This window comes from Budorcas taxicolor, chromosome 25, assembly GCF_023091745.1.
Source record: "Budorcas taxicolor isolate Tak-1 chromosome 25, Takin1.1, whole genome shotgun sequence".
Lineage (NCBI taxonomy): Eukaryota > Metazoa > Chordata > Mammalia > Artiodactyla > Bovidae > Budorcas > Budorcas taxicolor.
Window position 1 is genome coordinate 37,252,176 of NC_068934.1, and position 71,483 is coordinate 37,323,658.

General features: G+C 49.1%; 2 protein-coding genes across 2 annotated transcripts; both read left to right on the forward strand.

Moving 5' to 3' along the window:
• The first annotated feature begins 22,039 nt into the window (after positions 1 to 22,039).
• On the forward strand, positions 22,040 to 35,141 carry MS4A18 (membrane spanning 4-domains A18). The gene is made up of 6 exons (XM_052662532.1): positions 22,040 to 22,513; positions 25,867 to 25,980; positions 27,373 to 27,429; positions 29,134 to 29,226; positions 31,506 to 31,619; positions 34,974 to 35,141. The coding sequence occupies exons 1-6, from the start codon at positions 22,040 to 22,042 to the stop codon at positions 35,139 to 35,141; spliced, it is 1,020 nt and encodes a 339-aa protein (XP_052518492.1).
• Positions 35,142 to 38,668: 3,527 nt separating this feature from the next.
• MS4A15 (membrane spanning 4-domains A15) lies at positions 38,669 to 55,552 on the forward strand. Its single transcript, XM_052662514.1, is given in 8 exon segments — positions 38,669 to 38,750; positions 41,308 to 41,309; positions 46,859 to 47,113; positions 50,769 to 50,891; positions 51,584 to 51,640; positions 53,881 to 53,973; positions 54,377 to 54,490; positions 55,436 to 55,552. Coding segments are annotated over 8 exon segments (843 nt in total).
• The last annotated feature ends 15,931 nt before the right edge of the window (positions 55,553 to 71,483 follow it).

Here is a 71,483-nt window from a genome sequence, read left to right on the forward strand (position 1 = left end):
GAATTCTCCAGGGAAGAACACGGGTCAGTATCCATTCCCTTCTCCCAGGGATCTTCCCAACCCAGCATTTCAGAGGTGGCCCCACAGTTAAAGATAACTTCTATCTGATGCTTGAATATCCCCTATAATCACCCCCATATTTACAGCATCACCCAGGAGCCAGTTAGACATGCAAATTCTTTGGCCCCACCCCAGACCTACTTAATTAGAAACACAGCAATCTGTGTTTTAACAAGCCTGCCAGGCAATACTGATGCCCACTCAAAATTTGAGAACCTCTTTTCAACAATATCTTCAAATATTCCTTCTAATCTTGAGCACCTTGTATGGTGGTATATATTATGATGGTGTCTCCAAAGGCATCCAGCACCATCCTTAGACACCTCTTCTGAGAAGCTCTTCTAAAGAGTGAACTATGTCTAAGTGGAAACCCAGATAAGACATTCCCCAAGCTCTCACCTGGGAGACAAAATGATGACCTTTCCCCTTTAGGGCTGAACAATCAGAGACTAAATGAGATTCAGTCCCACCTATCTATTTCCCATCTAAGCTATTGAAAAGCCCAGGTCCCTTACCTTTCCCTCGATACTTCTGACCTCTTTCTAGCCAGGCTACAGATAAGTACACTTTCACCAGTTGTAACATTAACTCAGGAAACAGGAGTCATCAGAAAAAGGCTGGACAGATGCAGAGGACAATTAAGGCAGGAACAGCAAGATCAGACTTTGCCCAGGAAAGAGGTCAATGAAACCCTGTAAAGGACTAATCCCTGGGCCAGTCTAACGGCTGCCAGAAGTCATTTTGCCATCAGAGAATATCCCCCAACTTCCACTATTGAACAGCACCCAGGGATATAGATACTCGCTAATATCCATTGAATGGACTCAATCTTCTGGAAAAAAAGAAACAATTAATGTTTATTGAGTCAATATCTACTAAGTTATTCTTCTCAATGCCTTTTCACCTTTATTATTTCATTTCCTAATCAAACAATACAGAGTGGCATTATCTACATTTTAAGAGCAAGAAATATGAAAATCTGGGGCTCAGAAAGGGTAATTTGCTCAAGTCTATTGCTCAAAATTCTCCAAGCCAGGCTTCAGCAGTACATGAACCGTGAAATTTCAGATGTTCATGCTGGTTTTAGAAAAGGCAGAGGAACCAGAGATCAAATTGCCAACATCTGCTGGACCATCAAAAAAGCAAGAGAATTCCAGAAAAACATCTATGTCTGCTTTATTGACTATGACAAAGCCTTTGACTGTGTGGATCACCACAAGCTGCGGAAAATTCTGAGAGAGATGGGAATACCAGACCACCTGACCTGCCTCTTGAGAATCCTATATGCAGGTCAGGAAGCAATAGTTAGAATCAGACATGGCACAACAGACTGGTTCCAAGTAGGAAAAGGAGTACGTCAAGGCTATATATTGTCACCCTGCTTTTTTAACTTCTATGCAGAGTACATCATGAGAAATGCTGGGCTAGAAGAAGCACAAGCTGGAAACAAGTTTGCTGGGAGAAATATCAATCACCTCAGATATGCAGATAACACCACCCTTATGGCAGAAAGTGAAGAAGAACTAAAGAGCCTCTTGATGAAAGCAAAAGAGGACAGTGAAAAAGTTGGCTTAAAACTCAACATTCAGAAAACTAAGATCATGGCATCTGGTCCCATCACTTCATGGCAAACAGATGGGGAAACAGTGGCTGACTGTATTTTTTGGGGCTCCAAAATCACTGCAGATGGTGACTGCAGCCATGAAATTAAAAGATGCTTGCTCCTTGGAAGAAAAGTTATGACCAACCTAGACAGCATATTAAAAAGGAGAGACATTACTTTACCAACAAAGGTCTATCTCGAGGTTATGGTTTTTCCAGTAGTCACGTATGGATGTGAGAATTGGACTATAAAGAAAGCTGATCACTGAAGAATTGATGCTTTTTCAGAACTGTGGTATTGGAGAAGACTTTTGAGAGTCCCTTGGATTGCAAGGAGATCCAACCAGACAATCTTAAAGGAGATCAGTCCTGGGTGTTCATTGGAAGGACTGATGTTGAAGCTGATGCGAAGAGCTGACTCATCAGGTGAAGCCACCTGATGCGAAGAGCTGACTCATTTGAGAAGACCCTGATGATGGGAAAAATTGAAGGCAAGAGGAGAAGGGGACAAAAGAGGATGAGATGTTGGATGGCATCACTGACTCAATGGACATGAGTTTGGGTAAACTCTGGGAGTTGGTGATGGACAAGGAGGCCTGGCGTGCTGTGGTCCATGGGGTCTTGAAGAGTCGGACATGACTGAGCGACTGAAGTGATTGTTATTCAGTCACCAAGTCATGTCCAGCTCTTTGTGACCTCATGGACTGCAGCACACCAGGCTTCCCTGTCCCTCACCATCTTCCAGAGTTTGCCCAAGGTCATGTCCATTGCATTGGTGATGCAGTTCAACCATCTCATCCTCTGTCACCCTCTTTTCCTTCTACCTTCATTCTTTCCCAGCATCAGGATCTTTTCAAATGAGTTGTCTGTTTGCATCATGTGGCCAAAGTATTGGAGCTTCAGCTTCAGTATCAGTCCTTCCAGTGAGTATTCAGGTTGATTACTTACATAAGTTTACATCACTAGCAATTGGTGGCATTGGATTTGAAATTATATCCCCTGCCGATAAAACCCACATTCTTTGACTGCCTCATCCTGACCTGCCCACAGTGCTGGCCCCGAGACAGAAAGAAAGCACATGATGGTGTGATGATGATAAAGTCATTGTCCATTGTGTATTAAAATCATGATCCTCCAAGCTACTCACTCACACTGTGGATGAATTGGCTGTGATCCACCCACCTGCTCTTGCTGTTGTTAATCAGAGGCTTTCATGGTGATGGAAGCTGTAAGCACACAACCATGGTTAGGGGAAGGGTTCTATTCACACAAATAGGGCTTGACTGGCACTGTAAAGGGCAGAATAAATGTCAGGAGCGGCACACCCACCAGTCTTTTATGGGACTGGGTTACAGGTTTCAACTTATATTCAACACAAAATAAACACTGACTAACCAGGAAATTGCTCTTTACAGCATCGGATCTTGCTTCTATCACCAGTCACATCCACAGCTGGGTACTGTTTTTGCTTTGGCTCCATCCCTTCATTCTTTCTGGAGTTATTTCTCCACTGATCTCCAGCAGCATATTGAGCACCTGCCAACCTGGGGAGTTTCTCTTTCAGTATCCTATCATTTTGCCTTTTCATACTGTTCATGGGGTTCTCAAGGCAAGAATACTGAAGTGGTTTGCCATTCCCTTCTCCAGTGGACCACATTCTGTCAGACCTCTCCACCATGACCAGCCCATCTTGGGTGGCCCCACATGGCATGGATTAGTTTCACTGAGTTAGACAAGGCTGTGGTCCATGTGATTAGATTGACTAGTTTTCTTTGATTATGGTTTCAGCGTGTCTGCTCTCTGATGCCCTCTCGCAACACCTACCGTCTTACTTGGGTTTCTGTTACCTTGGACATGGGTTATCTCTTCACGGCTGCTCCAGCAAAGCACGGCCCCTGCTCCTTACCTTGGACGTGGGGTATCTCCTCACCGCCGCCCCTCCTGACCTTGGATGTGCGGTTGCTCCTCCCAGCTGCGGACCCTGACCTCGGGCGTGAGGTAGCTCCTCTTGGCTGCTCCTGCACTGTCGCAGCCTGGCACTCTCAGCCGCCACCCCTGACCTTGGACGTAGGGTAGCTCCTCCCGGCTGCTGCCCTGACCTTGGGCGAGGGGTAGCTCCTCTCAGCCACGCTTCTGTGCGGTCCGTCGCAGCCGGCGCCAGGGTTAGGGCTTTTCACGTAGCTCTAGTCAGTCCTTTGTTCTGTGACAAAGTCCCCTACCTATGAACCTTCAATTCCGGAACTTTCAAAGGTGTGAACGTACATCTAGTTCCAGCAAGGAACCAGAACCTGTGCCATCAACATCAGGCCTGGGTGAAACTGCAGCTTGCCTTATATTGTCTTCCGTCTCCTGTTGCTGTTGCTCCAATTTGAATCAAGGCAAATTGGAAGTGGTCAAGCAGGAGATGGCAAGAGTCAACGTCGACATTCTAGGAATCAGCGAACTAAAATGGACTGGAATGGGTGAATTTAACTCAGATGACCATTACATCTACTACTGCGGGCAGGAATCCCTCAGAAGAAATGGAGTAGCCATCATGGTCAACAAAAGAGTCCGAAATGCAGTACTTGGATGCAATCTCAAAAAAGACAGAATGATCTCTGTTCGTTTCTAAGGCAAACCATTCAATATCACAGTAATCCAAATCTATCCCCCAACCAGTAACGCTGAAGAAGCTGAAGTTGAACGGTTCTGTGAAGACCTAGAAGACCTTTTAGAACTAACACCCCAAAAAAGGTGTCCTTTTCATTATAGGGGACTGGAATGCAAAAGTAGGAAGTCAAGAAACACCTGGAGTAACAGGCAAATTTGGCCTTGGAATACGGAATGAAGCAGGGCAAAGGCTAATAGAGTTTTGCCAAGAGAACGCACTGGTCATAGCAAACACCCTCTTCCAACAACACAAGAGAAGACTCTACACATGGACATCACCAGATAGTCAACACTGAAATCAGACTGATTATATTCTTTGCAGCCAAAGATGGAGAAGCTCTATACAGTCAACAAAAACAAGACCGGGAGCTGACTGTGGCTCAGATCATGAACTCCTTATTGCCAGATTCAGACTCAAATTGAAGAAAGTAGGGAAAACCACTAGACCATTCAGGTATGACCTAAATCAAATCCCTTATGATTATACAGTGGAAGTCAGAAACAGATTTAAGGGACTAGATCTGATAGATAGAGTGCCTGATGAACTATGGATGGAGGTTCATGACACTGTACAGGAGACAGGGTCCAGAACATCCCCATGGAAAACAAATGCAAAAAAGCAAAATGGCTGTCTTGGGTGGGGGGTGCTTACAAATAGCTGTGAAAAGAAGAGAAGCAAAAAGCAAAGGAGAAAAGGAAAGATATAAGCATCTGAATGCAGAGTTCCAAAGAATAGCAAGGAGAGATAAGAAAGCCTTCCTCAGCGATCAATGCATATAAATAGAGGAAAAAAACAGAATGGGAAAGACTAGAGATCTCTTCAAGAAAATTAGAGATACCAAGGAAACGTTTCATGCAAAGATGGGCTCGATAAAGGACAGAAATGGTATGGACCTAACAGAAGCAGAAGATATTAAGAAGACGTGGCAAGAATACAGAGGAACTGTACAAAAATGGTCTTCACGACCCAGATAATCACGATGGTGTGATCACTCACCTAGAGCCAGACATCCTGGAATGTGAAGTCAAGTGGGCCTTAGAAAGCATCACTACGAACAAAGCTAGTGGAGGTGATGGAATTCCAGTTGAGCTCTTTCAAATCCTGAAAGATGATGCTGTGAAAGTGCTGCACTCATTAGGCCAGCAAGTTTGGAAAACTCAGCAGTGGCCACAGGACTGGAAAAGGTCAGTTTTCATTTCAATCCCAAAGAAAGGCAACACCAAAGAATGCTCAAACTACTGCACAATTGCACTCATCTCACACACCAGTAAAGTAATGCTCAAAATTCTCCAAGCCAGGCTTCAGCAGTACATGAACCGTGAACTTCCAGATGTTCAAGCTGGTTTTAGAAAAGGCAGAGGAACCAGAGATCAAATTGCCAACATCAGCTGGATCATAAAAAAAAAAGCAAGAGAGTTCCAGAGAAACATCTATTTCTGCTTTATTGACTATGCCAAAGCCTTTGACTGTGTGGATCACAATAAACTGTGGAAAATTCTGAAAGAGATGGGAATATCAGACCACCTGACCTGCCTCTTGAGAAACCTATATGCAGGTCAAGAAGCAACAGTTAGAACTGGACATGGAACAACAGACTGGTTCCAAATCGGGAAAGGAGTACGTCAAGGCTATATATTGTCACCCTGCTTATGTAACTTCTATGCAGAGTGCATCATGAGAAACGCTGGGCTGGAAGAAGCACAAGCTGGAATCAAGATTGCCGGGAGAAATATCAATCACCTCAGATATGCAGATGACACCACCCTCATGGCAGAAAGTGAAGAGGAACTAAAAGCCTCTTGAAAGTGAAAGAGGAGAGTGAAAAAGTTGGCTTAAAGCTCAACATTCAGAAAACTAAGATCATGGCATCCGTTTCCACCATTTCATTTGAAACAGATGGGGAAACAGTGGAAACAGTGTCATTCTTTATTTTTTTGGGCTCCAAAATCACTGCAGATGGTGATTGCAGCCATGAAATTAAAAGAGGCTTACTACTTGGAAGGAAAGTTATGACCAACCTAGATAGCATATTCAAAAGCAGAGACATTACTTTGCCAACAAAAGTCTGTCTAGTCAAGGCTATGGTTTTCCAGTAGTCATATATGGATGTGAGAGTTGGACTGAGAAGAAAGCTCAGTGCCAGAAAATTTATGCTTTTGAACTGTGGTGTTGGAGAAGACTCTTGAGAGTCCCTTGGACTGCAAGGAGATCCAGCGAGTTCATCCTAAAGATCAGTCCTGGGTGTTCTTTGGAAAGAATGATGCTAAAGCTGAAACTCCAGTACTTTGGCCATCTCATGCGAAGGGTTGACTCATTGGAAAAGACTCTGATGCTGGGAGGGATTGGGGGCAGGAGGAGAAGGGGACGACAGAGGATGAGATGGCTGGATGGCATCACTGACTCAATGGACGTGAGTCTGAGTGAACTCCGGGAGTTGGTGATGGACAGGGAGGCCTGGTGTGCTGCAGTTCATGGGGTCGCAAAGAGTCGGACATGACTGAGTGCCTAAACTGAACCAGGAAATAAACCAGATTGGTAAACAAATGGCAAGACAATAAAGGGAGTTTCCTCCACCAACCATCAGCCCCACACAAGGAAGGGCAAAATACCAATAGGGCATAGAAAGGTGCAGGAAAGCAGAACAGAAATATGCCTATGAGAGTCACTTCCTTCTGCTCTTTTTTCACCGAATATAAAGAAACTAGCCCTCCTTTCCCACAATAATCCCTGCTTCCACCCCACTTCAATCACTCACTGTCAAGGTCAGAACTTAACCTTGGCATTTCCACAGCTGCACCTCCTCCATAACCTGGGTTTCCCCAGCCTCCACACATCCTACCTCTCCTCCTAAGTCCTACAGTTCTCAACTCCAGCTGGACCTACAACCCATCAATTTCCCATCTCTTCACTGCCCCCCCCCCCCCGCCCCCCGCCCCGACTTCCTGCCTCCACGACTCTTACACTCCATGGTTCATCACCAAAATCACTACCAATTCCCTGGTTCGGCTCAGTGTGCTATCTGACAAAATCTCAACCCTGATTTAACCGAACCAGCTGCCTGTTTCCTTCCTAAAATAGCCATCTAGCAGTTCTGTTTCATTTCACTAATCTATACTGTCTCCCAACTTCTATGTAACTATATCATGCTTTTTTTTTGACCACACAGTCTGGTGTGTGGGATCTTAGTTCCCTGACCAGGAATCAGACCTGTGGCCCCTGCATTGGAAGCATGGAGTCTTAACTACTGGACCACCAGGGAATTCCCAGCTATGTTTTATCTTTTCCTCTCTCTGCAAACCCACGTACCTCCCTCCCCAATTCTTACCTAATGAGCTTGCTTCCTGTTTTCCTGAGAAATCAAATGTAGTCAGAAGAGAATTACAAGCCCTGGCCAAACACTAGACCTTTCTGTGGCCATAGACTGCCTTCTGTCCAGTTACGATAAAGGAAATATCCAGGCTCCTTCTACCTGGCACTTGATTCCACCCCCTCATCTACACTTTTCCATTTCTTAGTTTTTCACAATCTACTGAATTATCCCCAAGAGCACACAAACATATTATACGTTCTTCCCTCTGCAAAATGAAACCCTCTTCTGACCCCAGAACCACCTGGAGATGCTGCCCTATTTCTCTACTCCCCTTTACAGAGATGATCTCAAACTAATTTCTGCTTGCTGTCTCAAATTACTCTCCCATTGTCGTCTTTTCTTTGTTTTGCTACCCCCTCAAGGCATGCAGGATCTTAGTTCCCTGACCAGGGATCAAACTCATGCCGCTTGCAATGGAAGCACAGTCTTGACCATTGGACCATCAGGGAAGTCCCTCCCATCGATTCTGAACTCATTGTAATCATGTTTTTACACCTGCTCACTAGAATCATTCTTATCAAAGTCCCAATGACCCCACATTGCTAAATCTGAAGCCAAAAGCTTGGCCTCTGTGCACTGGTACCAAATTGAATTTTGGAGACAGAGTTTTGGTTGAAGTAAAAAAGAATAGCTTTATTGCTTTGCCAGACAAAAGGGGACACAGTGGGCTCATGTCCCTCAAAAACTGTGTGTTCCCATCAGGGAGGTTTTATAGCAATGGTTCAAGGGTGGGATTGCTGATAAGATTAGGGTGTGTTCAGGGCTTGCACTTCCTTGGTCTCAGGTAATCTCTCAAGTTCTGCTCAGTTTCAATAGCTCCAAAAGTCTTAACACATTCCACCATCAATTTAAAAGTCTATGTCCAAAGTCTCATCTAAATCAGCCATGGATGAGATTCCAGATGTGAATCTGTGAAATCAATCGTGTTATATGCTTCCAAATTGCAATGGTAGCGCTGGCTTAGCATAAGCCTTTAAAATTGTCCTGCCACATTGCACTCGGGGCCTTTGGAATTGGGGCAGAGCGGGAGGCCGCAGATCTCCAAAATGCCTTCAGGATCACTCTTCCATTGATGTTTTGTCATGGATAACAGATCTTGGCTCTTCTGTTTGGACATCTGACTATTGTGATGAATAGCACCTAATTTCCATTGAGATTGTCTATCTAAACTAATCTCCTTACAATTGGTTTGGAAATTTCCGCAACCAAACCAAATCTAGTTTCATTGCTTTCAAGTTCTGCCTTCCACAAAACACCAGGTCAGGGACACAATTCAGCCAAGTTCTTTGCCAGCATCTCCAGGATAAGATTAGATTTCTGACAGCGGCATTCAAGGCCCTGATCAAGGGCTTGCTTTTTAAGATGTTCGATCTCAACCCAATCCTCCAGCATGTCTGGACTCCTGCCTTTGATTTGCCACTTTCAGGCATATATGCACTCAGACACCAAGCCGCAGCCTCTGCAGATAAGAACCAGATCCAACCCCTTAGGGACTCAGAGCCTTATCAGGAAGTGTAGACCTATAGAGAGATAACAGTAGCACAGGGATAACTAAGACCAAGGATACAGAGAGGTTCAAATAAAATGATGCTGTGGAATTATGATGCTATGGGAGTTTGGAACAGAACAGTGTCGAGAAAGCAAACATTTCTTGGCAGCAAATTTTCTTAAGGGACAACTCAACTATCTTAGGATTTCTAGAGGTATGAGAAGTGAGTCCCTCCTTCCACTCAAGGGCCTGACCAAGCCGGGGAGGCTGAAACAGGCTGCCTCATCATGTCGGAAGAATCTATTGATTCTGGGGGCAACACGAAGGGGCCATGAGGAAGCCCAGGGACAGAAAAGAAAAGTGAGAAAAGAAGGGGAGGGGGTCCTGGAAATGTGGAGAATGTCCAGGGTCTTAGAGAAAACCTGCTTTGAATTCTCTGTGCTGAGAATGAGTTAGGGACTAAGATCAGAGACACCTACTACCCAAGGTTAAATTTGTTGCTCTGCTTTGCTGCACTGCCCCTGCTCAGTTCAGTTCAGTTCAGTTGCTCAGTTGTGTCCAACTCTTTGCGACCCCATGAAACGCAGCACACCAGGCCTCCCTGTCCATCACCAACTCCCAGAGTTCATTCAGACTCACGTCCATCCAGTCAGTGATGCCATCCAGCCATCTCATCCTCTGTCGTCCCCTTCTTCTCCTGCCCCCAATCCCTCCCAGCATCAGAGTCTTTTCCAATGAGTCAACTCTTCGCATGAGGTGGCCAAAGTACTGAAGTTTCAGCTTTAGCATCATTTCTTCCAAAGAAATCCCAGGGCTGATCTCCTTCAGAATGGACTGGTTGGATCTCCTTGCAGTCCAAGGGACTCTCAAGAGTCTTCTCCAACACCGCAGTTCAAAAGCAAGCTCTATTCCCTACCCCCAATTTTAGTACATTTCTGCCACATGGAACTTTTTCCTGTAACTGAAGAAGAAAGAAAATCAAGCCCCATTTGTTTTCCAAACTGCTTGTAACGAAGTATCACAAACTGGGTGGCTTAAACAACAGCAGTGTATCACCTGCAGTTAGGTTAGTTCTTTCTGACAGTGTGATAGATGGTCAGTCCATGCTTCTTGGCTAGCTTCTGGTGATTTGCTGGCAATCTATAGGATTCCTGGCTTGTAGATCTATCACCCTAGTCTCTGCTTTCATGTTCCCGTCATGTTCTCCCTGTGTGTACATCTGCCTCTGTCCAAATTTGCCCATTTTATGAGGATACCAGTCCTACTAGATTAAAGACCTTCTCAAAGACCTAATTCTAACTTGATTACTTCCGTAATGAAAGTGAAAGTGAAGTCGCTCAGTTGTGTCCAACTCTTTGCAACCTCATAGACTGGAGTCCACCAGGCTCCTCCGTCCATGGGATTTTCCAGGCAAGAATACTGGAGCGGGGTGCCATTTTCTTCTCTAGGAGATCTTCCCCACCCAGGGATCGAACCCAGGTCTCCCGCATTGTAGACAGACGCTTTACCGTCTGAGCCACCAGGGAAGTCAAAGTGAAAGTGAAAGTCACCAAGTCGTGTCTGACTCTTTTGAGATCCCATGGACTATACAGTCCATGGAATTTTTCAGGCCAGAATACTGGAGTGGGTAGTCTTTCCCTTCTCCAGGGGATCTTCCTGCCCCAGGGATCGAACCCAGGTCTCCTGCATTGCAGGTGGACTCTTTACCAGCTGAGCCACAAGGGAAGCCCATCTGTAATGAACCTGCCTCCAATGGCAACCCACTCCAGTATTCTTGCCTGGAGAACCCATGGACGGAGGAGCCTGGTGGGCTACAGTCCACGGGGTCACAAAGGGTCAGACACAACTGAGTGACTTCACTTTATGAGGTACTGAGCGACTGAACTGACTGATGAGGTATTGGAGGTTGTTGTCATTGTTCAGTTGCTAAGTTGTGTCCAACTCTTTGTGACCCCAGGGACTGCAGCATGCGAGGTTCCCCTGTCCTTCACTATCTCCTGGAGTTGGTTCAAAGTCATGTCCATTGAGTCAATGATGCCATCTAACCATCTCATCTTCTGTCACCCCCTTCTCCTTTTGCCTTCAATCATTTCCAGCATCAGGGTCTTTTCCAATGAGTTGGCTCTTTGTGTCAGGTGGCTGACGTATTGGAGCTTCAGCATCAGTACTTCCAATGAGTATTCAGGATTGATTTCCTTATGGATTGACTGGTTTGATCTTCTTGATGTCCAAGGGACTCTCACATATTTGGGCATGGGATGTTGCAGAAAGAGATCTAGTTCAACCTATAACAAAGAGCTGTGTTTCATGACTGAATTCTTTCAGGTTGGAGTAACAGCTGGAAAAGGGAGGTATGACCTGGATCAGAAAAGTATAAAGCATGAAGTTGAGGCAAGAGGTGACTAACAAAAGCATACTCCACAACCCAACTCCTCCAGGTTGTTGGGAGTGAGACCACAATATGTATAATGGGGCTTTAGCTAGCCTATACTTTGGCCACCTCATGCGAAGAGTTGACTCATTGGAAAAGACTCTGATGCTGGGAGAGATTGGGGGCAGGAGAAGAAGGGGACGACAGAGGATGAGATGGCTGGATGGCATCACTGACTGGATGGACGTGAGTCTGAGTGAACTCCGGGAGTTGGTGATGGACAGGGAGGCCTGGCGTGCTACGATTCATGGTGTTGCAAAGAGAGTCGGACACGACTGAGCTCCTGAACTGAACTGAACTGAGTGTTGTAGAATCTGGAATCACAAAACACACCTCAGAGGACACTCAAGACAGTGGAGTACAGTTTATTACACCAGTGGGTCCAAGGGGAATCAGTTGCCAACAAGGACCCCAATGATTTCAGAGGACTCGGTTTTATACCCTCTGCTACATGACTCGGAGAAGGTAATGGCAACCCACTCCAGTACTCTTGCCTGGAAAATCCCTTGGATGGAGGAGCCTGGTGGGCTGCAGTCCATGAGGTCGCTCCGAGTCGGACACGACTGAGCGGCTTCACTTTTCACTTTCATGCATTGGAGAAGGAAATGGAAACCCACTCCAGTGTTCTTGCCTGGAGAATCCCAGGGATAGGGGAGCCTGGTGGGCTGCCATTTGTGGGGTCGCACAGAGTTGGACACGACTGAAGCAACTTAGCAGCAGCAGCAGCAGCAGCAGCAGCAGCAGCAGCAGCAGCAGCTACATGACTGGTTACACCTTAGTAATTAGTTTTACAATGTACAGGGGTGGAACAATTGATCATTACAACACGCAGGTGCAGGCACTGTTGTTAATCTAACTGAGACAACCTTTTACTTTCAATCTTTGTTTGCCATCTGTTCAGAAGGCGTTTCCTGTTTTTTCTTTAATGATGGTTAACAGGGTTCAGGCCCAGTTCTCATCCTGCCTTAAGATGGCTGACAGTCTTCAAGATGGAATTCCTCTTGCCCTCCTCCCAGCAGCCCAAACAATAGAAACCTAAAGGAAAAGGGTGATCCTACAAGGCTGCAATAATCAGAACCCATCCCCAGGCAGTTGACATTTGAGACATTTGAGTCTCAAGGAGATTTATTTTCACTGGAAAGTGTAAAGAAGTCTTCATGGAAGACAGGTTTCAAGATGGGTTTTGAAGAGTTAGTTTGTTGTTCAGTTGCTCAGTCATGTCTGACTCTTTACGACCCCATGGCCTGCAGCATGCCAGGCTTCTCTGTCCTTCACCATCTCCCAGTCCTTCACTATCTCCCATCTTCACCATGTCCATTGAGTTGGTGATGCCATCCAACCATCTCATCCTCTGTCGTCCCCTTCTCCTCCTGCCTTCAATCTTTCCCAGCATCAGGGTCTTTTCCAATGAGTCAGCTCTTCACATCAGGTGGCCTAAGTATTGGAGCTTCAGCATCAGTCTTCCAATGAATAATCAGGGTGGACATTTTAGAGGAGGAAAAAAATAATTTTCCTTTTCTACTCTTCTAAGTTCTCAGCTGGGGCCCCTGAAACAAAAGACAGATTAACAAGGGAAAAACAGAAGTTTATCACATAAACTGGCATCTGGTCCCATCACTTCATGGCAAATAGATGGGAAAACAGTGGAAACAGTGGATGACTTTATTTTGGGGGGCTCCAAAATCACTGCAGATGGTGATTGCAGTCATGAAATTAAAAGATGCTTACTCCTTGAAAGGAAAGTTATGACCAACCTAGACAGCATATTGAAAGGCAGAGACATTATTTTGTCAACAAAGGTCTGTCTAGTCAAGGCTATGATTTTTCCAGTAGTCCTGTGTGGATGTGAGAGTTGGACTATAAAGAAAGCTGAATGCCAAAGAATTGATGCTTCTGAACTGTGGTGTTGGAGAAGACTCTTGAGAGTCCCCTGGACTGCAAGGAGATCCAACCAGTCCATCCTAAAGGAGATCAGTCCTGAGCGTTCATTGGAAGGACTGATGTTGAAGCTGAAACTCCAATACTTTGGCCACCTGATGCAAAGAGCTGACTCATTTGAAAAGACCCTGATGCTGGGAGGGATTAGGGGCAGGAGGAGAAGGGGCCAACAGAAAATGAGATGGCTGGATGGCATCACCAACTCAACGGACATGGGTTTGGATAAACTCCGGGAGTTGGTGATGGACAGGGAGGCCTGGCGTGCTGCAGTTCATGGGGTCACAAAGAGTCAGACACGACTGAGTGACTGAACTGAACTGACCGAAACTGTGTACATAGAAGATATGTAGGGGAAAATGAGTAACACTCAGAGTTGACTCAAAATTCAGGCTTAAGTCCCATCTTCTGCTCCAGAGAAAAGAGAGGAAGATGTGAGGAGGCTGATTATGGGAGGTAAACAAGAGGAAGCTTTGTCACACAGATTTAAGGCATGCCTTCTCTGCAGAAAAGAGTTTCTTGTGATTTTGTCAGCCTTTCCTTCCTGGTACAGAGAGGAAGGCATTCTTACAAATGAAGACTTCCTTTATAAAGCTATGTTTCTCTTACAAAAAGGTAACTTCTGTTTTCAGAGATTTTCCTGTGTCTGCTCTTCCTCAAAATAATCAGTCCAAAACACAGTTGACAGTTGACCATTGAACAACATGGGTTTGAACTGCACAGGTCCACTTATCTGCTAATTTATTTCATTGTGGTACTGCACAACCCAAGATTGGTTAAATCCACAGATGTGGAACCTTAGATACAGAAGGTTTACTCTAAATTATACCCAATTTTCAACTATGTGGAGTATTGGTTCTTCTAGGCCCCGTGTTGTGCAAGGTTCAACCAACTGTAATTATTATGCCAAAGAGGCATACTTTGGAGTAGACTTTTCTGCTACAGTTTTCCCCCCTTTTGTTCTTTTTCTAATTAATTTTTATTAACGTATAGTTGCTTTACCTATGTTTCTGTTAGTTTCTACTGTACAGAAAAATAAATACATATACATATGTATTTATTTGGACTTCATTCCTACTCAGGTCACTGTCCCATTCAGGCCAGTTCCCATTCAGGTCACCTTCCCATTCACAGCATTAAGTAGAGTTCCCCATGCTATGCAGTAGACTCTCATTAGTTACTTATTTTATGTTGCTTTTGTTCAATCGCTGTCCTGTCTGACTCTTTGCAACCTCATGGACTGCAGCACATCAAGCTCCTCTGTCCTGCACTTTCTCCCAGAGTTCATTCAAACTCGTGTCCACTGAGTCAGTGATATCATCCAACCATCTTATCCTCTGCCACTCCCTTCTCCTCCTGCATTCAATCCTTCCCAGCATGGGGGTCTTTTCCAACCAGTGGGCTGCTCACATCAGGTGGCCAAAGTACTGGAGCTTCAGCTTCAGCATCAGTCCTTCCAATGAATATTTAGGACTGATTTCCTTTAGAATTGACTTGTTTGATCTCCATAGGATCAAAAGTATATATGTATCAATTCCAGTCTCCCAATTCCTCCCATCCCTCCCCCTTTCCCCCTGGTGTCCATACAGTTGTTCTCTACATCTATGTATCTATTTCTGCTTTGCAAATGAGATCACCTATACCACTTTTCTAGATTTTACATATATGTGTTAATACCGGATATTTGCTTTACTCTTTCTGATTTACTTCACTCTGTGTGACTCTTCACTCTGTGTGGATTCTCCAAGTCCATCGAAGTCTCTACAAATGACTTCATTTCATGCTTTTGTGTGGCTGAGTAATATTCCATTGTATATATGTACCATATCTTCTTTATCCATTTTTCTGTTGGTGGATGTTTATTTTGCTTTCCTGGCTAATTATATAGTGCTGCTATGAACACTGGGGTGCATGTATCTTTTTGAATTATGGTTTTCTCTTGAGTATATGCCCAGCATATACTGCTGGGTCACAAGGGAGTTCTGTTTTTAGAATCTCCATACTGTTTTAAGGAGCCTCCATACTGTCCTTCGTAGTGGTTGTATCAATTTGCATTCCCACCAACAGTGCATGAGGATTTCCTTTTCTGTACACCCTCTCCAGCATTTATTGTTTGTAGATTTTTTAATGATGGCCATTATGACCAGTGTGAGGTGATACTTTATTATAGTTTTGATTTTCCTGACACCTTTTAACATGCACCCGTGCCTCTGGTTCACATTCTTCTGGAATAGACTGTGCCTTTTGTGCAGCTTTAACCTGAGCCTCCTTTCAAAGTCCACTCTTAGTTGGATGTCCTATTCAATGTCTAGCCACTCACAAACCTTCAGAGACCAGCCCCAATCTTTGACATGTCTTCCACCTACTTTATCACTGATGGCCTGGCTGTTTGTTTGTTTCCAGCCATAACTTGTACAGGCACAACTCAGAGATGTTGTGGGTTCAGTTCCAGACCCTTTCCAAAAAGTAAATATGCTACTGAATTTTTGATTTCCCAGTGCAACTAAAAGTTGTGTTTATGCTGCACCATAGTCTATTAAGTGTGCAATACCATTATGTCTAAAGGACTATACCATAACTTTAAAATAATGCTGATGAGAAAATAGCGCTACAGACTTGCTCAATGCAGGGTTGCCATCAACCTTCAATTGATTAAAAAAAAAATGCAATATCTGGCAATACAATGCCTGTACTACGATTATCTGACAATGGTTAAATTCTATCTTGCCACATCATTATAAACTTCTAGAAATCTACATACCTCAGCATGTAACATACCATCTGACACAGAGAAGACACTCAGTAAATACTTGTTAATTACTTCCTAAAATTGCTTATAAATCTATTGGCTTATGAGGTCTTAGTGGCCCACTTCTGAAAGGCCCATGGAACCCTGTTCCTACTCAATCAAGGCCATAAATATTCTGAAGGTCAAATGAGCTCAACTCGGAAGCCAGAGAATGGATTCGTTGTTTGACTCAAAGTGAAATTGCAAACAAGACTTTGGAGCTTCAAAGAGAAACCAAATGTTCTTTTATCAGAAATTTCTAGGCCAGGTTTCAGAGTCCCACAGGATCTGAAGAAGGAACATTGAAAGGCTCGCCGGGTCGACCAGGTAAGACATCTATGACTTCCTCTCCTTGGTCCTCACAGAAACTGGACCACACTAGGGGAGACATGGGGCCTAGACGGGCCCTGAGTAGGGTCTTTGGGGAAATGCCATAAGGCAGGGAACTGTATATGATGTATATACCTTTCTATAAAAGCATTTAAGATAAGCCAGTGCAGTCCACAGAGACAGAATTTGCAACCACCTAACCTGGGAGATGCAGAGTCTGGCCAGCTAAGGAGGTAAGTGAAAAAACAGAACAAGTTTCAGAGATAGTTCATATCTCTATGTGAACCCAGATATCTTAAGATAGAAGGTGGGAAACCCCACAGGACATCTCCATTTCCCCACTCCCGGAGTCCAGTTGTAATTAAAGTGTGATCAGTTATATGAAGGACCTAGAACTGATGGAAAGGCTCCGAAAGAACCCCCTCCCTTGTTCCTGACAGCAGCGGGGACTAAAGGGGTCTCGGGAGAGTCTATCACAGGATCCAGCTGCCTCTGCCAGTCGCCAGGTTTGTAGTTGTATTATTTATCACACATGTAAAAAGAAAGTCTGTTCTGAAAAAGGGAGACAAATATAATCCATTCTCTCATATCATGTAGCAGACTGTAACATTCTGTGTGGTATCCCTTATGAAAATTGAAGGCAGACAGACCAGAGTTCAAATCTCAGCTTTGGCATTTTCTAGCTGTGTGTTCATGACCTGAGTTACTTAACCTCAGTTACTTGGTCTGCAAAATGCTCACAGCAGTGATATATAGCTGGAGGAATTGCCTGATGCCTACAGAGCTATGGAGTCTAAACTCCAATGCTTGCTGTAGTTGTCATTATAAACCACCTTTACGGGAAACCTGAAGTTCCTCCGAGAAAGCAAGGGGTAAATCGAGGTCAAGGCAGAAGTGGCATACGCTGCATAGGTCCATCTCAGTTGACACTGCCAAATATTCTGCCACTCCTATGTCACCTGGCAGAGAGAGCATTCTTTTTGAAAAATTAAAAAAAAAAAAATGTGAAAAGAAGATAGCAGTCAGAAAGAATAAATTCGAATCTCAAATCCATTTATCCACAAGCAAGTTATTTCACTTTCAAAGACTTCATCTCCCTGTTTGCAGGGAGGCAGGTAGGATCAAAATTAGTGAGAGAAAAAAGAAAAAGAACAAATACTTTTTAAAAAGAAAGAAAAGTGAGGAGATGCAGCGAGTAACTGAACTGTCAGTTGACAGACCAGTGAAAGCTGTTGCTCTTATGGGAGAACTGAAGAGACCAGCTAGATTTTTTAAAATAGTTATTATTTTTTTTTAATATTTACTTGGCTGCATCAGACAGCCCACTGTCTTAGCTGCTCGGGGACATATGAGATCTTAGTTCCCCAACCAGGACTCAAACCCTCGTCCTTGCATTGCAAGGTGGATTCTTAACCACTGGACTACCAGGGAAGTCCCTAGATTTTAAAATAAGAAAAATTTTGGGAATTTCTTGGAGTTCTATATAGTTTGCATTTTTACCTGTTAGGGTCTAAGAGAAAGGAATTAAACCAAGAAGGAGATGTGTAGGACATTTATATACCACCAAGGTTCTCAAACTTCACCAGCCTCAGAGTCACCTGGAGAGTAAGTTAAAACAGATGGCTGCAAATGGCACAATTTTGTTCTTTTTATGGCTGAGTAATATTCAATTGTCTATATGTACCACATCTGCTTTATCCATTCAGCTGTTGATGGACATTTATGTTGCTTCCATGTCCTGGCTACTGTAATAAGTACAATTAAATATGCTTAAAATGGTTAAAATAGTATGTTTTATATTATGTATCTTTTACCACAATTAAAAAAAAATTTTAAAAACAGACAGCTGGTCCCCACACTTGGGAGATTCTTATTTAGAGAAAGTGAAATCACTCAGTTATGTCCGACTCTTTGCAAACCCATGAACTGTAGCCTACCAGGCTCCTCCATCCATGGAAATTTCCAGGCAAGAATACTAGAGTGGGTTGCCATTTTCTTCTCCAGAGGATCTTCCTGACCCAGGGATCCAACCCGGGTCTCCTAAACTGCAGGCAGACGCTTTACCATCTGAGTCACCAGGGAAGCCCTTCTTATTTAGTAGGTCTAGGCAGAGGACCAGTAGTCATGTATGGATGTGAGAGTTGGACCATAAAGAAAGCTGAGCACTGAAGAACTGATGCTTTTGAACTGTGGTGTTGAAGAAGACTTTGGAGAGTCCCTTGGACTGCAAGATCAAACCAGTCAATCCTAAAGGAAATCAGTCCTGAATATTCATTGGAAGGACTGACGCTGAAGCTGAAGCTCCAATGCTTTGGCCACCTGATGTGAGGAGCTGACTCACTGGAAAAGACCCTGATGCTGGGAAAGATTGAAGTCAGGAGGAGAAGGGGACGACAGAGGATGAGATGGTTGGATGGCATCACCAACTCAATGGACATGAGTTTGAGCAGGCTCTGAGAGTTGGTGATGGACAGGGAAGCCTGGCGTGCTGCAGTCCATGGGAGTCACAAAGAGTTGGACATGACTGAGCGACTGAACTGACTGCACTGAATGAGGCAGAGGACCAAGAATCTACATTTCTAGTAAGTTCCCAAGTGAAACAGTCTCACCTGTCCAGAGACCACACTTTAGATCCATGGCTGTAGGTACTGGAAATTAGTTTGAGATCAATTAAGAAAAATGTTCAAAACAAAGGCCCTTCTCCAAGAATAGTCTCTGGTGGTGGCAGTGGTGGTTTAAATCACTAAGTCATGTCTGACTCTTACAAGCCCATGAACTATAGCCTGTCAGGCTCCTCTGTCTATAGGATTTTCCAGACAAGAATGGAGTGGGTTGCCGTTTCCTCCTCCAGGGGATCTTCCCAACCCAGGGATCAAATCTGAGTCTCCTGCATTGCAGGCGTATTCTTTACTGCTGAACCATCAGGGAAGACCAAGGATGGTGTCTACTCATCAACAAACAGACGTTTAAGTATGTCCTCTGTGCCAGGCTCTGTGCGGGAAAGTTTCTCACTTAATCCTGACAACACCCTCTGAGAAAGGTGTTATTATGATCTACCTGTCAGAGATAAGGAAACTGAAGCCTAAAGAACTCATGCAACTTGATCAAGGTCATGTAACTAGTAAATGAAGGGACTGGGAAAAGGACCCAAGGATGTCTGAACTCTTAGCCCTGATGCTGTCTTGCCTTTGAGCTTATTTTTTAGCTTATTAATATTAAATAGTGCCAATTAATTAGCCAGCCAAACCCAGGTTGGTCATTGATAGTTCGGAGTGTTTCTCTCCCTCTGGAAGCAATTAGGATCATGGTGGGGTGGGATGTGATGGAATTCATGTTGTAAGTGCGACTTAGAGGCACTTTCTATTGGGCAGAAAACTCCGTGATAGCAGACTTCTGGAATCTGTTGTTTTTGTTCAGTTGTGTGTGACTTGTTGCAGTCCTAGTACGCTAGGCTCCTCTGTCCTCCTCTGTCTCCCAGTTTGCTCAATTTATGCCCATTGAGTCAGTGATGCTAGCTGGAATCTAGTAACTGTAGGATTCAGTTTCTTGCCAGCAGGGAGTGTATCATTTAGGTGGAGAGACAAGATCAGCAGCTGCAGCAATTAACATTAACAGTTAATATCAACATTAATGACATAAGGGACCTTTTCTCTCACCTAAATGGGAAACCTTTCCACCTGTCAGTGTCTTCAGAGTCTGAAGCTACTCGTCCGCCACCACCCATGGCATACTTGCTCATCAGCACAGATAATGAAGAAATCCTCCAAGCCTCTCAGCTTATCGGGGCCTCCCAGGTGGCGCTAGTGGTAAAGAACCTGCCTGCCAATGCAGGAGACATAAGAGACATGGGTTTGATCCTTGGGTCAGGAAGATTCCCTTGGAGGAGAGCATGGCAACCCACTCCAGTATTCTTGCCTAGAGAATCCTATGGACAGAGGAGCCTGGCAGGCTACAGTCCATAGAGTCACAAAGAGTCAGAAATGACTGAAGAGACTCAGCACACACTCAGCTTATCAGGGGTCAAATCATGGTGAGATCCAAGTTTCACTTCAAGCCCTTCCCTTTACAACAGCCTCTAATGCTCAGGACTCAGTTGTAACTACATGTTGTTAAGGGTGTGGCCACTATCATAATACCCAGTACCTTGGCCCATAATGGTTTAAACCCAGATAAATAGAAATAAGCAAAACTCCTACATGGTCCTAACCACAACACCAACTGGGACGTGACTCATGAGATGTAAAACACAACTCTTCACAGTCTCCACGGGGTCCATGGTCCCTCCTGGGAAGACAGGTAGCCAGAGATAGTCTTGTTTTCCACTCCAAAACCAATTAATGTTGACAAGTGAAGCGAAAGTGTTAGTTGCTCAGTCGTGTCTGACTCTTTGCAACCCCAAGGACTATAGCCCACCAGGCTCCTCTGTCCATGGAATTCTCCAGATAAGAATACTGGAGTGGGTAAGCCATTCCCTTCCTCAGGGGATCTTTCCAACCCAGGGATTGAATCGGGTCTCCTGCATTGCAGGCAGATTCTTTACTGTCTAAGCCACTAGGGAAAAGTCATACACAAATTAGCTTCATTAGATTAAACCCATAACTAGTTATAAACTAGTTACAGATTTCAAAAGGCTGATAGTACAGATGGGGATAATGAGAACTTGGATAAACAGTAAAAAATCATCAGGATCCAAGGTGTTTCCTTCTCTTTGTCTCTCTATTTCTGTCCCTCTCCCACCACCTGCTTCTTCATCTATTTCTCCCCACCCCTCAGCCCTGCTATATCAGCTTCATTCTTTTCGTTCTAACTGACTTTCTCTACTACCCCGACACATGACACAATTGTGACCCTCTCCAGCTCTGCATAAACCCCTCAACCCGAAATGGTTCTTGGGTCCAATTCCACATTCCCAAGATTGGAAAGTTCTAGACCCAGTTGGGGTCCCTTGTCCACCCCTAGGCCATCAGCTGTGGCCAGGGCAGGGGAGAGGATGGAGAAGTCACAACCAATGACTCAGATATTTAAGGCAGGCAGATTGAAACACTGACCTCAGGATTCTAAACAAACCCACTGCCTCAGCTGTAAACACGAGTCTACAGGGATAAGGGGCCCCGGGTAACCTAGTCTTGCAAATCCAAACCTCAAAGCAACCAAAAAAACAAAACTAACCAACATGTCCCAAAGAACACAGACTACAAGGAAGAGAAGGAGATCATTCTGTATAATATCATGCTAGATGATTCTGATGTTTTTAGTTTTGGTGATTTTTATTTTAATGAAGATGAATCTAAAGATAAGGATGGGATCAGATGCAGCACATATTAATTTTCTCAGAGGAGGGAAAATGCACCTTCTTACCTGTTTTGCAGCACTTGAGCATCATGACGGAGCAGGGAGTTGAAGTCAATGCTGTGCCTGGTGTTATGGCACCAAGTAACGTGTACGTGATCCAGGCCAGGAATCCTGTGGCTCCTGGGAGCAAGGGGCAGCCTGTGGGAATGGCCACTTACTTAACATCCAGAGTGACCGAGAGTGATGCAGGAAGAGCGAACTTTCAGACGCCATGCGTAGTGATCCGGAATCCAGCGGAAGTGAACGCCACACAGGGTCCGCCCACGGTGCTTCAGCTTCAGCATCCGACAGCAGTGGCCAGTATGCAGACCCCACCTGGGGAGATCCAGTACTCACTGGGAACCACAGACCTCCAAACCCTGCCTGGAGGCCCTCAGAATCCGCCCCCAAGTGCCCCTGGGCCGATGTATACCTCCAACCAATTCCAATGGAACATGCCTTTTGGATCATTTTTTACGTTCGATCCCAAGAAATTCATAAAGGACGAGGTCAGGACACTGGGGGTGAGTGTGATCTCTCTCTCTCCAGTTTGGGTCCCTCCATGAGCCCGGCTGTAGTGAATGCATTTCGATAAGGAAGGGAATGGGTTCAGAGGGCAGAGGACACAAATGTAGGTGGCGGCTTCTGGAGGTTGGGTCAGGACGACCCCACAGAGGCCAGTCTCTCCCTTGTTTTTGTCCAGAAACCATCCTTGAAGACCTAGGAAGGGCTGTTGTAACTACAGTACCTTCTGGTAATTGCCACAGGACATGCATAAATTGTCCTGGTGCTTGAAGAGTACAAACGGGCCAGCTCTCCCGAGAGGACCCAACCACCTGCTGGGGGCAGGAGGATAGGACCAGCTCACACAACCCCCAGCCCAGCCCTCCTTGTCGATCCTTCAGGGACAGATAAACCAGTGTACTGCACCAAGAGCAAGGTATTGTTTGCCTCCTAAACTTATCCAAATCAAATCTTGGATTAACTTCTATAAAACACTGCCAGCAAAAATAACCAATCTATAATAGGAATAGAAAAAGGTTTTATTTGAGCCAAACTGAGGTGTGTAGCACAGAAGACAGCTTCTCAGATAACTCTGAGAAACTGCTCTGGAGAAGTAGGGTGGTCAGCACAGTTTTATATCTCATTGGATCAAGTGTACAATTGTTGAAGGTTTCAAAAAAAAAACAAAAAACAGATCAACATGTACACAGGAAGTCAGTGTGGCCTTTGCACGTGGGAGTCAGTGTTAGCTCTCAGTCGTGTCTGACTCTTTGCAACGTTATAGACTGTAGCCCGCCAGGCTCCTCTGTCTGTGGAATTCTCCAGGCAAATACTGGCATGGGTTGCCATTCCTGTCTCTAGCAGATCTTCTGGAGCCAGGGATCTAACCCACATGTCCTGCATTGGCCGGCAGATTCTTTATCATCTGAGCCAACGCACCTGGGAAGGGAGGCTTATCATTGAAGGAGCACCAGCGTTGGCATCCCAGGAAGGGAGGCATTTCATCTCTCTTCGTCTTTTTTTGGCTGTGCCAGGTCTTAGTTGCAGCTTGTTGGATATTTTTTTCAGTTGCAGCATGTGGTATCTAGTTCCCTGACGAGGGCTCAGACCCTGGGCCCCTTGCGTTGGGAGCACAGAGTCTTAGCCACTAGACCACCACGGAAGTCCCAAAATTTCCCAGGTGAATTTTTTTTTTAGAGGGGGATCAAGGTGCATAGCTTTCAGGGTCGTAGTCCCTGACCAGGGATTGAACTCACACCCTTATCAGTGAAAGCGTAGAGCCTTAACCACTGGACGAGCAGAGAATTCCTAATATTTCTTTAATGTAGACATTCGTTACTTCTGGTAAATATGCCCTTTTCTTTAATAATTAAAGCAAATGTACAATGGAGGTTTGATAAGCCACAAACAGGCTGTTTTAGTCAGCATTACGTGTATAAACCAGAATGACTTCCCCAAACCTCAGTATGGGAAATTTTCTTTTATCAACAGTATCAGGAATAGAAATCCTGGTCACAGGCAGGAAATGAGATTATAAATGTGTGTGGAAAACCTTCAACAGGTGAAGATATTATACGATATTACATAGTAGTTATAATTTCATGTTATGATTACTTTCCTTATTAATTAATACTGGACAAATGCTTGTTAACTTTGGGTTCCAATTACTTTAAAGTCTTTCGAAAGAAGTATCCTGAGTTAGAGTGAATGCCTGGGGAACCTGATCAAACACAGAGAAAGACCAAAAACGTGGACTCCCTCTAGTGAACTACAGTTCATTTGGGAGAAGCTATGCCTTTATCTTAAGATAAAGTGGGCACACAGACAAGATCAAGCATGTTATTTGATGAAGCAGCTGACATGAAACCCAGGTCTGTACACTAAGCTTTCGACTCGTTGAGCGTGACAGCTGGCACATCTGATCAACACTGATCACTTGACCCCTGAGCAACCTGAGGCCTGAAGAAGTCAAATGTCACCCCAAGTCCTCAGGTATAGCAAGTGCTGCAGGATCCCCAAATAGGAGGTATTTTGTCCTGAATGTGGGGGTGTCCGTAAAAGGATGCATTTGGTCGTTGAAAGAAAGAAGGGATTTCAGTAGGATGAGGGTGAAGCCAGTACCTTTCAGAAAAGCAGGTGGGAAGGAGGAACAGCACAGGCTTGCAGGCACTGAGGCTCCCACAGCAGGGAATACACAGGGGTGGGGCCTAGGAAAGGTGTGGGTGGAGGGCTTGCAAACACCTCCCAAGTGGCAGGACCTATCTATAAGCTTTATGGGCACTTTTTAAAAAAAAAAAGAAAAAAAGAAAAAAACTTTGGCCATGGCTGTGACACATGGGATCTTAGTTCCCTAATCAGGGATTGAACCTGTGCCCTCTGCATTGAAAAGCAGAGTCTTAACCACTGTATTGCCAGGGAAGTCTCCATAGGGCCCTCTTTCTAATCTATGCAACCAGTGGTTCCTAACCATTTTTGGCACCAGGGACTGGTTTCCTGAAAGAGTTTTTCCACAGGTGGGGTGGGGGGAATGTAGAAAGCAATGGTACCCCACTCTAGTACTCTTGCCTGGAAAATCCCATGGACAGAGGAGCCTGGTAAGCGGCAGTCCATGGGGTTGCTAAGAGTTGGACATGACGGAGTGACTTCACTTTCACTTTACACTTTCATGCATCGGAGAAGGAAATGGCAACCCACTCCAGTGTTCTTGCCTGGAGAATCCCAGGGACAGGGGAGCCTGGTGGGCTGCCGTCTATGGGGTCGCACAGAGTTGGACATGACTGAAGCGACTTAGCTGCAACAGCAGCAGTGTGGGGGGAATGGTTTCAGGATGAGCATTATATTTCAAGAGCGTTATGTTTATTGTACTCTTGATTTCTGTTATTGTTACATCAGCTCCACCTCATATCATTAGGCCTAAGATTCTGGAGTTTGGGGGCCCCTGTCTACAGCAACCCCGCAAGCCAGATATGGTCATCCCAGTCTTAGGGAGAGACACAGGGAGGGTGCTTGCCTGAGGCCACGCAGCTGGTGAGTGCCAGAGCCAAGATTCAACCCCGTCTGGTTTGCTGCCAAAGCCCCCGCCCAGGCATCTTCTCTGCAAGCTTGAGTCCAAAGGGAAAGTCATCCTGATCTGTTCTACCCCCCACCCCTCCACCTTCTGTTTCTGTCCATGGCTCTCAATTCTGACTGTACATTGGCATCATCTGTGGAGCTTCAAAACAACACCTTGACATGGACCCCACCCCGAGAGATTTTGGCCCCAACAGCAGTCATACTCAGGGATTCTGGGGGTACAGTCTGGGCTGCTGAGGGAGCTACAATCCCATAGGCCCCCAGCTCTGCTCTTTCTCACGATGCCTTGTCCTCCCCACAGGCCATCCAGATTCTCATCGGCCTGACTCACATCTTCACTGCCATCAATCCTTCACTGTATTGGGAAGGATCTTATTCTGCGATATCAGGGTACCTGGAATGGGGAGGAGTATCCGTGAGTACAAGGCCCTGTGGCCTCCTTCTGGGTTCTGAGTTACCAGACCGGGATGGGGGAGCAAAGGAAGAAAAAGCCTGGAATGCACTCCCAATAATAGGGCCCTGGGAGCCCAGAGCCAGCCACCTAAGACTGTAGGTGCAGGACAGGGTTAAGGACCCGGCCCTGACCCCATGCCCCAGCAACGTGCCCCCTGCCTCTAAGGAACTTTCAGCTACTCACAAGCCAATCATGTGCTTTAATTATTCCACCCTCTTAGAATTTGATGTAAATGTAAATATGTAAATCATGTATAACCCCACCTTTATTCTCCCATGCCCTGTTGCTGGGAAGGATTGAAGGCAAATGGAGAAGAGGGCAGCAGAGAATGAGATGGTTAGACAGCATCATCGACTCAATGGATATAGAACTTGAGCAAACTCCAGGAGAGAGTGAAGGACAGGGGAGCCATGTTGCAGTCCATGGGGTTGCAAAGAATCAGACACGACTTAGCAACCAAACAACAACTGCAGGATCACATGCTGCTGCTGCTGCTAAGTCGCTTCAGTCGTGTCCGACTCTGTGCAACCCCATAGACGGCAGCCCACCAGGCTCCCCTGTCCCTGGGATTCTCCAGGCAAGAACACTGGAGTGGGTTGCCATTTCCTTCTCCACAGGATCACATGACCCTCTTGTAGATAGAGAGAGCAGGGTCTGTTTGTTCATGTCCATGTGCCAGATGAGAAGACTGGGGCTCAGAGAGGTTAGACAAGATGACTACAGGCTCACAGCCAGGAAGGGTTGGAAGAAAGTCCTGATGGAGCCCAGGCCCCCTCAGTTCAGGGCTCTCATAACTGGACCAAGTTCTTCCTGCCTCTGGGTTCACATATCAGTCACCAGCCTCACAGCATCTAGGGCCAGTTAGGACCCCCAAGCTGGAGCAGTAACTTGCCTAGGGTCACAGCAAGGTGAGTTAGGAGCAAGAGTGGAACAGAAGCCTAGGTCTCCCGTCTCCCAGCCCTAAGGCTCTGCTCACCCTGCTACCATGTCCTTGCTTTTCCAAGATCACAGTCGAGAATAGGGTGGTGGGAGGCCAGATGATCCATGAGTTTGGGCGATGCCTGTGCCCAGGGAGTGGGCCCAATGGGGACCAGACACAAAAATGAGATGTCTAGTATCCTGAAACAAAATGTAGGCTTCTAGGGGAAAAGATTTTAACCTAGACACAGAGGAGTTCAGGTATTGTGGTATCTAACCATTGGGATAGTGAAAATGTTGAGAGGAGGTAAACAGACATGCCCATCTTAAGAAACAAGGTATGTAAGCCTTGAGGACTCAGAGCTACACCTCTGAATGGACTGTGGTCTTTCCAACACACTGTACAACTGCTCTTACTCCTTTTTGTCTGTGTAGTTTATCATCTCTGGCTCGCTCTCAGTGGAGGCTGAAAAGAAAGGCATTTGTTGCTTGGTGAGTTGTAATTCCATCTTTCATCATCCTTCAATGTTGGAATGTGACTCTCCAGTGGGGAGGGGCCTCCCAGGAACCTCCCAGAGTGGCCTGGTCCTGGCCCCAGGGTTCAGCGCTCTTACATACCTTACTTCATTCAGTCCCCACAGGCCTACAAAGTTCTGTGATCCTCATTCTGCAGAAGAGGAAACTGAGTCACAGAAAGGTCGGGTGACTGGACTTAAGATCACATAGCAGGAATGTGGCCAAGCCGGGGTTTATGCCCAGAGCCCTCTGATCCCAGCACTGTGCCTTCACCTATTGTATTTAGCTACTCAGACACTTGGCATTTTGGCAAATGGCCAAGTAGTCACAGCACCATGACCTTGGGGTGTTCTGAATTAAGCAGAAAGTCAGATAGAGGCCAAGTGGAAATGTGTGTACATTTCAGCCACCTCTTTAAGGCCCTTCCTGCCCTCCCCTTTGGCTAGACCTAGAAAAATGAGGGGAGAATGTGCCTCGAACAGTTCAGAGTTCAAACCATAGGACACACGACCCAGAATTCCCTTGCACCATCAGAATGTCATCCTCTGTCTCGACAGCCAGAGATACACTGTGCATGTTTTTATTTTTGTTGCGGCCTCTAAAAAGCTTAGGGATAAATGTAGAGCTTCTAAGGGCCCTCCTCTCATCCTTGGCTCCAAGTCCTTCCTGCCCCTCTCCATGTTCTCCAAAGGGCTTCTTGTCTCTTCTGCCTTTTCAGTGGGAAAGCCATGGGTTAGCTAGGGGGCTGGCTTGTCCCACGGAGGGTTTCCAGTTACCAGTCCTTTGTCTGCAAGGCAAATGCCTGCCGCGCCTCAGTCTGCCTTACTCCATCCTCTACAACAGGATCAAGACCCCCTTCCCCAGGCCCCCCAACATCAGCTGAGCTCACAGTGCTCCTTAATCACCTAACAAAAGTGGATCAAACTCTTGTCCCACATCTGGGAAATCCAATGACCTCTCCAAGATGCCTACCAGTTCGTGGGGGGCTCCTAGTCCCCCTGGTTCTGATGATTGACTTCCAGTTGAAGTGTCTACTTCCATCTCTACTCTGCTTGCCAGCCTTCCCAGCCTCAGCCCACAGGTGGACTCAGTCCTTCCCTCCCCATGTCCATCCCCATGAACCACCCCCCAGGGGAGGCAGTTGAGCAGGGGACATCGTGAGTGACTGGAGGATTTCAGCAGCCCGACACTGGGCAGCAGATCCCTTAAAATGGAGTACTAGACTCCTTGGTTCTGAAAACCCTCCCCAGCCAATCCTGCCAGCCCAGACTCCAGCTCCCTCCAGCAGGACCAGAACTTTCCTCTCCCTTCTCTCAAGGCAATCCTCTAATCCCAGTTCATGCCCCCTGTCACCATCACCCGCATCCCTGCTCATTTCTTCTGCAGAGCAGCTCTGCGTCCTTGCCGCCTCTCCTCCCAATCTGGCCTTTGAATCTCATTTCCTGCACCGTCAGCTACTTATGGAGGTATATTCCCAAACAAATACAGCCCCTGCCCCAGGTGGACTCTGCCTATTGAATAAAGAATAATCTTCTCACCTCAGTGAGTTTAGGATAAGCTGGCTTCTCCACAACCCACCTCTTTCCCGCCCAGGCTCCCCTTTCCTCCTGCTCCCTGAGAGTCCCCAGAAGCCTGGCTTCAGACTCGACTCACCGGTGCCTCTCTCCCTGCCCCTTCCAGGTGCATGGCAGCATCGGCATGAACGTGGTCAGCGCTATCATTTCCCTGGCTGGGATCTTGCTTCTCATCTCGGATCTGTGCTTTACCCAGCCGGTGAGCATCCAGACTACCAGCACCCCAGGCTTCCGAAAGATTGGGGAGGCTTGTTTATGAGGTTGTTCCAGAGCTGGAAGGAATCACAGCCAAATTCCACCCTAGTATGACAGCCCTAGGTCCTAAAATGTGTTAGTTGTTGTTGTTCAGTCACTCAGACATGTCCTCCTCTTTGCAGCCCCATGGACTGCAGCACGCCAGGCTTTCCCATCCTCCACTATCTCTTGGAGCTTGCTCAAACTCATGTCCATTTAGTTGGTGATGCCATCCAACCATCTCACCCTCTGTCGTCCCCTTTTCCTCCTGCCCTCAATCCTTCGCAGCATCATGGTCTTTTCCAGTGAGTCAGCTCTTTGCATCAGGTGGCTAAAGTATTGGAGCTTCAGCTTCAGCATCAGTCCTTCCAATGAATATTCAGGGTTGACTTCCTTTAGGATGAACAGGTTTGATCTCGCTGCCTAAAGGACTCTCAAGAGTCTTCTCCAGCACCACAGTTCAAAAGCATCCTAAAATGTGTAACCCTCACCAAAACCCCTGTCTTCTGAGGCAGGTGAGATAGACCCCATTTTATAGATGAGGACACTGAGATTCAGAGAGCTGGAGCCAGGTGGCCCCTCCTTGTACCTGTTCTGTTCCTGCTTGGAGGCAGCAAATGCCAGCACAAGCAGGTGGGGCAGTAGCCACATTCAGATCTTAAGGCCACCTGTCCCCAGGAAGCTGTTGAGGGAGGGACAGCTGGTGGCAAGAACAGGAGGTGCTGCCCCCAGGTTCTCCTCTTATCTGGGGCCCCCAGAAGCAGATGCTGGAACAGGGATTCAGGAGCAAGTCATTTATTTCAGAGTGTCCCCTAGGAAATACTGGTAGGGGAGAGAATAAGATGAACAAGGAAAGGAAGGTACAGGTAAAGGGTGTCACCAAGCAAGTCACTGCCAGAGCTTAATCCTGCTGGGACTCTAGCAGACAGAGAGGACACTGCCTCAGAGTTACATCCTGTCCTGAGTGAGGTGCCTGGGGTACTCGCCCACCAATTCCCACCATCACTGATTGAAAACTACTCCTGGGGTCATCGAATGCTCTGGACCCCAGTCTGCCACACATGTACCAGTGTGCTTGTGAGGTGGGTCTCACTTTGGGTTCCTCCCATAGCTGACTTTTCTTTTTTTTGTCTTCACTGGGTCTCATTGCTACGTGCAGGTTTTCTCTAATTGCAGCCAGCAAGGGCTACTCTCTAGTTGCAGAGCGTGGACTTCTCATTGGAGTGGCTTCTCTTGCTGCAGAGCATAGGTTCTAGGGCTCAAGGGCTTTGGTAGCTGTGGGACATGGGCTCTAGAGGGCAAGCTCAGTAGTTGTGGCACATGGGCTTAGTTACCCCGAAGCATGTGGAATCTTCCCAGACCCGGGATCAATCCCATGTCCCCTGCATTGGCAGGCAGATTCTTTACCACTGGACCGCCAGGGAAGTCCCAGAACTGACTTTGAAACAAGTAGCTTATTTGGGGGAGGAAGCAAATGCCAGCAGGGTGATGAGAAATGGGGTGGGGAAGAGAAGGGACCAGTAAAGATGTGATGTAATCAAGCCACTTACCCTGAGTGTTGGTTCCTAAACCAGTCCCCAGCCCTGGAGGGCAGGGGGAGACTGACCAAAGGGGCAGCCGTGCCAGACTGGCAGGTGGCAGGTCTAATAAGCCAAGGAACTGATGTATGAGGCTTGTCCTGGGCTGCTGCAACATGAGTTGACCTCTGCACTGCCCATCAGAATCCTACAAACGTAATTGCATCCAGTCCAGATGGTCTTAACACCACCTCCTCTCAAGGCTGCATCCTCAAAAATGACTCCCACTGCAGAAGTGCATTCCAAGGACAGGGGAGGCGTGAAGACCTCTGATTGCCTGGGTCCAGCTGGCAGAGGACTTCCCCCAGGTGACCTCATCCAACACTGAGTACTCACCTGGGAAAGCAGTGCAGACACACGCTTCAGTCACTCCCTCTCAGCCCAGGGGTGAGAATCGAGGGTATTCATCCACTAGCCCCTGTCACTCATTGATAGACCAGAAACGCAGGTACCAGCAGTTGGAAGTCTGGCTGTCATGCCCTCAAAGGTACCATGGGGGCGTGTGAGAGGGGCACCCATAGCAACTGCTCGTGGAGCACGTGCCAAGGGGTCTGGGGCTCTCCAGCTGAGGCCTGTGGTGCTTGCCTAAGATGAGGTCTACAGGCGTGGATGGTCACAGGACAGTCACCTCTGTGACAAAACCCTTCCCATTCCTCTCTGCCCCTAGGTTAATGTGAAGGCAATTTCTGGTGGTCTCCTCCCCTTTGCCCTGCTGGAGTTCTGCCTCACCTGTGTGGTCTCACATTTTGGGTGCCAGGCTACATGTTGGAACCAGTTTGTGGTAAGTGTTGGGCCCTGCTCCAGGAATCAGAGAGTGTTCTAGGGGTAGCAGAGGTGACCGGACACTGGGAGAAGTGGGGCCTGAGAGGACATCTTAGTTGGTTCAGGATGTTATAACAAATATACCACAGGCTGCATGGCTTATAATTATTTCTCACAGTCTAGGAGTCTCAGATCAGGGTGCCTGGATGGTCCGGTAGTGGTGAGAACTCTCTTCCTGGCTTTCGGATGGCTGTCTTCTTGTTATAGCTTCCCTATCTTAGGAAGAGCTCTCTGGCATCTCTCTCTCTAAGGGCATTAAACCCGTTCATGAGAGCTCCCCCCTCATGACCTGTGAGTGTGCTAAGTCGCTTCAGTTGTGTCTGACTCTTTGCAACCCCATGGATAGTAGCTTGCCAAGCTCCTCTCTCCATGGGATTCTCCAGGCAAGAAAACTGGAGTGGGTTGCCATGCCCTCCTCCAGGGAATCTTCCAGACCCAGGGAATGAACCCATGTCTCCTGTCTCCTACATTGGCTGGTGGGTTCTTTATCACCAGTGCCACCTGGGAAGCCCCCTCGTGACCTAATTACCTCCCAAAGGCCCCACCTTTGGATACCATCAGATTGAGGGTTAAGATTCTAACATACAGATATTCAGTCCATCACAAGGAGGGTGTATCTGTGGAGTTTTGCTGCAAAAGAAACTGCTGGAAAACTCAGCAGCTTAAAACAGCAACCATTTCTTTAGCTCATGATTCTGAGTCTCAGTGTGACCAGTGGGTCTTCTGCTGGCCTCAGATGGACCCACTTGATACCAAAAGCTCAGCTTCTCTATACACTGGTGCTGAATTGAATCTCAGAGACAGAGTTGTTAGGCAAAGGAGTGGGGGTTGGTGATGGTCACAGTGGCCTAATGCCCTCACCAAAATTGTTGTGTCCCAACTTGGGGAAGATAGTGGGAAGTATTATCATAATTGTTCAAAGAGGATGTGATCAGCTTGTGGACGTTCTTTTGATGGGTTGGTTGGAAGGTAGGTAGAAGCCAGCATCATCAACCTTCAGGTCCAACTGGTCTAGGGTCTACATATTTGTGGACGGTACATTATTGTTAATCATTAACTTCTCTCACCTGATGGGGGTTTCAGTATCTGTAAAATAGCTCAAAGATATTGTGTGTATCCACTGATAGGGAAATAGGACCCTGCCCAAGGCTGCTCTTGACTGTTTTATTTCTCCCTGGTCTTGCATCTCCTTCCATCTCCTCCCTAATTAACAGCTGCTTGAATCTGCCCATTGGAACTCAGGAAAGGTCAGGGGACCTGAATGAAGGCTGTTTCCTATAATCAAAGAGATGAGGGCCACAGAAAGGCCTCGTGCCCAGGAGCCCCATAGAGCCCTGCATGGTATCACATTCAGACAGGTGTAGCAGCTGCCAGGTTGGCAGCAGCTGACCAACCAGAATCTTCAAGGAAACGTCCATCTCTGCTCCAAGTGGTATCACTTCCTCTAGAAGGTTAGCCTGAGCTTCTTAGGGTAGCTGGATTCCAAGAGCAGTGAGACACAGCCAGCCCCACAGGCACAGACTTTTAAGTCCCTGCCCATGTCACATTCTTTAATGTCTCTTTGGCCAAAGTAAGTCACCTGGCCAACCTCAGATTCAAGGGGATGGAAACTGCAGTGTGCCCTCCTGTTTTATAAGAGGAAGACAGGGCAGTCAAGGCTCCATAACAATCCTGACACCCTAGGGCCAGCTGGCTATTACCCCATCCCAGGGCCAGGGAGTGTGCCTTGATGAGAGGCCAGTTCTACTCCCCAGAAGAGTTTGCCCAGATCACAGTTCTCTAGCGCTTCCATCTAGTCTCTCTTGACTCCATCCTCTGAACTCTTGGCTCCACGCTTGAAAACAATTTTTTCTTTTCCGTAAGAAGTGACCCATTTTCCATATGAAATCGCCCACCTTTTTCATCGTGTGGAAGAATAGCTTTCTCAAACTGCCTCCTGTATGAAGAAAGTAGGACTCAAAGGCCCTTTTGCAGTTTGAGCAGCTCCAAGTTAATCCAAGGCGATGGTCTGTTTGCTGACACAATTTCCTTTAAAAGAGTGAGAATGTTGTTTCAGATTATGGTTTTTACTGTTTGACAAAAATCACACCTGAGATTATGTTCCAGGCAGTCCTCTCTCTTTCCGAATATCTATTTTGGGATTAAGTTTCTGTGGGACCATGCCCTTAAAATTCCTAGAAGCTTCTCTGTCTAGCTGGAAGGATCTGCTAGTCACTGCCTTAAACCTTTTATAGATCTTAACAAAGAGTTGTATAGAGACATCTTGGTTTGATCTTTATTCTCAGGCCTACTTTTACTTCAAATGTCATTTATCTGTGAGGAACCTGGAAATAAGACAATTTTATTTTCTAATTTTTCAGGTCCCGGGCCTTCTTTTTTTCCCTCTAAATATTACTTGTGAAATGAATCATTCTTTATCTGATCTCTTGAAAACATTTTTATTATGGTACGTTACCATATGCAGCTAGGAGCAAGCAACTGACATTCCCATATAATGCCTGGTGATCTTTATCAGGGCTTCCCTAGAGGCTCAGATGGTAAAGAATCTGCCTGCAATGCAGGAAACCCTGGTCTCCGTAGCAAGAGGCAAAAGTTTTTAGTTTGCATTTTCTGTCTTCCAAAATGCGACAGTCCTTCACCGCTACATACTGTGGGTAACTATACACCTAGCCTGTTATGCTGGTTTCCTGGCTACTTCTCCAGCCTCACTGGCCATCCAGTCCCAAATCCAAGGCACATGTTAGATTTTGTTATCCTGCTTCTAGCTACCGATTTCTCTGTACATTAGCTATTGCTACATATCAAACAATCCCCAGACTTAGCCCCTTAAACATAGCTGCTTCTGTAGTTTATGATTCTCTGGGTCTGCTGGGTAGTTCTTCTGGTTTGGGCCAGCTCAGCTGACCTCTGCTGGACTTGCCAGGAGTCTATGGTCGGTTGGTGAGTTTCCTGCCAAATGGATTGTCTAGAATGCTCTCAATTGTATGTCTGGCAGTTGGCACGCCACCTACCAATAGGGCCAACTGGCCTACTTTTCTCTCATCACCCAGTGGGCCAGTCCAGTCTACATGGCAGCCTCAGCATTTAGAAGAGCAGCGAGAGAGCAAGCCTGGATTTGCAAACATTTCTCAGATCTCTGATGCTTCACATTTTCACTGTTGGTCCACTGACCCAGGGAAGTTCCATGACTAAGACCGGCATCAGCGAGGGAGGGTCTACCCAAGGGCCTGGCAACAGGAAGGGGAAGAATTTGTGGCCATTTTTGCAATTGACCACAGGGGAAGTTGATGGCCTCATATCCTTTGTCTTTCAGAACAGGACAGAGGTTCCGACCATAGTCATTGCCAACCCAGCCAACACTCCCACCGGCCCCTTCAACGTGACTGACAATACCACTGGCCAGGCCAACGTCATCACCAGCCCTGCCAACCCCACCTCCCCCACCAACGCTGCAGTGATGGTGCCCCCTGTACCCTCCTAGGAAGGTGTAGCTGATTTTGCCCAGAAACAGACAGTCTGTTGCAGTGACGAGGAGGAGCCGTTTCAGTTGACTCTCTCCTTCTCCCAGAAGCTTACGGAAGCCCATGCCCAGTACTGCTGCTGGTCCAGAATGAACGATCCCCTTCTCCCTTCTGTACTCCTCACTTTCATTTATTGCCGTCTCTTTTTTTAAATTCATAAATCATTTCCTGGGACACGACACCCTTTAACCTTGGTGAAGAGCAGGGTGCACTTTTACTCACTCCTGGCGGAGGCGCACTGTTCAGTGTTAGCCACTCAGTCGTGTCCGACTCTGACGCCATGGACTGTGGCCCACCAGGCTCCTCTGTCCATGGGATTCTCCAGGCAGGAATATGGCAGTGGGTTGCTGTTTCTTCTCCAGGGGATCCTCCCGACCCAGGGATTGATCCCGGGTCTGCTGTTCTAGATTGGTGCCTCAGTCGTGGAACTCTTGGAGGTCCAACTCTGGCCCCTTCCCCAAAGCTCTGACTCTGACACAGTTGCCCCAAGGAGCAAGGGGAGCAGTGGAGAGTGTGGGCGCTGCAGCTGCAGTGTAGGCGCCTCAGCGCTCATGGGTGAATGAGCAAAAGAGCGCATGGGCCCACGCGCTGCTGTCTGGGGCTCTGGAAACATGCCTCACCCCCACCCAAGAGAGAGAGCTAGTCAGGTGGCTCAGTGGTATATACACACTAACTTAAAACACCTTATCTTGATGAAAAGGCACCTTCCCCATTTGCACAAAATGCCCTATGGACTAGCAGTGTCCTGGCACGTGCTTTCGGCCCATGGAGAGTCAGCTGCTGGGGAGTCCCCTCATCTCGCATCCCCCTCCAGAGTCCTGACTCCAGCCTGACAGCAGACCCCAAACGTGGGACTTCCCTGAGGGTCCAATGGCTAAGACTCTGAGCTCCTGATGCACGGGGCCCAGGTTCAACCCTTAGTCAGAATCCCATATGCCGCAGCTAAAAGACCCAGAATGCTGCAATGAAAAGGTCCTGCATGCTGTGACAAAGACCCAGCACAGCCAAATCGATACATAAAACATTTAATTAATTAAGTTTTTTTAAATGATGGAAACCACATTCTTGGTGCCATGCAAGAAGGTGGCAGTGGCTCCTGACAGACCTCCAGAGTTACTTCCAATTGATGTGTCAACAAGGGACCAACCAACCTATTTCTTGCTAATGTGACAACTGCTCCTAGCATAACTGCAATAAGTGATTCTGCTCAAGCATCTCTTTTTCTACTAGGAGTAAGGAAGAGGGAGCAAAAAAAAAACAAAAAAGAGTGAAGAATGGGAAACTCCCATCCCATCATACCTGATGCCCTGAAGCATCCCAGTCACAAGCCCTGGATGACACATTTGTGTCACTGATCATCAGAAGGGCCCTGTGACCACTGTGTAGCCCTTAAGGTGTGGTTCCAGAGGTCATTCTAATATAAAAAGTCAGAGGGTGGGAGGGGGAGCTGGGAGGGTAAGGGGCAGGACCATCAGTAACATGTATACAGCAGCTGTATTTCACGAAACACAAATATTTCATCTCCCAACAATAATACAGGTAGATATTTGAAGCCTATTTTCCAGATGAGGAAATTGAGACGCAGAAACTGTCCCACGAGGGGCATCTCAGAAGGACACAAAGCCAGTGTGAAGGAGATCCCACTGGCTTAAAAAGGAACAATTTGAACTTGAAGAATAATAACAATAGCAAAATAGTAATAACAACAACAATACCTGTGATGGGTTGGAACATGAGACTTCATAGGGATACTAAAAAAATATCTTTTATCACCTGTGGAGGCAGTTAGGGCACTCCCATTATTCTGAAAATGGTAAATGACAGGAAAGAATCAAGCATTCCCAGAAAGGAAAACAGAGTCACTCAGCTAGAGACGGTGGCTGCCCACAGTGCCCAAATCATGAAGGAAAACGGGTCACCAGCTGTGGGAAAGGCCTGGGCGGGGCTTAGTGCTGGGCTTAGAATCTGGACGCTTCCATTTTTCTGGCTGCTCCCGGTCCTTAGAGGGTCAGCACAGCTTCTTTGGTCCCCGGCTTACGGAGTTGCTGATGTTAGAGATGAGGAGGCAGGCACAGGAGAACAGACGTCTTCATTCACCTATCGCCAGAGAAGGACCACAAGACAGTCAGCCAAGGAACCTCCGTGGCCCTCCTCCATAAGCGTTTACTTTTGCTCACCAGTCACTGGGTTGTCTGGGCAGGCCTCCTGCTCTGATCTAGGCTCAGCCATGTGTTTGTGTTCAGCTCAGGGTCAGCCAGATGGCCCTGCTGACCTTGGCCGTGCTCTCTCACACTCTGGGGCCTCTGTGGGCACTGCTGGGCTGGCTTGGCTCTGCTCCTGGGCTGGCTTGGCTCTCGTCCTCCAGCAGGCTGGCCAGGACATGCTGCGGGGCAGGTGTTGGTTTCCTGAAGACAATAGAAGCACCTCCTGAGGCCTCAGGTCAGAGCTGGCACCGGCCACTTCTGCTGCACCCAAGGCAGCCTGGATCCAAGGGTTTGGGGAACTAGACTCCTGTTGTAGCTGCAGGAGGTGTGGATACACAGACAGAAAGAGAACCAGGCCCATTTCTTCAATCAGACTGTCCTATCCCTGGTTGAGCTGAGAGCCGGCCAGGGCCATGCCCTTCCAGTCCACCCCAACACCATCTCCCTGACTGTGCTCAGAGGTCACAGGGGCTATTTTGATGAGAACTTGAATCTAGAAACTGGTGCACAAATTCTCTGCACCCACACCACTCGAATACCACTCTGTGGACATGCACATTCATGGCCACACATGCTAACACATTCAAGTACCCTCACACAAGTTCACACCCCCACATATACACCACAGTCACACCTGCACACGTGGTCACATGCTCACAGATGTTCACATATACCCACACTCACACACCGGCACTTATGCATGCCTACACATGTTCACATGCATGCACTCACACACACACACACACACGCTTTCACAAGCTCAGGTACACTCACACAAATTCTCTGTGCCCATGCCGTCACACACATGTACTCATACCTGCTCACACTCACTCCTACAATCACACACTCTGCGCTCTGCCATGGGAAAGCGGGGGACTGACTGCCCTCTCCGCTGACATCAGACAAGTTCAGCTGGAAGAAGTCAGGCCACCTCCTCCGGGTAACTCTCAGTCTTCCCCCATCCTGAGCAGCAAGAGGGTGGAGGCTGATGGGGACCCCTGTGGACCAGGTCCTGGCTCTGACACTCACAGTGGGATCCCAGCAGGCCACTGGCCTCTCCGGGCCTAGTCTCCCCTCTGAACATTGAGGGAAGGAGTTGATGCCCGCAGGGGCCCTGCTCCTGGGAGCCCATGCTCCCAGCAGCAGCTTCCTGGGCCCGTGGGTGGGTCAGGCCAGACGGGTGAGGTCGTAGAGCCGGGAGGGACTTGAGAACTTCCCAGAGGTGGCAGCTCACAGCAGAGGATTTCCAAGCCCCACACGAATAGCAAGGCTTTCACACGAGCATGTGTGAACTCAGGAGGGGCAGCCGGAGAGCAGAGGCAGCGGGGAGCAGGCAGCAGCGGGCAAGGCGGCGGTGACAGCCGGGTGAGTACACCTGCCCTTCCAGGAGCAAGGCCCAGGCCAGTGCCTGGGTGAGACAGGGGACCTGGGGCGAGTCAGGGGACCTGGGGCGAGACAGGGGACCTGGGGCGAGTCAAGGGACCTGGGGCGAGTCAGGGGACCTGGGGCGAGACAGGGGACCTGGGGCGAGTCAGGGGACCTGGGGCGAGACAGGGGACCTGGGGTGTGACAGGGACCTGGGGTGAGACAGGGGACATGGGGTGTGACAGGGACCTGGGGCGAGACAGGGGACATGGCGCGAGTCAGGGGACCTGGGGCGAGACAGGGGATATAGGGTGTGACAGGGACCTGGGGCGAGTCAGGGGACCTGGGGCGAGACAGGGGACCTGGGGTGAGACAGGGGATATGGGGTGAGACAGGGGATATGGGGTGAGACAGGGGATATAGTGTGTGACAGGGACCTGGGGTGAGTCAGGGGACCTGGGGCGAGACAGGGGACATGGGGCAAGACAGGGGACATGGGGTGTGACAGGGACCTGGGGTGAGACAGGGGACATGGGGTGTGACAGGGACCTGGGGCGAGACAGGGTACCTGGGGCGAGACAGGGACCTGGGGCGAGACAGGGAACCTGGGGCGAGACAGGGGACCTGGGGCGAGACGGGACATGGGGTGTGACAGGGACATGGGGTGTGACAGGGACCTGGGCTGAGACGGGACCTGGGATGAGATGGGGATCTGGGAAGAGACAGGGGACCTAGGGTGAGACAGGGGACGTGGGACAGGGGACATGGGGCGAGGCAGGGGACGTGGGGTGAGACAGGGGACATGGGACGAGACAGGGGATGTGGGGTGAGACAGGGGACCTGGGGCGAGACAGGGGACCTGGGGCGAGTCAGGGGACCTGGGGCGAGACAGGGGACCTGGGGCGAGTCAGGGGACCTGGGGCGAGACAGGGGACCTGGGGCGAGACAGGGGACCTGGGGCGAGTCAGGGGACCTGGGGCGAGACAGGGGACCTGGGGTGTGACAGGGACCTGGGGTGAGACAGGGGACATGGGGTGTGACAGGGACCTGGGGCGAGACAGGGGACATGGCGCGAGTCAGGGGACCTGGGGCGAGTCAGGGGACCTGGGGCGAGACAGGGGACCTGGGGTGAGACAGGGGATATGGGGTGAGACAGGGGATATAGTGTGTGACAGGGACCTGGGGCGAGACAGGGGACATGGGGCGAGTCAGGGGACCTGGGGTGAGACAGGGGACATGGGGTGTGACAGGGACCTGGGGCGAGACAGGGTACCTGGGGCGAGACAGGGACCTGGGGCGAGACAGGGTACCTGGGGCGAGACAGGGTACCTGGGGTGAGTCAGGGACCTGGGGCAAGACAGGGGACCTGGGGCGAGACAGGGGACCTGGGGCGAGATGGGACATGGGGTGTGACAGGGACATGGGGTGTGACAGGGACCTGGGCTGAGACGGGACCTGGGATGAGATGGGGATCTGGGAAGAGACAGGGGACCTAGGGTGAGACAGGGGACGTGGGGTGAGACAGGGGACCTGGGACAGGGGACATGGGGCGAGGCAGGGGACGTGGGGTGAGACAGGGGACCTGGGACAGGGGACATGGGATGAGACAGGGGATGTGGGGTGAGACAGGGGACCTGGGGCGAGACAGGGACCTGGGGTGTGACAGGGACTTGGGCCGAGACAGGGACCTGGGGTGAGACGGGGGAGGTGGGACAGGGGACCTGGGGTGAGACAGGGGACGTGGGACGAGATGGGGGACCTGGGGGAGACAGGAGACATGAGGGGTGACAGAGGAACTGGGGCAAGGCACATCAGATGCCAGGCAAGTAGAGAGGAGGAGACCACTGGGCAGAGACGGCGGTGACCCTGGTCCTTCCCCAGCCGGCACTAAGTGGGCAGGACAGCTCCCAGGCCTCTGAATTCCTGGCCTCCCTCTGATGGGGATCCTCAGCTTGGGACCACGGCCAGGTGTTGGGCTAAAGAAAGGGCGTGGTTCTTCTCTCCTCAAAGCCAGTCACTGAGAAGACTCAGGTATCCCCTGAGACCCTTGGCCTCCAACCATCCTCTCAGGGAACCGGAATCCTCCTCAGCTTTTCCCACCTTCCCCCACCCTCCCTCTCCTTACCCAACCACCCCCCTCCCTTGAGGAAGGCTGAAAGGTGATTCCAACCCTGTCCCTCCCTTCTCCAAGGAAAGAGAAGGACCTGACAGATTCTGAGCTGGCAAGGGGCTTAGGGGCAAATATTATCTCGCCTCTCTTTTATAGATGAGGAAACAGAGGCCCAGCAAGGGGAAGGGGCTGTCCCCCAGGCCCTCGATGCAGAGCGGGCAGCAGAGCATAGTGGAAACCTTCAGAGGGGCCAGGCGGTAGGGGTGGGGAGAGGCCTACCCTCCTCCAGCAGGTGTGTGCATCTGGCACCATCATCTCTGGGACAGCAGAGCAGGTCTGACCCGTCCTGAATGGGCTGGGATTGGAGAAGCCCAGTAGCTTCCTGCCAGCCTGACACCACAGGCTCAGACTTAGAGAGAAGGGACCAATTTCTACCCATCGACACAGAGGTGGGGCCAGGAGGCGGGTCGGGGGTGGGAATAGATGGGGCATCCTTGGAAGACTCGAGCACCTCCCACCAACATCACAGTCACCCAATTGACAGATGGGGAAACTGAGACCCAAAGAGGTTAGGCAACTTGCCCCAGGGCCTGCAGCTGATAGAGCCAGCAGAGGGGTAGGCTGGATTCTTCCCCCTGGGGCCTGAGATCTCAGCCACTCGGCAAAGCTGCCCCCTCCCAGATGTGCAGCGCCCCCCATTCCAGATGTGCTCTTTGCCTTTCATCAAAAGCCTCTCTCCTCCAGCTGGCAACACCTCCCCTTCCCAACTCTTGTCACTGTGAATGAACAAAACTGCTTCTGGCACCTCCTGAGTAAAGTCGATGCTCAGAGACACTCACAAGACAAGTCCAGGCAGCTGAGAGGTGGAGCTGGCCCAGCCCGAGGCGGTGGGCCCGTGAATCAGTGTAGGACCCCAGGGCACCTTGGCTCCGGGGAGGGAAGCCAGTGGTGTCAGTGTCCTGGGCCTCTCTGTGCAGCTCTGTGTCTCAACAGTGTGGCCCCCACATCGGAGGGGCCTCAGGGAACTGGGAAAGAGCAGGCGGTGGAGTGAGAAGACCTAGGTTTGTATCCCAGCTCCATCCCTTACTCTGACCATGTGACCCTGGGCAGGTCACCTTGCTTACGTTCAAAACAACAGGTAATAAGCCCTCTCTCCTGAGCCGTCCATGTCTTTGCCTGCCCACGAAGGTCTTGGAGAGAAGCCCCCAGGGAGAGGACAGTTTACCTCACCCCAGTTTCCACAGGAGTAGGGCTTGAGCACCAAAAAGGATTTTCAGGGACCCATTTTACAGATGGAGAAACTGAGGCTCACAAAGAATAATTCACTGGACAGCGATTATACACATCACTTAATGTCTCTGAGCTCAATTTCTTCATCGGCAAAATGGTAATAGCACCTACTTCATAAGGATGTTACTAGCAACAGAGACTAGAAGCACTGGTTGCCCCCTACATGCCAGGCACTGTGCTGGGCACGAGGCAGGCACTGTTTCTTTTAAAACTCACAGCAACTATGTGAGATTGAAACTGGGATGGTGACTATGCTCTTCTGGCTGCTCTCACGTGAGGCAAACAGCCCCGATATGATCACTGGAGGGTCCAATCTCCTGTTAGGTCACAAGGAGGTTTAGCGCACCAGGATTCTCAGCCCAGCACACGTCAGGGGAGAAGAAGACCTGGAGGACACCCCTCGCTTTCCCACCAGCTTCCCCTCCCCCCAGCTGGTTGACTGCAGTTTCTCCAGGGCCGGATGACAGAGGGAGGAGATGAAGGGACAGGGGAACTAGCTGCTGATCTTGCAAGCACCCAACGCCCTCCTTTGAGGCTAGCAGTGTTTGAGCTGGTTTCTCTGCAGAGGTGCTTTACCAGGTCTCTGGATGTGCCCCCTCATCGCTGGGGGGGGCGTGGTTCTCTCTCCAGTGTACCTCCCCACAAAACCCCTCCCTCAACTCAGAATCACGGGACGCCCAAAATGCAGAAGTGAGTATCAATTTCTCCAAGTGTCCATAAAGCCAGCCCCTCCCTTTTGTCTCAAGGTGAACAGGAAAAGTTCCCTTCCCCTGTATTTAGACTCAGATCACTCTAAATAATCTCTCCAAAATCCACTCTCAGTCTCCATTCCCAGCCATATAGGCAAAGGTGGCAAAGTCACCCAGGAGGTTCACGACCACCTGCTTTTGGGCAAGTTCTACCAGGTCATCTGTGGCACAGCTCACTCCAGTATCTGAACTCAGCTGGAACTTTTGTTTTAACGTCTCTGACAGTTATATCCAATTTCGAGGCCCATGGCCTGGGCCACTCGACTGCACGATTTCTGACCCTCAGTTTGGTGATGGCTTAGTCACTAAGTTGTGTCTGACTCTTGCAATACCATGGACTGTAGCTCGCCAGGCTCCTCTGTCCATGGGATTCTCCAGGCAAGAATACTAAGTGGGTTGCCATGCCCTCCTCCAGGGGATCTTCTGGACAAAGGGATCGAACCTGGATCTCCTGCATTGCAGATGGATTCTTTACTGACTGAGCCACTAGGGAAGCCCTGGCCCTCAGTTTACTGGTCTGCAAAATGGGCTGATTAACACCAACCTCAGGGGCTGTTATAAGGGTCCTTGTTTCCCATACACATGAGGACTCCACAAACTGCAGAAGGCCTTGCAGCTGCTCATATCATGCCTTGTTGATGTCTGGGCATTTCCTGTGTCCCAGGCAGCCGTTCCCCTGGTGGGTATCTGGTAAGCTCCTGGATACAGGGGATCATGTCTTTGCCTCTTTTCCACCTGCCTGTCCCTGATACACGTGCATCAGGGTTTATGGCAAGGTGACTGATTCATTCATATTCATTCACAAGGAAAATAGAGTCTCTTTTTGGGTGGCACATAGCTAGGGGCATGGGCCGGGTGGCTTCTGGAACCCAACAGAACGGTGGTCCCTGGCCTGATGGTGCGGCTGTTCTGATGGCAGCTTCAGAGAGAGATTTCAAGTCTCAGGAGCTCTGTGACACTTTCATTGCCTCTTAACCCGCGACATCAGCTGAGAGCCTATTTTTGTAGGTGTTTTCTTTGCATCTAAGGGGGAGTGAGGTCTCAGTTTAAGCAAGTTTCTCACCACCCACCTTGGGAGAGATGCCGTTAATTACACTTATGCTCCCTTCTGAGGCCGCTCTGGGCCCCCTTGGAGAGCCCAGGAAGGGTGTAGGTCATGCTGCTGCTTCTTGGGACCCCAGAGAGTGTTCAGATACACTCCAAATTGCCATGGGTCCCAGGCAGGGTTTTCACCTATGCTGAAAGTGTTAGTCACTCAGTTGTGTCCGACTCTTTGTGACCCCAGGGACTATAGCCCGCCAGGCTCCTCTGTCCATGGAATTCTCCAGTGAAAAATACTGGAGTGGGTTGCCATTCCCTTCTCCAGGGGATCTTGCCAAGTCAGGGGTCAAACCCAGGCCTCCCGTGTTGCAGGAGGGTTCTTTACCATCTGAGCCACCAGTGAGCCTTGTCCCTGATGAAATGACAACTCTACAGGCAAAACAGCACCGAGTTAAATGTGTTTCACCTAAAGGTTTTGTCCTTTTATTCTAAAATCATGCCCTTCTTCCCTCTCTGGTGCTAAATATCCTTTCCAAGTGATGGTGACAACGTGGGTGATTTCTTTAAATGAACTTGCGTGAGGAAGTAGAAAGTTGGCAAACTCAGGCCCCATTGGTTGGTTATTTGCTTCTCTGTGGACTCCAAGTATTTCATTTATTTTTTATTAATTTATATTGGAGTATAGTCGTATATTTTAAATTAACTTTTATTCCAAGCATTTTAGAACTAGTATTCCAAAGAGTGGAGTACAGGATTGATCCCCTCACTCTGACAAAGGCAGGACTTGAACCCAGGAGTAAATGCCTCCCATCAATATGACAGTCCTTCTACCAGGAGACCAGAGTCCAGAACCACCCCACTTCTTCAATACTGAGGTGCTGTGTGACCGCGGGAGACACAGTCACCCTCTCTGAACCTCTAGTGCCTCATCTCTGTGCTGTGCTTCGTCACTCAGCCGTGTCCAACTCTTTGAGACTCATTGGACTGTAGCCCACCAGGATCCCCTGGCCACGGGGTTTTTGAGGCAAGAATACTGGAGGAGTTGCTATTTCCTTCTCCAGGGGATCTTCCCCACACAGGATTGAGCCCGTGTCCCCTGTGTCTCCTGTACTGCAGGCAGATTCTTTATCTGCTGAACCATCTGGGAAACATCTCTAAGCAGAGCTAACCATCCATGCCTTCTCTCCCTTAGACTGAGATGAGGACTTAAATGTTCATTACTCACACCTCAGGAAGCAAAGACTCCTGGGGCAGGAGGGGTTCTCCTCAGCCCAGACCCTCTGTCTCCCAGCATCTCACTCTGGTCCCATGTGCTTGGACTGCCACGGACTCTTCCACAACATCCTCAGCAGTTGCCTACTCTTCTCAAATACGTCTGGTGAAGAGGGAAAAGGCCAATAGGCAGGGAAAGAAAAAGATGGAAGACGCGAGAAAGAGAAAAGGAAGGAACGCGGCGGGGGGGAGGTGAGAGCAGAATAGCCGCCTCTGAGGACCTGAGTTTCAGGTCTGCATCCTCCCTGAAGACACGAATGAGCTCACAACCAGTGAGGGGGAATCAGTTCCCACCTCCACCAGCACCTTGTCCTAGCAGAGCCCTGCTCTACGTTGCCAGGACAAGACGTTCTTTTTTTTTTTTTTTTAACTTTTTATTCTGTATTGGGGTATAGCTGATTAATTAACAATATTATGATAGTTTCAGGTGCACAGCAAAGGGACTCAGCCATACATATACAAGTATCCATCCTCCCCCAGACTCTCCTCCCATCTGGGTTGCCACACAATGCTGAGCAGAGTTCTCTGTGCTATACAGTAGGTCCTTGTTGGTTATCCCTTTTAAATATAGCAGTGTGCACCTGTCCATCCCAAGGGACATGCCTTGTTAATTCTTCTTCCTACTCCCAGCCCTGAGCTTGGTGCTCAGTCAATGCTGTCATCATCTGTTGGGCTGAACTACAAGCTTCTCTTGCTCTTTCCACCAGACACAATGCTCCTGGAGGGCATAGATTCTGTACCTGACTCCTAGCAATGGTTAGACTTTGAAGGATGGCTTTTCTCAAGGTTGTGTGTTATTTTAGTTCACACCAAACCCTATGAGGTTATCTCTCAGTGTTATTATCCCCACTTTACAGATAAGGAAACTGAGGTTGGGGCAGGTGGCCATCTTGCCCCCAGGTCTCCCGGTACCCAGAGGAGCCAGGATTCAAGTCCCAGCTTCTATCTGCAAAGTCATGTGCTGAACCAATTAACGCCAATGAGAAGGATGCCTGTTCTTTGTTTCATTGTATAATCTGGCAGGTTCATCCCTCTGCTGTGTCCGAGTAAGCCCATCTCCTGACAGTTGGGTGGTTTTCCCCAAAGCATTTGCTCAGACCAGCTATGCATAAAGTTTCCATAATCCATGCCTGGCTTGTCTAGGATAATAGTGATTGCTTACGTGGCCAAGAGGAAGGATCCCACAGCAGGAAATCACCCAGGGGGATTATTTACACAAGCTCATTAGCCATGGGCTAAGGGACAGGAAGTGGTGGGTGAGCTCCAGTCCCCTGTGCAGAGATGCTCAGCTCCGGCTCACACTAGGTGTGTGTCCTTGAGTAAGTCACTTGCCCTTTCCGGGCAAAGGAGGCAATTTAAATGCATGTTCCTCCTAAAGGTCCTTTCCATGTAATAATAGCAGAGATGGAGAATGTGGTTTCTAGGGTCAGAAAGACTGGATTCAAGTCTTGGCCTTGCCTCACGTTGATCTCTGACATCCCTCTACTTCCCTGAGGGAAGCTTCTCTCCTTCACTGAGCAGAGGTTTTGGTGCCAGCCTCTGGGGACTGCAGTGAACAGGGGTAGGTAGGCAGGCAGGTTGTTGATAAACTGACAATCTCTTATGCAGGTGTGTAACCATCTTCACTATCATTATTATTTCCGGAGCCTCTGTCTCCCAGGCTCTCGATGAGCACGATGTCCACGGCTCCCTCCAGCAATGGGGTGTTTGTCGTCATCCCACCCAGCAACACCAGTGGCCTCCGCTCGCCCCAAGCCATCCTGCCCACCTCCCTGTGCCAGCCTCCAGGGATCATGCAGTACGAGGAGCCGCCGCTGGGGGCGCAGACACCACGGGTCACCCAGCCACCAGACCTGCGGCCCGGGGAGACATTCCTGACCGGAGAGCCCAAGGCTTTGGGGGTAAGAACAGCCTCTCCGACCATCTGGGGCATAGGTGCTGGGCAAGGAGGGAGCACTCATGCACCTTGGAGATAATGTGCTACGCTTGGTCGCTCAGTCGTGTCTGACTCTTTGCAACCCTATGGACTGCAGCTCACCAGGCTCCTCTGTCCATGCGGATTCTCCAGTCAAGAATCCTGGAGTGGGTTGTCATGCCCTCCTCCAGGGGATATTCCCAGTCCCGGGATCAAACCCAGGTCTCCTGCATTGCAGGTGGATTCTTTACTGTCTGAGCCACCAGGGCAGCAATTGGTAGATGCTTAGTGAGGACTTGAGGATGCAGCCGTGCACCAGGCAGACAAGGACCGTTCTGCAGAGCTGACAGAGAGTAAACCGTGAACAAATGACTGCTGCTGCTGCTGCTAACTTGCTTCAGTCGTGTCTGACTCTGTGCGACCCCATAGACGGCAGCCCACCAGGCTCCCCCATCCCTGGGATTCTCCAGGCAAGAACACTGGAGTGGGTTGCCATTTCCTTCTCCGATGCATGAAAGTGAAAAGTGAAAGTGAATTTGCTCAGTCGTGCCCAATTCTTAGCGACCCCGTGGATTGCAGCCCACCAGGCTCCTCCGCCCATGGGATTTTCCAGGCAAGAGTGCTGGAGTGAGGTGCCATTGCCTTCTCTGAACAAATGACTGAGATAACTCCAAATTAGGCAGTGAGGTAAAAAATGACCATGGGGGAGGGGCAACACTAGGAAAGATGGACAGAGAGGTCTGTCTGGGGAGATGACATTGTAGCTAATAATCTAGATGTTGGGCTGAAGCCAGCAAAGTGAGGGTCAGAGACTGGCTCATCGGATGAGGAAACAGCAAGTGCAGAGGCCTTGAGGTGGCTTGTTCAAAGACAAAATAGAAGGTGGACATGGTTGGAAGGTCATGAGCAGAGGAAGGAGGGAGATGAGATGAAGCTGAAGTGGTAGCCAAGGCCAGCTCTTGCCTCCTGCAGGGCTGACAGTCCAATCTCAGATGGCCTTGAGATATTGATCCTTGAGATATTGATCTCTTGGAGGGACAGTAGATAGACAGATAGATACACATATTTTTCTATATATTATATGCGGAGTGTCTTCAGTTTATCCCTCCCCTCTGCCTCAGTTTGTCATAGTAGAAGATGAAAAAACATAGTTTAATTGATGATGATGGTGGTGATGACCACAATGATGACAACTCTCATTTACTGAGTGCCCCTGAGAGGTGTGCTGCTGCTGCTAAGTCGCGTCAGTCATGTCTGACTCTCTGCGACCCCACAGACAGCAGCCCAACAGGCTCCTCTGTCCCTGGGATTCTCCAGGCAAGAATACTGGAGTGGGTTGCCATTTCCTTCTCCAGTGCATGAAAGTGAAAATTGAAAGTGAAGTCGCTCAGTCGTGTCCTACTCTTAGCGACCCCATGGACTGCACCCTATGAGGCTCCTCCGTCCATGGGATTCTCTAGGCAAGAGCACTGGAGTGGGGTGCCATTGCCTTCTCCATCGAGAGGGGAGCACACTGGGCCAAAGAATTTGCACTCATTGTCTCCTTAGGGTCTCATCACCACTTGTGAGACAGGGATCACAGTTCCCATTGGACAGATTAGGGAGCTTAGGCTCATCAATGCTAAGTTGCTGGCCCAAGGCTCGGGCTTGAATATGCTGGAACTTAGGAGCCTAAAGGCTGCACCAGCTCCACTGGGGCAGGAATGGACTGGAAGCAATGGACAAAGATGGCGGATCCATTGCTGGAGACTGGAAATCTCCAACCAGACTCTGGGACAATGCCCCCAAAGGGCTTTGCTGAGACAAACGCAATTTACTGAAAAATATAAAAAGGAGAAACTATATATATATAGGTTTAAGGAGTGTCAGCCAGGGAGAATACTGGCTCTAGAGTTAGTTGGCCTGCCACTTCCTAGCTGGGAGACCTCGCACAAATTACTGAATATCTCTGAACCTCATTTTCCTCAACTTCCTCATTTCTGAAAGCAGGATAGTAATTTTAGGATACCTACCTCATCACATGAGGGTTAAAAGAGATAATGTCTGTAAAACACCCAGCACATCGCTTAGTGCAGACAGGCATTTGCTAAGTGGCAGCCGGTGTCTTACGAGGAGTAACTGGAGTAGCAGTGTTGATCCAGTAGCCCGGGAAGGACCGGAGGAGAGCAGCCTTGGCAACTGGGACGTGATGCCCCATAAAGGGCACAAAAAAGATGGAAGACATGTGACCAAAGAGAGAAGGAAAGAGAGGATTCAAGGGGTCACGCCTTTAAATGTACAAATGCTTGGCTCTCATGTTAGGAAGACATATATATATATATATATATATATATATATATATATATATATGGCACATGATCCTAAGATACCATTCTACAGCCCGAACTGCCCATAAATGGACCACAGGGAGCACCTCATCACTTAGGGAGTCCATTTAGAAGTCAGGAGATGGACAGGTTCCTGGATTAGGATCTTTCCTTATAGCTCCGTCAGTAAAGAATGTGTCTGCAATGGAGGAGACCCGGGTTTGATTCCTGGGTCGGGAAGACTCCCTGGAGGAGGAGTTGGCAACCCACTCCAGTCTTCCTGCCTGGAGCATTCCATGGACAGAGGAGCCTGGCAGGCTATAGTACATGGGGTCGCAAGAGTTGGATACAACTTAGTGACTGAACCACCACCACCACCTGGATATACAGAGGCTAAGTTCAGCAGCTGTCAATGTCCCTTTCCACTCAGTTCTAGATTCAGTCGTTAACAAAACCATTCGGAAAAGAGGGACTTCCCTGGTGGTCCAGTGGTTAAGAATCTGCCTTGCAAGACAGGTGGACAAGGGATCAATTCCTGGTCGGGGAAGTAATATCCCACAGCCTGCCTGCCGCAACTAATGAGCATTGTGCACTTTGCAGCCTGCATGCTCCAACTAGAGAATCCATGCTGCGTGATGAAGGATCCTGCATGCCTCAACCAAGACCCAAAGCAGCCAAATAAATAATTACTTTAAAACAAACGAACAAAACAGAAAAAAAAAACCACCCACTTAGAAAGAAACGTGGCAGCATGAACCAGAAGCCCACATTGTTCTCATCCTTGGGAAAACCATCTCACTTCTGAGAATGATCAGTGGGGTGCTGGGAAACCACTCCTTTAATTAATTGATTAATCAATATAAAATCTAAGTCCAGATTCCAGCTGGTAGGCAGCAGCTCCTGCACGTGACTGGGATACATCAATGACACTCCAATGAGAAAAACACCCAAGGAGATACCTGTGCAGGCTGCAAGGGCACAAGGAAGGAAGCGGTGAGGCAGTCAGCTCAGGGAATGCTGAGCCATTGACACGAGGGCTAAGAAGCCAAGTAGCTTGAGACCTGGTCAGAGCAAAAGGCAAACCCGTGGAGACATGGAAACAGAAGGGTGGGTCCTGAAAGCTGTGGGGAACTGGCTTTCCATCTTAAAATACCGTGTCTTTCACAGTTGTTATAATGAGGTCTCCTTAAAAGAAGGGAATCTGAGTTTATTTCCGAGTTGCTGAGGGTTCAAAGCGGGACTGCAGGGCGCTGCCACGCTCTCCTCTACGGCCGGCAGGGGGCGGTGTGGAGCCCGCCGCGCCCGCCTGGCTGAGCCGCTGTCTGCTGCCCGCAGACCGTCCAGATTCTCATCGGCCTTATCCACCTGGGCTTCGGCGGCGTGCTGCTCATGGTCCGCCGCGGCCACTTGGGGATGCTCTTCATCGAAGGCGGCGTCCCTTTCTGGGGAGGAGCCTGCGTGAGTGCCTGGGCCCTCTGGGCGGGGGGCTGTGCCCAGGCTCATTCTCCTGGGCACAGCTGCTCCTGGGTGGGGGCCTGAGCCTAAATTTAACTCTCAACCACAAACCCTAATCATGACCTGACCCAGATGCCACTCCCTTGTGTGAAAAGCTCCCAGCATAGAGCTTAGCCTACTCCCCCCAAAAGAGGATGGAATGAAGGAGATGAAGGCAGGGGCTAAGGACACTAAACACCTGTAGTTACCCGGCTTCCATCCTTCAAACTTCTAAGCGTTCTTGATTGTTTGTTTGCTAAGTGTGCGTCTTCCCAAATTAGAATGGAAGCCTCATGAGGGCAGAAATCTTGTCTGTCTTATCCAACTCTGCTAGGATCTTGCCACATGCCTGCTGCTCAGGAAATGTCTGATGAGTGAATGTCTGCAGGAGCAATGCCTTCCCTATCGATGACACAGTGTCAATGAAAACATTCCTCTTGCAAGCCATGGCTCTAGTTCCCTGGACAGGGGCTCCTAGTAACCATGGGACACCCTCACAGAGCGATCGCAAGTGCCTGGCCAGGAGGCCAAGAAGGTGGCATCCAGGAGGCTGCTGGCCTCTCCCTGATACCCATGGCCTTGACAGTGCCAGGCATAGTGTGCCCTGCCCAGTGTCCTGGCTGAAGCCTCACTAGGATACCCACTTCCCCACACAGTTCATCATCTCGGGGTCCCTCTCAGTGGCAGCCGAGAAGAACCACACCAGTTGCCTGGTAAGTCTGAATGGGAGACCCAGGGGTGAGGTGGGGCCACAGCCAGGCTCCACTCTGCTCTGCCTCCAAAGATGCTCCTTCAACAAGCACTCCACAGGGGTGCCTCCTGCTGGAGGCCAGGCATGGGACAACACCCAGATAGCCAGACACAGCCCCTGCCCTACCTACAGGAGAGAAGAAACCAAGACGCACTTTCAGAATACCCTGAGAGGCAGAAAGTGAGGGTCCACAGATGAAGTGCTCATGGCCCAGAGAAAGGGACAAGGCAAAAAGCCCTCCTGAACAGGAGATGGCTGGGCTGGGCCTTGGTGGGCATGTGGGATTGAGAAATCCTGAAGGACGAGCATGAGGATGCAAGGAGGGACGGTGGGCAGGGTCACCGTGGAAACTATGTGTGACCACTTGACCAGGGCAAAAGTCTTGGAAGGGAAGTGCAGAGAAGTTAGAGATGCACTGGGTCGACATCTCAGACAGCTCCATGCCTTCTGTGGGTGACTGGGGGGGAGGGCAGGGGGCAATGGAGGCTTTGGATGGGAGAGTGTTGAGCATCGCACCAGAGTCAAGTCCCTGCCCTCATGGAGCTTACATTCTAATGTCTGATAAGACACCCCCCACCCCCACCTAAAACAAAACAAAACACACAGATAAGGTCTTTACAGAGTGAAAAGTGCTGAACAAAGCCCAGGGATAATAGGAGGAATTCTGCTCAGCTGGGAGAGTCTGCAGTCCCTGAGCAGGTGTCACTGAGCCATTGTTCAGAGGGCAGCAGCCATACAGGAGCCTGGAGACCACTATCCCGGGCTAGAGGATGAGAAGAGGCCAGGACCTTGGATCACAGCAAACCAGGGGCTGAATGGGAGGAACTAAGCCAAGAGGGAAAGGTGGGGAGACACTCGTGGATGGAGTCAAGTTTTAGGGCAGTGGGAGGCCAGCGAGGCTGGAGCCCAAGGTGTGAGCGGGAGAAGTGAAAGTGTAGTTGCTCAGTTGTGTCCGACTCTTTGTAACCCCATGGACTGTAGCCCACCAGGCTCCTCTGTCCATGGAATTCTCCAGGCAAGAATACTGGAGTGGGTTGCCGTTCCCTTCTCCAGGGGATCTACTCCACCTAGGAATTAAAGCTGAGTCTCCTGCATTACAGGCAGAGCTTTTACTGTCTGAGCCACCAGGGAGCAGGAGAATCGGTGCTCTACTTACACTCCCGAGAGCTGCTGAGTAGAGAATGGATTGTAACAGGACAGGACTGGACACAGGGAGCCCTCAGAATCAAACCTATATCCCCCCACCCCCAGGCTGTAAAGGCTGGATGGAGGCAGGGAGAGGGGGGGCTGATTTACTCTGCCCCATGCTCACAGCACCCTGGACAGTGTCTGGCAGGCACTAGGTGCTCAACAGAAGTTTTCATTCATCAGTTAACTGATTATGTCTGAGGCTGCTCTGATCTCAGTCGTTGGCTGATCAACGACCTCATCCAAAGTAAGAGGAGTTGGGGTCTTTGAACCTGAGCAAATCCTGCAGTCCCCAGCCCATCCATGAGTGGTCCCCACTTTAAGGCTAGGGCTGTTTAACCAGAAGGCTTCAGCTAGTGGGTCAAAAGAGCATCAGGTTCCAGCAGCATGGGGAGGGTGACCCCTCCACCATCGCCTGGACCACCCAGTGGTCCACGTGTCCCAAGTCCAGAGCCTCCAGATGAGAGTGAGGCCCAGACCTTCGCTCCCCGGACCTCAGGCTCACAGCCCCTGAGTCTCCACTGCCTGGTGCCCTGCAGGCATCTGCAGTGCTTGCTCTGCCAGCCCTTACCTGGGCTCACGTGGAACCCCAACACTTCTCCCAACCTCAGTGTCCACAGCAGAGGGCCTCCCCCGACCCCTGCCCGTGGGCTGGCTGCACCTTCAGGATGCTCAGCCTGAGGGATGGAGCATAGTAATGGGTGGGCAATGAGCCTCTGCAGGCCCCACTTGGGGAGGCCATGAAGGAGGTCGGGCCCCTTTCCCAGCAGCTTCTAAGAAGAGATGCAGGGTAAGACCCGGGGGAGTGGTCAGCAGGGCCATTCGCCTGAGGTCCCCTGGGAAGGACAGGAGGAAAGGAGGTCAAGGAGGACGCAGGTATGGGCATGGGTGTGAGGACCCAGGGGGCGGCAGGAGGCCTGTGGGAGGCTCCCGGGGCAGAGCTGTGGCCTCCTGTCCCTCCTCCTCCTCCCGCCTCCCCTCTCCCCTCCTTTCCCTCCATCTCTACCCCTGCAGGTGAGGATCAGTCTGGGGACCAACATTCTCAGCGCCATGGCGGCCTTTGCAGGGACGGCCATTCTGCTCATGGATTTTGGTGTCACTAACTGGGTGTGTTGTCCGACGTCCCCAGGAGTGGGAAAACTTGAAGAAGAGTAACAGCCACATCCAGGAGGAGGCGCGGGTGGGGGGAAGGAAGGTTGTAGGGCCCTGGACATCAGCAGAGTCTGCCAATCCCAAGAGACCCCCAGGTGTATATGGACCCCAGGACCCTACGTCAAGGGTGGGCGTAGTTGGGGGGTGGGTGGGCGTAGTTGGGGAGTGGCGGGCGGGTCTTGGAGAAGCAATCTTGAGTTCAAGGGAGAGTACGTGTCACGCAGCAGCGGGACCCGCTCCAGCTCTGCCATCAGCTGACTGTGTGATCTTGGGCATGTTATTCTCGCGGCTCTGGGCCCCCTTTCCCCCTCTGTTCTAGAATTCTCGGCTGGCCTTGACTGTGGGTTTTGGTCCCCAGGATGTAGGCAGGGGCTATTTGGCCGTGCTTACCATCTTCACCATACTGGAGTTCTTCATTGCAGTCATTGCCACCCACTTTGGGTGCCAAGCCACTCGCGCCCAAGCTCATGCGGTGAGTGCCTCACACCGCCCCCCGCCCTCCCCCGCCCCGCCCTGCAAAGAGCGCCCTACTCCTACATCTGGTAACTCAGAGGAGTTTCCGCGGGAAGGTTTTCCTCCTGGGTGGCCACCGGGGCGCGCCAGCATCAAGGGACCTGCTGCTCTTTGCGCCTGGATGCGGAGTCCTGGAAGGCGGGCTCTGGGGACGAGGGAGATCGCTGTCGGGGATGAGTGGGACCTTCCAGAAGTTCACAGGTCAAGAGACGTGGGCATCAGGAAGGGCAGCATGACTCGGGTGGGCATTGACCTCCGTTTTCCCCAAACTGGAGGACAGTGCAGACAGAGGGGATGGAGGAAAGGCCTTCGTGGCAAGGGGACCAGTTGGAAGTCAGCCTCTGCGGAAACAAACCTGCAGGCCATGATGCGGGCGGGGACGGGGTAGGGGGGTCCCCCTTGGGAAATGGGTGTGTGCAAAATGGGGTGTGGAGCTGTTGAAAGTCTGAGCAGAGGCCTGTACTCTCAGAGGGGAGGGTGAGTAGAGTGGGGCTCAGGGAAATCAATCTAGAGGGTTTGCCCACTGCGGGGGGCAGGGAGCGGGGCGGAGAGGTAGGGGTTGGAGGCAGGGAAGCCGCCGCAAAGACGCTGCAAGGATGTGGTATCCAAGCCTTGAACCAGTGTAGGGCTGTCCAGAGACAAAGAAATCCAGAACCTTAGTTCTTAGAGAAATCAGACTCCTGTCTGTTTCGTTGCTGTACCTCCAAGGCCCAGATCATAGCTGACTTCAGCAAATACTTATTGGAAATTTAGTTGAACTGGTGAGTGGGGCCAATTCATCCTTGGAGAGTTCACGACTAGGGCGCTGTTCTCACAATTCCCACAAGAGGGCACTGTTGCAACAGCTCCCTGAAGGCGCCGGAGCCACCAGGATTGCCTGGGTTTGTTTTCTTTTGCTTTGCAGCCTGTGATTTTCCTGCCAAATGCCTTCAGCACAGACTTCAACATCTCCAGCCCCGCAGCCTCTCCTCCCCCTGCCTACGATAATGTGGCATATATACCCAAGGAGTCTTCAGAGTAGACCGTCGCTCTGGGGGTTGGAGCCCAGCCTCCCTCACTTTACCCCCTCCCTCTTTTCCCTCCCCACGTTCCTCCACCCTCCCCACCCCGCCATCCCGGGCCCAGCCTCTCCCCACCCTCGCCTTGTTTATCTGGTGGCAGCCCGCCGCCCCAGTCCTCTCATGTTGTGGCACCTAGTGGAGTCCCCGGGGGTGTCTGTCCCACACATTTCCCGCAGTGGTTTATTTCCTAAAAAAGCTAGTTGATGTCAAGGGTATGTGTTCCTCTGCTCCCTGAGCTCCTCCCTTCATCAGAAAATGCCTCCTGATGCCGCCCTGGATTTCTCTCTACTCATTTTGGAAACCCTAGCCTCGCTGGGGCACGGGTTCAAGGGCCGCCCTGGCCCTCAGGCCTTGGGATAGTCATTAAGCTCAGAGAGCCCAGAATCCTCCAGAAGGGAGAAAGTCCAGCTGCAGAGGTCACAGAGCCAAATGGCGGTGGCTTGGCCTCTGGTCACCAGGCCCCAGGACCAGCTCTATAATCTGCTGCCATGTCATCAGGCCTCAGTTTTCCCGCCTGGAAAAGAAAGTGTTGAACCAGATGACATTTAAGACACTTACAGGTCCCCTGGGCTCCCAGAAGTCTAAAGTCTAAGTGAGGCATGTCCCCCGACCCCAACTGCCTGCAGAACTGTTTGGAGGCGCTATTGCCTCAGTCCTGCACACCCTCCAGGGCTGGAGGGAGGCTCAGGATCCCCCCTGGCCTCTCAGTGCTCCCTCTCCCACCACGCCCGCCCCTCTCCACCGGCCCAGCCTGCGGCGAAAGCCACCTCTGAAGGTATGATGAGTTGGGCTGTGTCTCCAGGCCAAGGGGACTGTTCCACCTGGTATTTAGAGGCCCTGGCAGGGGGCTTGTCTCTCATACCACAGAGGGAAATAAACTGTGCTTACAACTTGATCTGGTCTCATAGCAATGACTTGTTTTGTTTTTAACTTTGGGAGCTTTAAAGGGTTGTCCCATATTGATCAGGAGACCTGGGGAACTGTCTCACCATCACAGCAAAAGGGCACCTCTGGAGGCTGGGCTCTGTGTGGAGTGATCCTTACCCTTGTTCTGTCCCCACCTGAACTAAGCAGGCATTCATGTCTCCACTCTACCACTGAAGACAGGGAACCTTGAAGAGGTTAAATCATGTGCACGGGGCCACCAAGCTAGTAAAAGTCAGTGCCAGAATCTGAACCCAGCTTCATCTGACTTCAGGGTCTGTGCTCTTACCATACAGCTCCCCACAGTCCAAACCCAAGTGCATCCCACCAGCTTTTTCCCCTCCCTTCTCCTGTTTCTTCATCCCAGAGACTGGGGCAGGACTGCGTTTCTCAGCACCCCGCTTCTTCATTTAACAAACTTCTGCTCCGTCTTCAAAACCCTATTTTAAGGTTTCTTCTTCCACGAGGTCTTCCCAGAGGAAGTAGTCAGCTAGGTGGCTAAGTGCTAATGAGTCAGAGTGGAGATGAAAATGGGGTAAGAAGGGCCCCCTTTTAAGAAGTCCCTCCATCCTGGGGTCATGCATGTGCAGAGTTGGGTGAGGATCGCAACAGAATTTGGCTTCAAAATCAAGAACCGGGACTTGAGGACATAGAGCTGAGAGCTGAAGACCCCAACTAAATAAAGTTGGGAGAAATGTGTTGGTATATTTCAGAATGGTTTTCCTGCCACACATAGAGGAGATTCGAGACTTTTCTGAATTGAGGGGAGACGTTTGGAGAGAGGAGGGAGAAAGAGGGGGAGAGAGGAGGGAGAAAGAGGGAGAAAGAGCCACAGACTGGGATTTTCCCATCTCTGTGCCCTGTTAACTAAGTTCCACAGAGATGGCCAAAAACTACAGATCAATTAGGAGGAATTAAAGAACTGAGGCTTCTTCACATTCCAGGCTGTAACATGAGGAGACAGCAAGGCCCCTAGAGATGCCCCGTGTCCAGACAGCATGGAGCCAGAATTTGGAGTTGAGATGGCCAAGGGCGTGCCTGATGGCGTGACATGGAGCCCTACACTCCCATGTGGGTATGAGTAAAAGCATCAGAAAGCTTCCCGTGTCCCCCAGGGGAAAGCATAAGAGGCTAAGAGGGCTGACGTGCAATGTGGGTTGTATGAGACTGAAGCATAACAGTAAATAAGAGTGGAGACAGTGGCCACCATGCAAAACCAGCAAGGAAGATCATGCTTCTGGACTGGAAGTCAGGGGAAGTGACTGAGTTACCTTAACTGGCAATATTAAGTCCTGCCGCTGAGAGGAAATGGGAGCTGGAGACATAATTAACAATGAAGCAGAAGAATTCTGAAAACTACTAAAGAGACATTAATGAAATAAATGAAGAGCCATACTATGTTCATGGATTGGAAAGCTTAAAATTTTGTTAAAATGCCATTTATCTCCAAATTTTCCTGTAGACTTCATACATTCCCATTCAAAATTCCAACAGTTTTATTTGGGGAGAAATTGACAAGCTAATTCTAAAGTTCATATGGAAATTCTAAAATATTCATAAGGATCTAAAATATTCAAGAAAACCGTAAAGAAAAACAAAGTTGGATGGCTTAAACTACCAGATTTCAAAACTTATTATAATGCAATAGTAACCAAGACAGCATAGTTTTTAGTGACTAGACAATTAGGTCAATGGAGTTCAGAAACAGACTGTCACCTATATGCTGCTGCTAAGTCACTTCAGTCGTGTCCGACTCTCTGTGACCCCAGAGACGGCAACCCACCAGGCTTCCCCATCCCTGGGATTCTCCAGGCAAGAACACTGGAGTGGGTTGCCATTTCCTTCTCCAATGCATGAAAGTGAAAAGTGAAAGGGAAGTCGCTCAGTCGTGTCCGACTCTTCGTGACCCCATGGACTGCAGCCCACCAGGCTCCTCTGTCCATGGGATTTTCCAGGCAAGAGTACTGGAGTGGGGTGCCATCACCTTCTCCGATATAGTTCACCTATATAGTTCACTTGATTTACGACAAGGGCTCCACTGCAACTCAGTGGACAAAGATATTCTTTCAATAAATTATGCTGAAGCAATTGGATTTGGTTATAGAGAAAAAATGAAACACAATTCCTACATCACATACCATACATAAAAATTTAAGTCAAGATGGGTCATAGACCTAAATTTTACAACTTAAAAGGAGTTTCTTAAAAAAAAAAAAAAAAAAGGAAGAAGAAACTCTCTTCAGTACATTGGGATAAGCAAGGATTTTTCAAGTTGGACACACACAAAAAAACTAATCATAAAAGAAAAGATTTAGAAATTAGTGTTTATTAAAATTAAGAACTTCTATTTATTAAAAATCGGAGAAGGCAATGGCAATCCACTCCAGTACTCTTGCCTGGAAAATCCCATGGACAAAGGAGCCTGGTAGGCTGCAGTCCATGGGGTCACGAAGAGTCAGACATGACTGAGCGACTTCCCTTTCACTTTTCACTTTCATGCATCAGAGAAGGAAATGGCAACCCACTCCAGTGTTCTTGCCTGGAGAATCCCAGGGACGAGGGAGCCTGGTGGGCTGCTGTCTATGGGGTCGCACGGAGGCGGACACGACTGAAGCGACTTAGCAGCAGCAGCAGCAGCATTTATTAAAAAATAAGTATGAAAGTGCTCTACAGACTAAAAAGAGATTTTAAAACACATAATATCTGATAGAGGACTTGAATACAAAATATATAAATAGCTCCTAAAATTAAATAAGAAAAAAGGAGGCAACTTAATTTAAAATGGACAAGGAACCTGCACAGGCACTCTGCACAAAAAGATCTCAAAATGACCAATAAATGTGTTCAATATCTTTAGCCACTGGAAAAATACAAAGTAAAAACCACAAAGAGCTACCCCAACATGCCAAAATGGCTGAAATTTAAAAAGACTGACTACTCATATGTTGATGAATTTGGGGAGCTCATCTTATAGATTACTGGTGGGAGTCTGTTTTGATGCCACCTCTTTGGGGAAAAAGAAATGTTTCACAGGATATGTTAAAGCATACAGTGTATAACCTAACAATTCTGTTGTCGGATGTACACCTAACAGAAGTGAGTGAATTTATCTATCAGACCAGACATGTACACGAGTTTGTTATGACAGCTCCACTCATAAAAGGCAAAAACTTGAAACATCTGAAATGTTCATCCACAAAAGAATAGGTAAGCAAATCATGGTATATTCATTAAAAACCTTCCCTGGATTGAAAAGATCCCCTGGAGAAGGGAATGGCTATCCACTCCAGTATTCTTGCCTGGAGAATTCCATGGATAGAGGGGCCTGGAGGGCTGTAGTCCCTGGGGTCACTCCTCTGTGCACTGGACTCACCTCTATGAACTCTACACATCCCCTGGGGGATCTTATCCACTGCTCTTGCGTCATTTCATGGATTATTCAGTAGGTGCTTATTGGCTGTGTATCCAGGCTCTGAGGATGACAGACATCGGCAAAATCCCTGATCTTATCTATCCCCATCCTGACCATTCCCAAATCCCTGTCTTCTACCCAGAGCTCTCCTCTGAGAGCTTCAGCATCTACTTTCACATTCCATTACAGTGAAACTCACACCATTTATCAGTCAATGTTGCTACAGACTTGGCAGCTTCCCAAGACAAAATCTGAGAATCATTCTTAGTTTCTCCTCTGCCTCAGCCCCAGATGTAATCGTGCCCCACTGATTCTCTTTGTTCTAGCTTTCTCAGCTCAGTCTCATCCATCTTCCTTCCCAGCACCTGTGAACTACCATCATCTTTCACCTGCATCATGGCATCAGACTCCTGACCCTAACCTCTGTCTTCAGACCCAAGCTAGGTCAGCCCATATCTGAACTAGATAGAACCCAAGAGATTTTAAATACAAAGGCATTTATTGCTCTGCTTAAAGTCAGTAGGAGCTCTCCTTACCCTCAGGGTAAAGTCTAAGATGCTCTTGGAAGGTTTATAGAACCCAGCCCACTCACTTCTGCAGCCTTGACTCTGCCTGCCTCTTCTTACACTTCACCCAGCAGCCATACTGAACCTCTGTGACACCCCTCTGTTCCCTGCCTGCCCCACCACTCTCCTATTTGTCCCACTTAGCTTCCAACCCTCCTTCAGACCTCCATGTAGACACCACTTCCTCCAGGAAGCCTTACTGGCTCATCCTGGGCTCTCAGCACACCTGCATATCTAGGGTCCCACCTCCACCCTCCAGACTATCACCTGTCTCCCTGGTCATCATCACCACTGCATTCCATCATTTTCCTATCACTACTGCGACCAGTTACTATAGTGGACAGGGAACTGATAGAATGCAATGGTGAAGACGATCAGGGAGACAGATGACAGTCCAGAGGGGCAAGGACAGAACCCCAGATATGCAGGCGTGCTGAGAGCCCAGCACAGGGCCTGTAATGCAGGAGACTCGGGTTCAAATCCTGGGTCCAGAAGATCCTCTAGAGAAGGGAATGGCAACCCACTCCAATATTCTTGCCTGGAGAATTCAATGGACAGAAGATCCTAGTGGGCTACAGTCCATGGGGTTACAAAGAGTCAGACACAACTGAGCAACTAATACTTTCCCACTTCCTAGAGGTCAGGAAGTCTGCAAGTCTACTGGCAGGGCTGAATTTCTTGGGGAGGCTCTGGAGAAGAATTCATTTCCTCTCATTTTCTAGCCTCAAGGGGCTGATGCATTCCTTGGCTTCTGACCCCCTCCTCCATCTTCAAAGCCAGCAGCGTAGCCCTGCCAATCTTTCTAACTGACCCTGATCCTCTTGCATCCCTCTTATAAGGACCCTTGGGATTGCAAGGGCTTCCCAGATAGTGTTATTGGTAAAGAACTTGCCTCCAGGGCAGGAGACATAGATGCAGGTTTGATCCCTGGGTTGGGGAAGATCCTCTGGAGGAGGAAATGGCAACCTATTCCAGTATTCTTGCCTGGATAATCCCCATGGACAGAGGAGCATGGTGGGCTACAGTCGAAAGTATTGTAAAGACTGACAATCGTTCACCACTGAAGCGACTTAGCACACACACCTGTGATTCCATGGGACCCACCAGACAAGCCAGGATAACCACCCCTTCTCAAGACCCTTAACTTAATCCCTCTGCAAATCCTTTCTACTGTAGAAGCTGACATATTCACAGGTTCCAGTGATCGAGGTGTGGACATCTTCTGGGCCATTACTCTATGGACCGCAACCTCCCAGTTCCTCAAAGACGGCAGTGTCTTATTCAGCCCTGACCTCCTAACACATGGCACAGTGCCTGGCCGGTTGCAAGTGCTTGTTAAATGTTTTATAAATGAATGGATCAGTTAATGAATAAGGGCATGAGATGGTTTGTGTGTATGTGTTTGTTATATGTTGTGCGTAAGTAAAAGGGGTGAAGCAGAAGCCTCTAGCTCAGTGAAAAGCCACAGGTGCTGGAAAAACTTCATCCCATGAACTAAAGTTGTGCGTGTTAAGTGGGTGCATCTGATCTATAAAAGAACCTGGCATCCAGACCCCAATAAGATGGTTATTTTGAGTCGCTAGCCTGCCATCTTCTCAGACAGTTGGCTTTCCGAATAAAGATTCTTCCTTGCCTCAACCCCTCATTTCTCAGATTCATTGGCCTGTCGTGCAGTGAGCAAAGAGATCTTGGACTCAGTAACAGAAGAGAGATTTGAACTCAGGCAGTCTGGGCCCCATAGATAGCTCTGAAGTCAGCAAGTGTAGTGTAGGGGACTAGCCAGGGTGGCCACTTGGCTCTGCATCACTTCTCTGCCCCCAGCCCCACTCCCACCTGGCGTTAACAGCACAGAGAGAGAAGCTAGAGGGAAAAAGAGGAGCCTAGGGTGGGAGCTGAGAGTGGTCAACTAAGGCTTCCCTGGTGGTTCAGACATTAAAGAATCTGCCTGCAATACAGAAGACCCAGGTTCTATCCCTGGGTTGGGAAGATCCCCTGGAAAAGGAAGTGGCAACCCACTCCAGTACCAGTATTCTTGCCTGGGAAATGCCACGGACAGAGGAGCCCAGCGGACTACAGTCCATGGGGTCACAAAGAGTCAGACGTGACTGAAGCAACTAACACTAAAAGGTGGGAGCTGAGAGTGGTCAAAGCCCGCCCATACCTCCTTCACCAGAACCACCTGGCAAGGGTCTGCTCACCTCCTAGAATGCGGACGCCAAGCTAGGGGCAGCATGTGGATGGGGTGCCAGGCAGAGTGAGACAGCTCCACCCTCCAGCCTAATGCAGCTTATGGGTCTGGGTCCTGAGTCAAGCAAATCAAAGGTCACAAGATGTTGACGAGACAGTCAGAGAACTTTGAACGCTGAGTAGATATTCGATATGTATTAAGTAGTAAGAATTGAGAGAAAAAGAGGTTTTCCTGCCTCCCGGTGTTGAACTTTTCCTCCAAGAGGGCTGCCATCTAACCCAGCACAGAGCTCTGCATTGCTCAGAAACAGGCCCCTTGGAGAGCAGGTCTTCACTGGTTTTAACTTTTCAGTTGTGACATGAGGTCATACTTATTTTTAAAGTCCTTATCTTTTAAATGGGCTTCAACAGTGGCTCAGCTGGTAAAGAATCTGCCTGTAATGTGGGAGACCTGGGTTCAATCCCTGGATTGGGGAGATCCCCTGGAGAAGGGAACAGGTACCCGTTCCACTGTTCTGGTCTGGAGAATTCCATGGACTATACAGTCCATGGGATCGCAAAGAGTCAAACACAACTGAGTGACTTTCACTATATTTTAAATATTAAAATGTTTGAGGCTTCCCAGTGGCTCAGTGGTAAAGAATCTGCCTGCAATGCAAGAGATGGAGATTCAATCCCTGGGTCAGGAAGATCTCCTGGAAGAGGAAATGGCAACCCATTCCAGTATTCTTGCCTGGAGAATTCTCATGGACAGAGGACCCTGGGAGGCAACTGTCCTTGGGGTCACAGTCAGACATGATTGAAGTGACTCAGTGTTCCAGGGTGGCCACTTGGCTCTGCATCACTTCTCTGTGTGATTTAGCACGCACACATGCCAAAAATATTTCCAAATAAAATGGTAGGATATCTGAAGTTTGTTTACCACTGGGAAGGAGTGGGAATAGAGAAACAAGATTCAGAGAGCTGACAATTGTCCCTGGGAATTGACAGGGCCATTCTCTTTACTTTTGTGAATTATTGAAATTTTCCAGAATTAAAAAGTCTTTTACAGATGCCTCTGGTTGTCCGGTGACTAAGACTCCACATTCCCAGTGCAGGGTCCCTGGGTTCCATCCCTGGTCAGAGAACTAGATCCCACATGCTGCAACTATAGATTCCCCATGTTGCAACTAAGACCCAGGGCAGTCAAATTAATCAATAAATACTTTTTAAAAAAGATTTTTGAAAAAGTCCTCTGACCTGCACAATTGTCAACATTTTACTTTCGAAAGGAAATTTGCAACCATAAGGAAAGACGTGCGGAAGTTACTGAGAGCTTCACTTGCCTGGGTCTGGGGGATGGGAAGGACTTGGCAGCTCATCTGGGCCATGAAGCAGGAGGTGGGGCCAGGACAGAAAATATCCAAAGTCTAACGCTGTAAAGATGTTCTGATCTTCTGGCGCTGTCTCCGTGGGACTGAGGCAGATCCAGAGGGCACAACCTGGCTGGAGCTCAGAGCAGAGGTCCCGGGCCAGGTGAGTGGACCCCACAGTGTAAACAAGGAAAGAGGGTCTCCTATCAGGTTATCTAGAAGTGGAGCCTGAGACAAGCATTTGGCATAAGTGGCTTATGAGGGAGTAGTCTCAGGAGTTCGAGTAAACTCCAGGGGTTGGTGATGGACAGGGAGGCCTAGCATGCTGCAGTCCATAGGGTCGCAAAGAGTTGGACACGACTGAGCAACTGAACTGAATTGAACTGAGTCTCAGGAGAAGAGCAGGGGAAGCAGGACAGGGCAGGGGAAATAAGCCAAGGACAGAGGTGGTTTCAGCTGCCCGCTGGTTTCAGTAGATCCCGCTGGTGTCGATTCAGAAGCACAGACTGGGTCTCACCATCAGGCCAGGGGGTAGGCCTTTTCTACCCCATGCCAGCCAGTCATTGGCTGCAGGGTTGGGGGAGGGAATGTCTTTGTGTGTGTGATTAAGAATATTTTATATATATATACAAAGATTATATATAAAAGATTCTTAATATGATTCTTAATTGTTGCTGCTGTCTACTGGCTGAGTTGTGTCCGACTGTTTGCCACCCCATGTACTACAGCTCGGTCCATGGGATTCTCCAGGCAAGAACACTGGAGAGGAGGTTGCCATTTCTTCCTCCAAGGGCTCTTCCTGAACCAGCAATCAAACCCGAGTCTCTTGTGTCTCCTGCACTGGCAGGCAGGTTCTTTACCACTGAGCCACTTGGGAAGCCCCTAAACATGTGTATGTGTGTGCATATGTATATGATATGTATATCTGTATTTACTTATTTGACTGTGTTGGGTGTTAGCTGTGGCATGCAGGGTGTTTGTCATGTCATACGGGATTGTTCACTATGGTGCGTGGACTTTATAGTTGTGGTAGGTGAGCTCAGTAATTAGGGCACATGGACTCCAGAGCATGCAGCCTTAGTTGCTCCAAAATATGTGGGAGCCTAGTTCCCCAACCAAGGACCAAACCTGCATCCCCTGCATTACAAGGTGGATTCTAAACCACTGGATCACCAGTGAAGTCCCTGGAGTGTCATTTAAACTTAAAACTTAAAGGGGGCAGCTGTGAGCCCTTCAGTTCAGATCAGTCACTCAGTCGTGTCCGACTATTTTCGACCCCATGAATCACAGCACGCCAGGCCTCCCTATCTATCACCAACTTCCGGAGTTCACTCAAACTCATGTCCCTTGAGTCAGTGATGCCATCCAGCCATCTCATCCTCTGTCGTCCCCTTCTCCTCCTGCCCCCAATCCCTCCTAGCATCAGGGTCTTTTCCAATGAGTCAACTCTTCGCATAAGGTGGCCAAAATATTGGAGTTTCAGGTTCAGCATCAGTCCCTCCAATGAACACCCAGGACTGATCTCCTTTAGGATGGACTGGTTGGATCTCCTTGCAGTCCAAGGGACTCTCAAGAGTCTTCTCCAACACCACAGTTCAAAAGCGTCAATTCTTCAGCACTCAGCCTTCTTCACAGTCCAACTCTCACATCCATACATGACCACATGAAAAACCATAGCCTTGACTAGATGGACCTTAGTCAGCAAAGTAATGTCTCTGCTTTTGAATATGCTATCTAGGTTGGTCATTTTCCTTCCAAGGAGTAAGCGTCTTTTAATTTCATGGCTGCAATCACCATCTGCGGTGATTTTGGAGCCCAAAAAATAAAGTCTGACACTGTTTCCACTGTTTCCCCATCTATTTCCCATGAAGTGATGGGACCGGATGCCATGATCTTCGTTTTCTGAATGTTGAGCTTTAAGCCAACTTTTTCACTCTCCTCTTTCACTTTCATCAAGAGGCGTTTTAGTTCCTCTTCACTTTCTGCCATAAGGGTGGTGTCGTCTGTATATCTGAGGTTATTGATATTTCTCCCTGCAATCTTGATTCCAGCTTGTGTTTCTTCCAGTCCAGCGTTTCTCATGATGTATTCTGCATATAAGTTAAATAAGCAGGGTGACAATATACAGCCTTGACAAACTCCTTTTCCTATTTGGAACCAGTCTGTTGATCCATGTCCAGTTCTAACTGTTGCTTCCTGACCTGCATACAGATTTCTCAAGAGGCAGGTCAGGTGGTCTGGTATTCCCATCTCTCTTAGAATTTTCCACAGTTTATTGTGATCCACACAGTCAAAGGCTTTGGCATAGTCAATAAAGCAGAAATAGATGTTTTTCTGGAACTCTCTTGCTTTTTTGATGATCCAGCAGATGTTGGCAATTTGATCTCTGGTTCCTCTGCCTTTTATAAAACCAGCTTGAACATCTGGAAGTTCACGGTTCATGTATTGCTGAATCCTGGCTTGGAGAATTTTGAGCATTACTTTACTAGCGTGTCAGTGAGTGAGTGAGTGAAGTCTCTCAGTCATGACCGACTCTTTGCAACCCCATGAACTGTAGCACACCAGGCTCCTCCATCCATGGGATTTTCCAGGCAAGAATACTGGGGTTGCCATTGTGTGAGATGAGTGCAATTGTGCGGTAGTTTGAGCATTCTTTGGCATTGCCTTTCTTTGGGATTGGAATGAAAACTGACCTTTTCCAGTCCTGTGGCCACTGCTGAGTTTTCCAAGTTTGCTGGCATATTGAGTGCAGCACTCTCATAGCATCATCTTTCAGGATTTGAAATAGCTCAACTGGAATTCCATCACCTCCACTAACTTTGTTCGTAGTGATGCTTCCTAAGGCCGACTTGACTTCACATTCCAGGATGTCTGGCTCTAGATGAGTGATCACACCATCGTGATTATCCAGGTCATTAAAATCTTTTTTGTACAGTTCTTCTGTGTATTCTTGCCATCTCTTCTTAATAGCTTCTGCTTCTGTTAGGTCCATACCATTTCTGTCCTTTATCGAGCCCATCTCTGCATGAAATGTTCCCTTGGTATCTCTAATTTTCTTGAAGAGATCTCTAGTCTTTCCCATTCTGTTTTTTTTCCATTTCTTTGCATTGATCGCTGAAGAAGGCTTTCTTATCTCTTCTTGTTATTCAATAAGCTATTAGCAGTCAACAATTACGGCAGCTGGAAATGGGCATCCCCACCCCAGTAAAGAGCATCTGGGAAGTAGGGAGAACCAACAGCATTCTCTCCCTGGTGAGGAATTTACCTCTTGCCTGGCAGCCCCATCCTGCTGCCAGTCACAGACCACAGGAACTAGGAGGAGCCTTGGTCATTTCCATTCCAACCCCAGAAACTCACACACAGAAACAATGCTGAGGACACTGACCCCAGAGAGGAAAGGGAGGTGCCCAGGACTCCTTGGGGCCAGAGCTGGAATCCAAGTGTGACTCCATCTCAGAGCAGAGGCGTCTGTCTCCTGAAGGGACCCTGGCTCCTGACAGTGAACCCCTTTGCACCAGCACCTTGTTCTGATGCCCTGGGGGGAGGCTGGCTTTGGTGAGTTTGTGGCTGATTTCTGACTGGCATCCACTGAACCCTGATCCTCTGCAAGTGTCCCTGGCCCTCTCATCCTTCCCTTGGTCACATGATTTGTCTCTGTGTGTCTCTCAACTCTGCCTGTCTCTGCTTGGCATGCATGCAAACACACACACACACACATCCTGAGAAGCTTGCCCTGTCCTCTAGGCCGCCACAGTACAGGTTTTCACTGTCTGCTTGATCACAGACTCCCACGACCAGATCTTACTCACTGCTGCCTGGGTCCCTGTGGTGTTGAGCTCAGGACTCGAGATAAATCTCCGAGTACTAGCTCTGTATCCGCAGTGCTCTCCTGCCCTCCCCGTATCCCGCTCCCCGACCCCTAGAGCCCAGAGCGCTCACGCTCTCTCCTCCGATGATCACCCCTCCTGATGATGAGACCAGGGTGTCTCAGATCTTAACAGAGAACCAGTCAGGACAAAGTGGAGCCCAATGGCAGTATTCTAGGCATGCAGCAGGCAGGAGGTGATGCCGGCCAGCGTCAGGCCCTGCATGTTACACGTTACCCTGCCTAGGCCTCACAGCCCTGCCCCACCCCCATCCCCAGGATAGGCACCAGCCATCCTTACATAACAGGTGAGGAGGCTAAGATGCTGAGATATTATCATCTCATTTGACCTGCCCAAGGTCAAAGTTCATGGGAACAGACCCAGGATCCAGCCCAGGCTTGTCTAGCATTCATGATCTGGACCTGGAGAAAGGCAATGGCACCCCACTCCAGTACTCTTGCCTGGAAAATCCCATGGATGGAGGAGCCTGGTAGGCTGCAGTCCATGGGCTCGCTAAGAGTCGGACACAACTGAGTGGCTTCAATTTCACTTTTCACTTTCATGCATTGGAGAAGGAAATGGCAGCCCACTCCAGTGTTCTTGCCTGGAGAATCCCAGGGACAGGGGAGCCTGTGGGCTCCTGTCTTTGGGGTCGCACAGAGTCAGACACGACTGAAGCGACTCAGCAGCAGCAGCAGCATGATCTGGACCATTCTTTGGGAAGGGGGTGGTGCTGGAGGGTCCTGCCTCCCACTGTCCTTGCCTGCCCTGCCCCTGGGAGCTGAAGGTACGAAGGAGATATATTTGGGCCCTGGTTGGCTCCCTGGGGTGTCAGGCTAGCTGGACCTGGGAGTCCTAAGCTGGCTGAGGAGACTGGAGAGGGGTCAAGGCTAAACATGTTCCTCCCACTGCCCATGACAGTCTCTAGCCATCTCCCCTCCCAGCCACCTCCACCCCTGAGCAGCCTATGCCAGGTTCCGGCGGTGCAGTGGACAGGGCAACAGGGCACCTGCCTCCTAAGGACCCAGAGTCCACGTCCTTCTTAGAGATCAGGATCTCAGCTTCACAAACAAGAGACTTTGGTTATCTACACCTGCCCTTTGCACCTCTCTCCCCTCCTGCTGTTTAAAGTTCCTTCTGCCTCGTGAGAAAATTACTGAGTTGGAAGTGACCCTAGAGACCACAGTCCAATCCCTGCCTCCACCATGATATACACATGAGAAAATCGAAAGGAGGGCAAATGTAAGTGTTAGTCGCTCAGTCACATCCAACTCTTTGCAACCCTGTGGACTATAACCTACCAGGCTCCTCTGTCCATGGAATTCTCTAGACAAGAATAGTGGATTGGGTGGCCATTTCCTTCTCCAGGGATCGAACCTGGTTCTCCCACATTGCATGTAGATTCTTTACCATCTGAGCCACAAAGAAGACCAGGATTTAAAGTTTATAAGTTTAGGGCCAATTGCCCATAAATATTCCCCACAGAGTACCAAGTGTGTAGAATCACTGGACTATGAGAAAAAAAAAAGTTCATTTATCATGGCCTTTTAAGTTTGGGAAATGCCCTAAATATTACAGTAAAGTTATTCCATTGCAGCAATTCTCAGAGCCTTTAACATGCTAAAGAGGGGACTGAAGATAGATATCCAGGGTTTCCCAAACTTATTTCATTATGGAACCCTTTTGCTACTGATCCATTAGGACCAGTGTTCCATGGAACATACTTTGAGAAAGGTTACTCTGGATTCCTGAAAAATGAAAGCCAAGTAGAAGCACCCTTCCAGTGATGGGAGACTCACTATCTCCCTGGACAACCTGTCTCATCCAAGATGCCTCCACCAAGAAGTCTTCCTTCTTTTGTGCTTCCCAGTGGCACTGAGGCTCAGGTCTAGGTTCTGCCTGTCCACGTGCAGGGGAGAAATCTGGTTTCAGTCAGTGGATGATCATACTGGCCTCTGCCACCGACCGCACCCCTGGGTCCAGCTCACCGTGCCAGAGGGGCGCTGGGGACTGACATAGGGGTGGATTCCCTTGCAGAGCTGGCCCAGGTCCCAGAACAGAGTCATGCCACCACGTGTCTCGGGCTCTGCTTCTGGAGCCCAGCCAGGAGGGGGGCCCAGCCTCCTCAACTACCCCTACTAAACCAGGGGTTGTCACCACAGGCTGGTGGAGATACTGCTCACACATCCCAGCAGCCTGGGCACAGAGCACTGGAGTCGAACCAATACACACAGTCCTAATCCCAGGCACTTCCTTGCTTGTGTGACTTTGGCCAAAGCACTTGACATCTCTAAACCTCTTTCTTTTTCTATGGAATAGAGTTAATCAGCTTCCTGAGAATCGAGGGAGGTCAGCATGCAAAAATGCCTTCCCGCATAGTGCCTGCATGGAACTGGTGCCCACCAGCCCTGGGGCCCCATCCAGCCCTTTGGCTCTGAAGGACTTGCAGTCCAGAATCTAGTCATCTGGGCTTCTTGCGCCTCCCAGCTTCTTTCCCTCTTCCTGCATCCCTACCTCCTTGATAGGAAAAGAGCAAAATGTGGATGCCCAAGCAGGATCTCCTGAATTCACACAGAATTGAAATCAAGAGGAATGACCTCCCCCCCCTTTTTTTAACTAGAAAGAATGGGAACAGCCCAAACCCAGCTCCCCCCACCCAAACCCAGCTCTTTCCACCAACTCTTTTCTCACTGAGTCACCAGGAAGCCCCCAGGCCCTGAAATGCCCCGGCATCAACCCACAATAGAGTCATCCAGCCCCTCAGCAAGTGGCACTTTCAGCCTCCTGCAAAGTTTTCCCCCAACCCCTTTATCATGCCTGTTAAAACATCCAGAGCATTCATTTTTATTCATTAAGGCAACTGTGCATAAAAGATGGAGGCCCCCAAACTCTGGAACCAGTCTGCCGAGCTCTGAGTCCCAGTCCAGTCATTCACTGGCTGTGTGACCTTCGTCAGGCAGCTTAACCTCTCTGAGCCCTATCTGCAAAATGGAAGGAAGGATACCATAGGGTTGAGATGAGGATACAATCAGATAATGCTTATAAAATGCTCATCCTGGTGCCTGCAATAGAGAAAACTCTAGTAAATGTTGATTTATTGTCATTGCTAAATGGCTTCCTGGCTCCCTGTTGGCTCCTTGTAAGCCCTGAGCAGAAGTTTCCTTCGCTTCCATTCTCTAATGCCCCACACCCAAGAGCCATCACCATCACCCCAGGTGGGAGCACAATTATTTGGTTCCCATCTGCCTTCTTTTGGCTCATCCTAATCCAATGGAAATTAAAAGACGTTTGCTCCTTGGAAGAAAAGTTATGACCATTCTAGATAGCATATGAAAAAGCAGAGGCATTACTTTGCTAACAAAGCTCCATCCAGTCAAAGCTATGGTTTTTCCAGTAGTCATGTATGGATGTGAGAGTTGGACTATAAAGAAAGCTGAGCACCGAAGAACTTATGCTTTTGAACTGTGGTGTTGGAGAAGATTCTTGAGAGTCCCTTGGACTGCAAAGATCAAACCAGTCCATCCTAAAGGAAATCAGTCCTGAATATTCATTGGAAGGACTGATGTTGAAGCTGAATTCCAATA

What these genes read in the sequence shown, in the direction of transcription:
- MS4A18 (XM_052662532.1), top strand. Translation starts at nt 22,040, where the DNA reads ATGACGGAGCAGGGAGTTGAAGTCAATGCTGTGCCTGGTGTTATGGCA. An exon ending in TGGAATGGGGAGGAGTATCC is followed by an intron (nt 25,981 to 27,372) that starts GTGAGTACAAGG and finishes TTGTCTGTGTAG; the next exon opens with TTTATCATCTCTGGCTCGCT. An exon ending in ATCTGTGCTTTACCCAGCCG is followed by an intron (nt 29,227 to 31,505) that starts GTGAGCATCCAG and finishes CTCTGCCCCTAG; the next exon opens with GTTAATGTGAAGGCAATTTC.